Raw genomic sequence first — 72089 nt, forward strand, 5'->3', positions numbered from 1 at the left:
AGCACACCAAATAGTTGTACCTATATGTGGCATCTCATATCCGATCCCAAGGAGCTATGCTACCGTAGGGCATATTGGTGCAACTACCAAGAGACTACCAACCTATACTCACACACGCATACACACATGCACACATTCACACTACACGCACACAAACCACTTACACTTTCACACTACCCACTTATTTTCTCTTTAATTTTAATTTTTTTTTCTTTTTTATTACTTTAATACCGTAGTATTGCCACTGTTTAATTAGTATATAAGTATAAGTACATAGATTGGGAAGGCACTGTCTCCCAAGACACAGGTTTGCCTAGTTTGGGAGACAGGGTTTCAATGCATAAAAATGTAAAAACTTATTTCAATAAACGTTATTATTATTATTATAGTTCTTTCAATTAATTAAAACTCAAGCGACTTTTTGAAAAATCACATTCACATTAAGTACATGTGGTTACATACACTCATTACATTGTGATTGTCTGGTTTTACATGTGATTTTTCGAAACGTCGCTTACGTGTTTTTATAATGAAAATACATCAAAAATGAGCCATGGGTTTTAGCCGCGGGTACTAAAAATAATTTCGCACAAGGCCAAAAATATTAAAAAACATAATAGTTCATTGACTTTCGAGTAAACAAAAACAATTAAATTATAAAAGAAAGAAAGAAAATATTTATTTCCATATTGGACGCCACATTTACAAACTTAAATTACAGAAATTAAAAAAGAAAATAAAGACAAATAATTACAGACATTAAATACACAATGGAGGCGCCCAAAATAAAATAAAAAATCTCCCTCAGCATATTATATTATGATTGAAGAAAATGTTATTACAGATAAGCTGTCTTGAGATTGATCAATCAAATTTAAAAATCACCATCAATAAATTGATGTGAAGGAAATTTGTGGGAATATTTGTTATTTTCTGTTGAAAGAAAGTCAAAATTATTAAGATAAAATCTATATTGACACTAAATTGTAATGGAAATAGGTAATAATTGCAAAAACTTTAGCTCTTCTTATTTGAAGTTATTGCTGTTAAGGCATTGTTTAGTTCACTCTAAAGTCTTAGTATTATAGTTTTTTTTTATTTATCATAGTTGTCCATGTAATGACTGACAGAATTCCATTATCATATAACCCATAACCTTGTCGTTTACGCAAATATCCCCACTTATTGATCTCATTGACTCACATATCAGTGCAATTTATTATTCTGACCTTGAACATTTGCCCTTATTGAATCACCAATAAAAAGGGGGTTGAAAAGGCCACATGGAAGCAATTCATCTAAAAAGCAATATTGCAATTTGACATTTGCGCATATAAAAGTAAGTGCACAATGTCACATAGCAATATTGCTTTTTGAGATGTTTGCTTTAGTTTTTTGTTTTCTTTTTAATGTCAACGTCAATGTGATTGCATTTAAGTGGATTAATATGTAAATAAAAATAAAATACCAAGAAGAAGTGAACGATATAGAAGAAGTGAACTTACTTAATAGGCTAGTTTCCAACTAGTCAGTTCAGTTACTTTTTATTAAACGTCAAAATACGAAATTACTATGGAATTTGTATGAAAAAGCACACTGTGACGTCATAGAAAAACGTGATAAAATGACGAACTTACGACGAACTTGTTTTTCTTGATTAAAATTCATAATCATAATCATCATAATCATATCATTTATTGCGTTCCACATGGTAGGAGGTTGGTAATATAAGGTATGGTAACACATATGGACCCGGATTGGGCACAGCAATTTAAAAGAGAGTTAAAGCATATTTTTTAGGCTTAAACAAAATAAATAATAACAAGTACTTATACATAATTTAGACGTAAAACTAAAGTACTTAAACAACTAATCATTAAAAAAACTCATTAAAAAAAAAACTAATCATTAAAAAACTCCTGCAGAGTATAAAAACTTTTGTGTATTAGATACTGTTTTAAACTTTTTTTGAATTTATTTATTTCGGTGATGTCTTGCAAGGCTTTTGGAATCCTATTATATATTTTAACAGACATAGCGAATGGACCTGAGAGAATAATTTGCAATTTACTAAAAGGTTGGGCTAGTCTGGTGTGAGGCCGTAGGTTTTGGGGGCGAGAGTAAAGCGGGAATAAATGTGGATTATTTTTGACAAATATACTGACTTGATAAATATATAAAGATGTTAGAGTTAAGAGTTTAAGTTTTGTAAAATAGGGTCTGCAGCTTGTCGTTGAATCAATGTTTACTATTATTCTAAGGCATTTTTTTTGTAAAATAAATAAGTTATCTATATTTGTGCTGTTTCCCCAGAGTACGATGCCATACTGGAGCCAGGCATTTGCGTAGGCATGGTATGCTATGAGAGCTGTTTTAGCATCGGTGCATTTTTTCAGTTCGTATAGTGCATAGGTAAATCTTGATAATTTTGCAGAAATCTTGTTAATGTGGTCTTTCCAATCTATGTTAGAGTCTATATTGATACCTAGCAGTGGATATGATTTTACACATTCTAATTTTTGATTTTGAAATGAATAGCAAATGTCTAAAGCGCGTTTTTGGTAAGGTTTAAATTGTAATAATTTAGTTTTAGTAAAGTTTAGTTGTAAGTTATGTTCTTCCAACCAGTTTGCTAGTTTGTTTAATATTTTGTCAAGGCAAGAATTTAAATTAGATGAGTTTTGGAAGGGTATTACTATTGAAATATCGTCAGCGAATATGGTGCAAGAGTTTTCTATGATTTTTGGCAGATCATTTATATATAGTAAAAATAGAATGCAACCTAACACACTGCCCTGGGGGATAGATTTATTAATTTGAGCTTTTTGTGATCTAACGTTCGTTATGTCACCTGAGATATGATTGTGATATTCTATCTCTACATACTGGCAGCGGTCTCTGAGATAAGACTGAAACCATTGGTAAGCAATACCTCTGACACCCACCCCATACAGTTTTTTTTGTAAAATATCGTAAAGTACGCGATCGTATGCTTTGCTCATATCGAGGAGAATACCCACAGCATATTTTTTGATGTTTATTATGTTTAAAATTTCAGAAATATATTTGAAGACAGCTAATGAGGTAGTATGATTTTTTCTAAATCCATGTTGGGATTCATTAAAGATTTTATATTTTTCACAATAAGAGTAAAGGCGGTTTGCCATTGCAGTTTCAAGAATTTTTGCACATGTAGGTAAAAGAGCTATTGGTCGGTAGTTGGAGCAGTCAGTTTTGTCACCTTTTTTATAAATGGGCTTTATGGTAGATACTTTTAATAAATCAGGAACAGTGCCTTCAGCAAATGACTGATTAATCAAAAATGTCAAAACGGGTGTTAACTCTTCGGCACAGTTTTTTATCAATATAGGAGGTAGCTCGTCATGACCACAACTCCTTTTGTTTTTTAAGGATTTTATAATTTTATACACTTCCTGCGGAGTGACAGGTCTCAAGTACATTGAGTTTTCGGCAGGTTCAATGACAGGCGCGATTGTTAAGAAAAATTTATTAAATGTGTTAGCTATAGTTAAGGGATGTTCGTTAAGTTTATTGTTTATCGTTAATTTTATGTTAATTCCATCTTTTTGTTTTAACTTGTTAGTTTGTTCTTTAACAACATTCCATGTAGTTTTTATAATGTTATTAGATTTTATTATTCTCAAATGAGTTAAATATAAAAAAGATAATGTTTTTCCTTAGTTTTAGATCTGTCTTTATTTAATAATCAGAATTTCATAATTTATCTTGAACCTATTACACGACCCAATTAAAAGTAAGTATGAATTCATAACAAAATTTATTTCAGCTGTTCTGAAAAGGAAAATTACATAAAAGATGATCACAACACAGATAAAATTCAAAAATATCTTTATTCAGTAGATAACTTAGTTACACTTTGAATCGTCATTTTCACATGACGAACGTCTCATCCGTCTAAAACTACTGCAGCTTCTCACAACCTGTATAGCTGGAGAAAAGAAGCTACAAGAAAACCTCGGCAGGGCCTTAGACGTACTTTAAAAAAAATCTGTTATACAACTTAGTAATTTGGCTGCCTAATATCACATACCAAACAGCTAATCTCATGCGTACGTATCTTTTAGATAATCACTAAGGATAGGTGCTACACATCGTGCAAATTTCTGGCATTTGATCTTAGGAATGACCATTAAATGTGAACCTAATCTAAGCAACATAGAGTCTACGAATGTACGAGAGTACGTTAAGTATGCCAAGTTTTCAGCTCCCTTTGAGTACTATCTCCAGTGACAATACAAAGGCGCCGCATTAAGCATCTTCTGAGAGACAGACTAATGCGAAAAATGTTCCATTGTTTTACGGGACTCATAGTTTTACCCGACTGCGCCGCAATAAAACCGGGTTATGTTTTCCACGCGTACCTACTTATCATTTAGTATGACACGTGGCATTCCGTGTTACTTACACGTTAATAAACCTGAAAGAAAGTGCATTTATTCGAGGCAATGACGTCATAAATCAGACACAGAAAGAAACAGACGTATAAGGCCAATGATGATGATGATGATGAGTAAACATTATAATACAATACAAAAAAATCTTTGGCCAAAACTCTCCAGTTCTCTAAAAAAGAAACATACTTAATGGCGGACATTTTTAAGAATAAAACAAGAAAAGAGGACAATTGACGATCGGGAGCAAAAAAGATTGATCATGGTTGAACTACAAATATTTAATTATATTAGTCGTATTGAAAAAATACTGGTAATTGTGTAAGTGTATAATGAATGTTGGATGTCAATATAAATGTGTATGAACTAATATGGGTTTTCGTTAATACTCTTTCATTTACTTCACGTAATCAGAAAAATGTTCTAAGTGGATTAACACATTCGAGTCAGGTTTCGAAAGTTAATCCAATGTCCCTGAAATTGACTTTTTAATCAACGCCTCTTTGAATGCTGTGGAAATTAAAAGTCTCGATTGCCGAGGCAATCGAATGATATTCTCTTTTAAAGGGAACCTTTAATTACAGTATGCGCCTCGGTGAGATTGTAATCCGTTTTTAAACCTTGACTAGCGCGCAGTAGAGCAGCATGGTGGAATATGCTCCTTACCCCTCCGGTTGCATAAAGGAAGACATTTGCCCAGTAAATATTTGTTAATGTTTTTAGTTGGTAAAATAAGTAATAAATATCTAGATCTACTACCAACTGAGGAGCTCGGTGGCGCAGCGGTTAACGCGCTCGGTCTGCGATTGTTGAAGTAAAGCAACTTTCGCAAAGGCCGGTCATAGGATGGGTGACCACAAAAAAAAAGTGCTTCGGAAGGCACGCTAAGCCGTTGGTCCTGGCTGTATTAGCAGTCGTTAATAACTATCAATCCGCACTGGACCCGCGTGATGGTTTAAGGCCCGATCTCCCTATCCATCCATAGGGAAGGCCCGTGCCCCGGCAGTGGGGACGTTAATGGGCTGATGATGATGATGATGACTACCAACTAACGGTCTCCGTGGTCCAGTGGTTGAGCCTTCTGCTTACGATCCGGAGCTCCCGGGTACGAATCCCGGTAGGCACAAATCACTTTGTGATCCCTAGTTTGGTCAGGACATTGCAGGCTGATCACCTGATTGTCCAGAAATAAGATGATCTGTACTTCGGAAGGCACGTTAAGCCGTTGGTCCTGGTTACTATTTACTGATGTAAGTACGTAGCCGTTACATGAGCCATTTCAGGGGCCTTTGGCGGCTCAATCATAGCCCTGACACCAGAGTTGACGAGGCTGGTATTCCACCTCACAACCCACACGATAAGAAGAAGAGTTTCTCGATTTAATATTACGTAACATAATCTTACGTTATGTTAGTTAGTATTACATTAAAATAAAGAATAATACTACGTTCAGAGCGGTAACTCTTCGCCCCGCACCAATTCGTATCGGCAGCAGAGCTAGATTTACCTCACCCCCTCTGGGTCTTACTCAAGTTTAAATGATGACGCGACTATCTCGCTCCCACTTACGAGTTAATGCGGCACTATGAGATTTTTGTATGGAATTTCTTGGATATGGTAATGAGTACCTTTAGTCATCATCATCAGCCCATTAACGTCCCCAGTGCTGGGGCACGGGCCTTCCCTATGTATGGATAGGGAGAACGGGCCTTAAACCATCACGCGGGCCCAGTGCGGATTGATGGTTATTAACGACTGCTAATGCAGCCGGGACCAACGGCTTAACGTGCCTTTCGAAGCACGGAGGAGCTCGAGATAAAAACTTTTTTTTTGTGGTCACCCATCCTATGACCGGCCTTTGCGAAAGTTGCGTAACTTCAACAATCGCAGACCGAGCGCGTTTACCTCTGCGCCACCGAGCTCCTCGAAAAATGTATAATGAGGGTGTATAAACTGTATCATCATCTTGCTAGCATTGTCCCGTTTCTACAGGGTCCGCTTACCTAACCTGAAGATTTGACAGGTATGACCTTCCAAACCGCGAAGGGAAAACCGGCCCAATACAGGATAGGTCACATAAATTCCTCCGAAAATGCATTTCTCGGGAATGTGGGTTTCCTTCACCGCTGAGCACGCGATAATCATTCATAATCCAAACATGAATCTAGACACGCGGTAGCGTGTCAAGCCAAGTTCAAGAATCTCACTTCTTTTGTCGTTGAAGTCAACAACCAAGCCATTTGTCATTGTATTGAACTTGGCTGTCATTTCACATTTATGTTTTTGATTGGTAAACTGTACTAAATTAATTATGTCACATAGACATAAAACTAACTTCCGTTATATCTATCAGAGCGGGCAAAGCATGTGGGAGAACAATTTATTTTTTAGTATTTACTAAGACATATTTATGTCTTATATTATATTGATCGAGTATTTATTAATGCTGCTGGAGCCTCCGGGTCTCAGCCGTACGGACGGCAAGCGCCCAGACGGCCTAACTCTGGTGCCTTGGCGTGAGGGCAGATGCATGGTGTGGGACGCCACGTGTGTCGATACTTTTGCCACCAGTCATCTTCGGCAAACCAGTCAGCGCGCAGGGGCGGCAGCCGAAGCGGCAGCTGTCCTAAAGCATGCAAAGTACTCCTTGCTACATTTTTGTGCCATTTGCGGTGGAGACGTGTGGTTGCTGGGGGGAGGAGGCGAAGCAATTCGTTAAGGACGTGGGCCGTCGCCTTAGAGAGCAGGGCTTTGACCCCCGCTCCGGGTCTTACTTGGCTCAGAGGTTGTCCGTGGCAATCCAGCGCGGTAATGCTGCTAGTGTCATGGGCACTTTTGGGCCGGGTTTGACACGGAGTGGGTTCTAGGTTAAGTAATTTTAAGTTGGATTATTTGACTTTTTATAATTTGAAACTGTATTTTAAAATTATTTTATGTGATGTATTTATTAATATAATGTACGTTTAGAGTAAGTATTTATTATATTAAGTAACTTTAGTTTACCTTTAGGTATTTATTTCATTTTGCACCATCCCGTATCCAAGTTTGGTGAATCTTTGCTTCTTGGTAGTGGTTGCCTTGAAGAAATTGCTATAGAGCAATAAGGCTGCCCAAATTGCACTGTATTCATGTGTTATGTCTGATTGTTCAAATTTAGTTCCGTGCAATAAAGTATATTTGATTTGAACAATTAGCTTCACTTGGTAATGAAGTGCTAGTTAGATGAATGTGTTATGGTTTTTATCATGTTATGGTTTTTTCCAGAAGATGTAACCGGGGTTTCCTATATGTGATAGCCGAAGCACTTATTTATCTTTCATATCTATTCATAATTATACGTTATAGATTACACCCTATCTTTCTTCCATAAATAGAAAACAATGATTATCTACTTGTCTACATTTGTAGGTTTATGTACAACTATCTTTCTACCCGTATGACATTACGGGTTATGACCGCGTGGAATTCTACTATTGTCACCCTCATTTGTTTCCTTTTCATCCCCTTTAGGGATAATTTCCGGGATGAAAAGTATCCTATGTTTCTATGTTCTTTGCTGGGCCTCAAACTTCATAATATATAAATCATTTCAGCGGTTTAAGCATGAAAAAGTTGACAGATAAAGTTGTTTTCGCATATATATAATACTTGTTTTATAGAAGATTGTATTTGAAAATCGTAGCAGATTATACTGACAGTCAAAAATAATTTTAATTTCGATTGCATCAGCTAAAATCATAGACAAACATACAACGGTTCTCCAATAAATATTATTATTACTAGCCCTCTTCCTTTCCGTTCCTATTCCTGTCTATTCCTCTTTTTTTTTCGCTGAAATATATAACCAAGATAAATATAACTAAAATTGTGTTTTGAACTGTACAAACAAATGACAGACGCCACGTAGAGCCACTCACTATAAAGAGACTCGCCGTAGCGGGAATCGTCGTTCCGGGACTCGCTGTCAAATCTTCAAAAACGTGAGCTAAGTATTTGCATCCTAGTATAATATTGTAATATCACTGGTATGGATGTATAATTTTCCACTAAACTTCCTCCATTCGATGACATTTCCTGTCGATAACGATACATGACGAATCGTTGATGACGTGTCGTATACGCGAATGTGAACACGCAATCATTACAGGCGAGCACGCGACGCGACATGCTCTGCGGTCGTCGCGACAGGCAGTGCATGCTCTAAGCATGCGCTATTTGCATGATAGGATTTTCTGGTTCGCAACTAGCCGGGTTATAAGCGAGTTGAGCGTTGAACGCTGTCTGCATATGCCAATGAGAGCGCGCTATTGCCAAGCAGCTGTTTTTAACAGCGGAAAATATGAAACGTGTTGTTGTCTATATTTAGAAAACGTAACATGCATACATACATGGGATCCCTATTAGAGTGACCACAGCCACAAGTATACAAATGGCAACTTTTGATGACGGCCTCTCTTCTCTTCTATCGTGTGGGTTGTGAGGTGAATTACCAACCTCACCAACCCTGGCCTCAGTGGTCCAGTGGTTCAGCATTAAGATAAGATATTTATTGCATTCCTGATGTTTTCACAGAGGTCTTAAAAGTAAAGGAAAGTACAAACAGGAATCCTGTAAGGGCACTACAACAACTTAAAATTTACACAATGAAAACAGGAGACCAAGAATAAAAAAAATAAAAATATGTTAAAAAATAAAAATAAAAGATACGTGCATTTACAATAATCAGTATCTCAAAGATTCGTTAAAAAACTCATGAAACTCATAGAATGTTTTTTCAGTTAAGTATTTTTTAACGACATTTTGACGAGATTTATTTTGTGCATTCCGCTCCGGAGGTTCCGAACTGGAATCCGTTCGGGACATTATCACAAAAATCACTGTGTGATCCCTAGCTTGGTTAGGACATTGCAGGCTAATCACCCGATCCGTGCTCCCGAAGTTCCGAGGGCACGATAAGCAGCTGGTTGCGGCTATTTATGTCAGGGGCCTACGGCGGCGCCTCAATATTGGCCGTAACACCAGGATTAATGAGGTCGGATATTGATCTCACAACTCACACAACAGAAGAAGAAGATAATAAACATCTACGTATAGAGCATTAGATAAGGGCCATAATTCACGAAACCCGAAAAATCCAAAGCCGTGTCGCCAAATAATTCATATTTGGCGGCGCTTTGGCAACGAAATTATTTCGATGTAAATTGTTTGGTGACGTTGCCCAGGAAGTAAGCACAGTTCATTTATTTAATATCGCATCATCAGCCCAGGATCTATCACACATGGTCCGCTTACCTATCCTGAAGAATTGACAGGTCCGGTATTTTTATATTTTAAGGGACTAACTGTCAGACCTTCCAACCTGCGAAAGCCCAGCCCAGTGCAGTATTAGGACACATACCTCCGAAAGGAATTTCTGGGGAATGTGGGTTTGTTACCTCACGATGTTTCTTCACCGCTGAGCACGTGACAATCATATAAGATCAAAACATGAACTCGGAAACAAATTCTAAAATCATTAGTTCAGGCTTGTGTTGGGTTTTCGAACCTGTGACCTCAAGGTCAGAATCAAGCGGCCTTACAACTGAGCTACCACAACAATGCACCAAAATCTAAACAAGGTTAGTTCGAATTAATTACGTGTATAATCAATTATACATAAATTCCATCAACATATTCCAGCAATCTATTTGTTTGTATACATTTTGATTCAGCTCATGTAATTGTCTACTATTTCAAAGGATAATTTGTAATTAATTAATTGTTTTGATGAATTCCACTTATGTTGGCTTCTTGCAAATAGTACACATGAATATACTGAATTAGGTATTGTAATTATGGAATTACAGTTAATGGCGTGTCACTCTAAGGTCACGGGTCTATTCCTCCAATGAACTCGCATTCATGAACTCGCATCACTTGCAGTGACCAGAGATGATAATGTCCACTGGTTACTCCTTAAGATATAAAGACAGACTGATGCTACCCACTTCCCGTCTAGCACTGCACACCAATAGCCCACTAGTTATGTCAATCAAAACATATAACCACCTTCCCGATACTATTAAAAATGAAACCAACGGAAATTCTTTTATAAATCAACTAAAGCTACTACTTATCACTAAAAGCTATTACACTGGCTGATCACCAGATTGCCCGAAAGTAAGATGATCCGTGCTTCGGAAGGCACGTTAAGCCGTTGGTCCCGGTTACTACTTACTGATGTAAGTAAGTAGTCAGGGGCCTTTGACGGCTCAATAGTAACCCTGACACCAGCGCACGATAGAAGAGTGACATATTAACTCAAAAAAAAATAAGTTTAACAACTAAAACCTGACTATGGAAAAATCACGCTCCAAAAAGCATGAAATAAGAAAGGTCGTATGCTGTGGTAAGCTAGATCTTGTGACAAATTGGCATAGGACCACGGCTAGCTGTAGCACATATATTTTTAGCTTGGTAGAGCAATATACCTTGACTATTGACTATGATTGTGTAAAGCATACTTGAGTGGTAAAATATAATAGGTAAATAAATATATATATAATATATAAAGACTTGACATATATAAAAAAATGAACTTGGGTGGTAAAATATATATTTATAATAATACGCAAAAATTTGCGAAATGTGATGGTTTTAATATTATCAAATAATTAAAACACATAATAACGGGTTCTTACCGCGTTTAAAATAGGGATATGAGACTCCCGATATTTCGACACTGTTGCAAGTGCCATGATCACGGGATGACTGATGAGATTGGAGTGGAGTAGGTAGATCCATAATTTATCAAGTAAATAAATAAGTAGCTCCTACCTTACACAATCTTACGATATGGTAATGTTTGCAAAGCGATACAAACTACCTATTACAAGTTTCACGTTGGCTTGCTTACCTGAATTGCAACTTGCGCAACTTTCTCTGTGCATCAAGATGGCAAGTTCCGTATGAATATTATAGCAGTCTATAGGAATGTTAGATTATTCACAAAGAGAAGACGCCAGATATTATTCATTACCTTATTTTTGGTAAATTCCTCAGAACTGAAAAATTCTGAAGCCAATATGATGTTCCGGAATATATAAAAAAACGCATCAAAAGATACTGTTTCTTTTTTAAATTTTTCTCTGAGTGGGTTGTGTGGTGGATGATCAGCCCATCAACTCTGGTGTCAGGGTTATTTATTATTGGGCCGTCAAAGGCCCCTGACGTGACTCAAGTTACGGCTACGTACTTACATCAGTAAATACTAACCGGGACGTGCCTTCCGAAGCACGGATCATCTTACTTATGGACAATCAGGTGATCAGCCTGCAATGTCCTAACCAAACTAGGGATTACAAAGTGATTAGTCCCCACTGGGATTCATACCCGGGACCTCCGGATCGTGAACAGAAGGCTCAACCACTGGACCACGGAGGCCGTTAGTTGGTAGCGGATCTGGCTATTTATTACTTATTATACCAACTAAATTATGCAGGACGGAAGGGGCAAGTCACAGGGACTGGAACCTGGAACCTGAAACCTGACAGAGGGCAGCATTAACTGTCAGTACTGTTCAGTGGCGGACGACAGGAGTCCTAGTATGACTTTGTAATAAACTACTCTGGGCGCCACCCCACTCGCGTCAGACAGAGAACTGCGGGGCGGAACGCAAGAGGGAAACCACTGCCCTATTCTTCCCTAAAAAAGTAGCATGGAAAATGCTGCACTGACAAGAGCATGGCTCTTGTGAAATTTATGATGATGATGATACCAACTACATTATAAAAGTACACGTTTAAGCCTTGGCGCTATGGTGGCTAGTCCCGAAGCTTTGTCCGCCCAAGTAGTTAATGCCATCTGCGGCAAATCTACAATGGCCCCGATTCCTGCAGACATCTCTTAATTTTACTTTAAGTTATACCTGTCATTTTCTTATCCGCCGAAAAGGAAAGGGACGGATGATTGACAGCTCTTAATTTTAGGAAGAATGAGTAAATAAATGAATAACCCGGGCGAATTTTTAGACGGTTGTTTTAGATTTGTGCTTAAAATTGACGTGTGTTCCATAAATTTTATGCTTGTCGATTACCCGTCCCTTTCCTTTTCGGCGGATAAGAAAATGACAGATATAACCTAAAATAAAATTAGATGGTATTTACAGGAATTAGCACCAATAAGTCACAAAAAAATAGTCCCGAAGACATTCTATTTATTTATACTGTATTTGTGTTCGAATATGTATTGAACAGAGTGTGCTGAGTTGACTAACATTTAAACTCTGTAAGGTGAGGCTTATCAAACAGCATACGTCAATATGTCGAACGTCAGCGACAAATTGATTCCAACTGTAGTTCTGCAGCAAATTGCGAACTTGCAACTCTGTGCTTCGGGACTTGTACCCTTAGGAAAATACGTATTAGGTACAATCATCTTTGTGATAGTTGACTTTGAGGAGTCTCATTTGTAAGTCTTCTTCTTTCGAGCAGGTTGTCAGCAAATGCAATGTTGTGCGGTGATTTTGGACGATGTCACTTACACCCCGTTAGACCCCGTACAAGTACGTATGGGTGTTATCATCATCGTCAGCCCATTAACGTCCCCACTGCTGGGGCACGGGCATTCCCTATGGATGGATAGAGAGATCGGGCCTTAAACCATCACGCGGGCCTAGTGCGGATTGATGGTTATTAACGACTGCTAATGCAGCTGGGACCAACGGCTTAACGTGCCTTCTGAAGCACGGAGGAGCTCGAGATGAAAACTTTTGTTTTTTGTGGTCACCCATCCTATGACCGGCCTTTGCGAACGTTGCTTAACTTCAACAATTGCAGACCGAGCGCGTTTACCGCTGCGCCATCGAGCTCAAATGAGTGTGTTGGGTGTATAGGTGTTAGTGACAACGAATATTGAGGGGGATGATTCAGACCATGATTCTAAGAATTTCCTGTCGGAAAGTTCATGAAAGTTTTAGTGCTTTTTAAGATTATTTTCAGTTCATCGCACATACTTTTGCGACGGTTAATTCCACTTGATATCAAATATCAACTCAGAATTATAGTCTGAATCATCTCTCAAAATTCTCTGTATGTTTATGGTTTCTGATAACTTTTCCCATACTTTGTCATGCAGTAGTATAGTACCTACCTACATCAGACCCACTATTACCTCTCTGATTAGGCTTTAATCCGCAAGCGGTATCGCTCTTCATCTACCATTATGGGACAATTGCCGAATAGGCGTGAGTATTGCAAATGACCCGTGCACGGGGAGATAAATGCAAATTGGTACCCTTCCGCATTGGTACCAGTTCACATTAGATGCCGTAGCACATAGGGTGCCTGGCACATTGGAGACAGCGGCACATTGAGTAAGTAGCCTTCCACATAGCGCGATTCGATATCGCACTGGGGTGAAGTCGCCAGTATTAGATCACATGTAACAAATCAAAACATAAAAATATTACACACACACACATACACGAAGCGTTTTAAAACATACTTACACCAGAAATATTACAGCAAAACTAGCGGCCTTATTGCTCGACAGAAATTCCTTCCAGGCGACCAGAGACAGTAAATGTTGATATTATATTTAAGTGTGAGATGGTGCAACAACCGGGATTATAAATAAAACACATTGAAAAAAATAAAATCGAACACGATGTCTGATCATATTTTGATGACATTGAATTGTTTCTAGCTTGAATTTTTGGAGTAGGAGCATACTTCGGATACTTCATACAAAACAGACACTACACATTGACGTCATCACACACGCGTCTGTGTGTGTGACGTTTGACGCCCGTACGATGGAAGACTAAAGTAAGACCGGGGGTGAGGTAAACCTAGCTCAGCCGCTGGTGGGGAGGGGAGAGTTGCCGTCCTACAATATGTATTATTCCTCATTCTATGCTGTGAGTGAATAAAGAGCACAGGTCACGTTCAAGAGCCTGTCATCCGCATCCCTGCAGTAGTTTTAGTTTTAGGTTTTAGTAGTTTTAGTAGTATCAAAAGTGGCTGCAAATAGTTTCTTGATTATTTGTAGTTTTGCATACGGAATACGGGCATGAGTTTATGTATGTAAAAAGTTAACGTTTCAAAATGTAACTGTGTTACTTAATAAATAAAGATATTTTTGGGTTTGAGTTTGAGCATACGACATCTTCGTAAATCGCGTGGCGCGCTGTTGAAGGTTGTTAGGTTAGTAGACATACCGCATTTGCAGTGGAATAGCGTCAGAGAACGTTTTGTCTCTGTGGCGAATAGTTCATTAGAATGGTAATTACGGCGTGCTTGTGAATTTAATTCGCCAAATTTGTGGTGCTTAGTTATGAAGTCAACCGTTGTCATAATTCATTATGGGCTGCTGCAATAGAAGGCGGAATGACGTCGTGCTGTTTCGACACGTGAAACGATTGTTCATTGTGGGTTTATGTGTTGTGTGTTCCTGTAAATTTAAATCATGTAAGAGGTTTATGTTTGAAGCGGAAAAATAAAGATACATTACATACGTATAGACTTTTTTGATGCGAGAAAATATATATTTATATTTTTTGTGAGTTTTGTCTCTCTTGTTGTTGACATATTGTGTTTTTGTGTTAACTTGTGTCCAATGTCCCCATCCCGCTCCTCCAGATCGCGCCTAACGAGCCTAACGCTCTAACCATTAGACCACAGACGCTGTTAATAAAAATACTATACGTAGTCATCATCATCCGCCTAGCATTATCATAACCTAACCTGAAGATTTGACAGGTCCGGTTTTTTACAGAAGCGACTAACCTTCCAGCCCGCGAAGGGAAAACTAGCCCAATACAGGTTAGGTCACATACCTCCGAAAATGCATTTCCCGGGAATGTAGGATTCGTCACGATACTTTCCTTCATCGCTGAGCACGTGATAATCATTTTTGATCCAAATATGAATTCAAAAACAAAATCGACAAACGAAAATACAATACCTACTAAGTATTCCTAGTAAATACCAAAGGGATTTTGAGCTTCAAGTTAGTCTGAATGCCTGTCGAAATAGTTGGTGTCCCGGTAATACCTTCATCAGGTGGCGTGTCACAAACAGACCCCACAAAGCACCTCTAACTCCCAGCTCCTGGACCTAGATTACTCGTAATTCTTGTAAATACAACAAGTTATATATTATATTGAATACACTTTTCATAATTTTCGTTCTAAATATAAACTTAATAACGTCAAAAACATTTAAAAAATAAGTTTATAATTTTACGATTAAAGGCGGGCTTTTTAATTAAGGTTTAGTCTATGTGTTAATTATACATAATTTATTTTTTATTTGAGTTTTATTTATTTGTTTAAGTTTTATTTAATTATATTTTTGTTTTGTAAGTAAAACTGTTTTGTTTTTTATGGTGTAAATAAAATTACTCTAAGTGTATTTAACAGTAGGTAAACAAACGGTTACATGTTACCACATCGAAACTCAAAATACTTATGCATAAATTGTCGATGCTCAAAACGTCGAAACTAAAAATATCAAATAGATTAAAATACCGACAATCAATACATCGAAGTAATTATGTAACCAAACAAACCATTAAACAATGAAAAGATAATGTAGTGGTTGTGTGTAAGTAAATAAATTGTCATTCATCAAAATTCGAAATTCAAATTCATATGAATGATTTTTACCGACTTCAAAAAAGGAGGAGGTTCTCAATTCGACCGTATATTTTAGTAAATAATATGATACAGAATGGTGGAGATCTATATCCCACAATGGCATGACGCAGTCTGATTAAATGTTGGACGGCATTTACTTTTTGGTCGAAGAAACAGGAAACATAGAAGATCACCTGGAAATCCTGGAAACGATCTCCGTGGTTCAGCGGTTGAGCGTTGTGCTCGCGATCCGGAGGTCCTGGGTTCGATTCCCGGTGGGAGCAAATCACGAAAATTGTGTTTGGTTAGGACATTACAGGCTGATCACCTGATTGTCCGAAAGTAAGATGATCCGTGCTTCGGAAGGCACGTTAAGCCGTTGGTCTCGGTTACTAATTACTTGTAAGTAAGGCTCAATAGCGCAACCCTAAGGTAGATGAGGTTAGTACCTCACAACCCACACGATAGAAGAGAAGACATGGAAATCAATACGGTATACCATACCTATCTTCAAATCTGACTGATTCACGTTTAGATCGTAGATAATTAATATCACCGTGGTTTCCAGCATTTGTGCCCAGTTAATGGCAATAGGCTTGTCCCATATTACGTGGGACTTAAACATAGCTGGCGAGGACTGGGTGTACTATACACTTCTGTCTACCCCTTTGGGATACAAGAGTGTAGGTATATTATGTTAAATATCTATTCGAAAGCGAAGAAACCTCTAAAGCTAAACACAACACACACAAATTAGCATGTACACACCGTATGTATTAGAACCTCCAGGGATATGTAAGCCTTCGTAAAAGTTATATCATTCAACCACAGACTTCGTATAACATATAGACAACCAATCTCTTTAAAAAAGTGTCCGCGAAGCATCTTGTCACGACAGTGTACAATCGATGTTGTACTTTATTTGAATAGCCATATAATTTATATTGTGAGAAGCTGCAGTAGTTTTAGACGGATGAGACGTTCGTTATGTAAAAAATGACGATTCAAAATGTACTGAATAAACATATTTGTATCTTTATTTGAGGGAACAAACGTATAATAGACAATTTAACTTTTTTTTAAATACGTCTAGGGCCATGTGCCGAGGTTTTTCTTGCAGCTTCTTTTCCCTGGCTACACAGGTTGTGAGAAGCTGCAGTAGTTTTGGGCGGATGCGACGTTCGTTATGTAAAAAGTGACGATTCCAAGTTTAACTATGTTACCCATTGAATAAAAATAATTTTGAATTTGAATGTATTTACAACACAGTTCGGACGCTTTTTTATAATAAACTCCTTATCGAATGTAAGTCTATTTGTTTATAAGATATCAATGCATGCAACAACAAAATTGGGTCACAATCCGGGAAAATTCAATTATACAATACATCTGAGCCTTTTTGTTTAATCTGATGAATAGGGGTCTAACTCTATTTGGCCCCGACTACGAAATAAATGACGAGTTTATAGAATTTACATAAAACATATTATGAAACAGTATATCAAATAAAGTTTATAGCCCTCTTTTAATCCTGTAACAAAAGTACTTAAATTTAAAATACCTTTTAGACTCATGTACTGCCTAATTCATGCTACTTATTGTTGATTTTGTTAATTAGTTAAATAATAATAATATAACGTTTATTTCAGACCAACACAAATATGTATAACAGTCCATAGATTATTAGTAGGTTAATAACAATTGTGCTTAATAAACTATGTTTGTATTGTTAATTTAAAATCTGATTATTTACTTATTTTATCTTATTTACTATACCCATAGCTACTTCGACCCAGTGCCGTTGGATTAAGCAGTCCGGTCTAGCAGCAATCATTTTCAGGATGCCGTTGGTGCTGTTTCGTAGGCGCTGCAGCAGAGACCAGGCATTCCTACGAATAATATAATGTGATATACTTACAAATTACTAAATATTAGATATAAGTACAATGTTATTACTTTGTCCTGCAGACAAACTGTTTAACACTTCAAGGACAGAACGTCTAATGACGTTCCGATTCCAAGGTGTCATACTGTCTATTATGAACCATCAATGCCCCATGGTCTCTGCCCGTGAAAGGGTTAAACAGTTTTGCAGGGCATTGATATATTTTATTTAGTACTAAGATTTAATACTTTTTTAAATACATAAATAATATTACATGGGAATGAAATACACAACTGAACAACAAATAACAACTGAACGTTATTGGAGTGTTGTATATATATTGTTGTATATATGTTGAAATACCGCGATACTGTGTATGAACCACATATGATTAAATAAATTTTAAACTCATACGTGCATGTCCCATAGGTGGGGCACATTTTTTCTTTCGATAGTGTGTCTATGTACATAAATTCCAACACATTGGAATATCGAAAAATAACACTGCACGTGAGAGGTATCCAATTTTCAGTTACACAGTGAACGTGTTAAAAAAAATATAATTACTAAATTGAAACGCTAGCACCTTACATTATAAGGTCAAGTCAAACAACTTCTTAATATTTCAAAAACAATTTTCTATTTTATAAGTTACAAAGTAAAAGTTGTAGTCTCGAACTTAGTATAAAGAGAAAATATTTTTATATTACCAAATCTATTTTCACTGGATGTCGTATCATAAATCTTGATTTTGTGCTAATATAATTTATTACCTTTCTGACACATCTAGGTAGAGCTTGGTCGCAAAAAGATCGAAGACGAGTCTCCAGATTCCAGATTGTCAAAGTTTATTTCGTAGACACGAGCATGATCCTCATGTATCTATATGTAATACGTTATTGAGCGTTATACAAATAAACTGTTATGTATATCCAGGCAAGTCGTTAAAACTGACAGAAAGATTGTATTAAATTAGAATATTTATGATGATCAGGATCAAAACGACCACATTCAAGCAATTTATCTAAAAAAGCAATAAAAGCCCTTCCGTCCTGCATTGCCGTACCGATGGCGCCCATCTCCGCCTCTGCAACCGTTGAACTCTATCCCTGGACAAAGGTTCTACGTTGTACCACGTAGGTTTGAGTCACTATACGAACTCAACCACCATCTCACTCCGGCCTACTGAAGTAAGAGGCGCCCATCCCCGCAGCAAGGACGCGCCGAATAGGAATTGCCCCACTGTAAGGCAGAGACGATGACTCAATAACCAACAAGCAGAGAAAAAGCAGAAGTTAATAAGCAGAGTTGCTGAGCTTGGTCAATCACCTCACAACCCATACAATAGAAGATAATAATAAAAAAAATACACAACTAGCATTAACAGCTTGGCTTCACTAGGACGGTTCCAGACGACCAAGAATGCGGCCAAGCTATACCCAGTACCAACCGTTGTCCATTAAAAACTTCAGTCGGCAACTTTTTTCATCACCTGCTAGTACATCGAAGCTCATTTCACGGACACATCAGCACAAATTCAAAAAGTTCCCAGACCTGCTAACTACGTGAAAACAATGTCCAAATACAACATAACACATGCAACCTACAGTTAATAAATAATATACCTAATTACCCGATCGTGGCGAAGCAAAAGGAGGGTTATATGTTTGACCGCTATATATATTATGTATATAACAGCCTCCGTGGTCTAGTGGTTAGAGCGTTAGGCTCACGATCTGGAGGTCCGGGTTCGATTCCCGATGGGGACATGGTCGAAATCTCTTTCCGAGACTTTCCTTTGTTTGGTAAGGACTTTTCAAGCTTGAATCACCTGATTGTCCGAAAAAGGAAGATGATTCCGTGTTTCGTAGGGCACGTTATGCCGTTGGTCCCGGCTATTAGCCGGAAAACACCTCCACCAACCCGCATTGGAGCAGCGTGGTGGAGTATGCTCCATACCCCCTCCGGTTGATTGAGGGGAGGCCTGTGCCCAGCAATGGGACATATAAAGGCAGTTTATGATATGATATATATATCTGATCGAAATATCGAGTAACAATAATTTTTATATATGCCTCTGCCATTACATTATATTTTTGAATAATGAAAACGGTTGATTGAGGGGAGGCCTGTTCCCAGCAGTGGGACGTATATAGGCTGTTTATGTTTATGTTTATGCATGTATGTATGTGTGTCTGCACATCTGTTCCAACCTAAGTTCTAAACCACTTGTCAGAATTTAACAAATGAGGTATCACTAGAAGCGTCTTGATTGGCTGGTGGTCATAAGCTATGTGAAGTCATGCTAAATTCAACGTGCGCCTAGAGGACATAAACTGAGGATGAAAACTTTTTTCTTACGAAAGGTATTTATGGTGTTGGGTTATAATTCTATACGTTCCAACTATACAAACATTAAGATCTGAAACTCAACACGTTAGACAAAATAATATGGGGCTCGGCAAAAAGTTTCGAGAAACGGTAGGTAGTACCCTACCCTTGCGATTTGCTTTGCTCGTCTTGGCGAAGACACTATCGTGCGCCCAGATTTATTTACTTTATTTAACATTTCATCGTATCGACCCGTTAAAATAGATTACAATCTATAAAGTGTGAATCTTAATACTAACACACAAAAGCTAAAAAATACCTGTTTTCCCTTTTCAGTGTTTTGAAGGTCCGCGAGTAAATAAAACACTTGATGAAAATTAAATGAGCAGGTGCCTTTCCATCCATCATTCGCCTTTGTAAATGTAGACGAAGCTTGATGAAGCGTGCAATAACGACTTAACGTAATATCGGCTTCAAAAATCGTTTGCAACGTAAAGTTAAAGCTTTTCATTTAATTTTAATGGACAACATTGTCATGATTTAAATAAAATTAACTTAAGTGATTGTACCCTTATGCTTTTAGACTATTCAATGAGCAATACTGCCAAAATAAGATTTCTAAGAACCTTACGACCGTCGAATGACGTCACATGATTTTAAGGCCTTTGTTTTAGTGAGATGCGATAAATGCTTTTAAAACCCAGTCATAGAAAAAATACGTCATAGAAACAACCTCCGTGGTCTAGTGGTTAGAGCGTTAGGCTCACGATCTGGAGGTCCGGGTTGGCTTCCCGATGGGGACATTGTCGAAATCACTTTGTGTTGATAAGGACTTTACAGGCTTGAATCGCCTGATTGTCTGAAAATGTAAGATGATTCCGTACTTCGGATGGCACGTTAAGCAGGATGGTCTCGTCTATTAGCTGTAAAAACACTTCCACCAACCTGTAGTGGAGCAGTAGTAGTGCAGTAAGTTCCATACCCCTTTCAGTTGATTGAGGGGAGGCCTGTGCCCACCAGTGGTGCGTATATAGGTTGGTTATGTTATGTTTATGTTATATATATCCGTTTGTTAATAAGTTCGCAACGTCTTTCGATTCGCCTTAGATGCGCCTTTGCCTTAATCTAATTATCGAACAAATACGTCACTGTGGTATTTGCCTATTGAAGCGAATGATATGTAAATTCAGGTTTTGGTACGACGAAAACATCATTAACGTTCGAATGAAGTTCAGTAGCCTTGAGTGTGCCGTCCACTTATACTATACTAGGTTTTGTCCACGACGTAATTTATTTATTTATTTATCAGTCAATGCTTACACTTACAGTAAGTACATACCAATCATGCAAACAATTTCAACTATATATTTAAGATGCTAAAAAATACTAATTTTATATTATGGTAACAGTTTTTGAATAAAGTTATAATGGTGCTAATTTCTGTAAACACCATAATATATAAATTTTTTCAAGTTACATCTAAAACAACCGTCTAAAAATTTTACATTGGCTAATAGCCCGACAGAATGATAATTTTTTGAGCAGTTAAAGGCGGATATGAACATTGCGAGGCATATGTTCCGCACGCTTGTCATGCTAAGTGAAATACGTGCGTAGCATATGCTACATCACGAATATGAGGCGTACAGCGCATGATGAGCTGGGCACTTGCCTCGAAATGTTTGTACCCACCTTAAGGCGTAATTTGTAACCAGAAATTAGAAATTATGAGTCATATATTGAATTATTAGAGTAAGTAATTTCTAAATAATTTGCACGCGTATGTACGTCTATCTATATAATATTATACGTTGAGTATCTCTCTCGTCACGTAGGTCAGCTGGAAGAAATCTCTTTGTGTAGAGATAAACTTACCTGTACTATCTGTTTTCTTTGTATGTTCCTTGTGTCTGTTTTACATCAAGTAGAGTAAAAGGTATGAAGTGCATAATTAAAACCGTACGTAAGTTACCACCTACGTACGGTTTGTGACCTCAAAGCATTCTTGCTTCAGCTCATTTTTGCATCAAAACAAGGCATTTGTAATTTAATCCGCAGACGATGGAAAGTTTTACAATAAAGATGAGTTCAACAACATTTTTACATTTTATGGGCAAAGTTCATCTGCCGTGTCGTATTATTTATTATGTTACATTTTGTGTTTGTAGGTATTAACTATTTGTGTATGTTTGATTCTGTGCTGTTCTGGGAGCGAATAAAATTCATAGAACACGTTCAGCTGCTTATCTTCCCGGGCATGTCGTAAAATCCGACAGAGGGATTGTATTCTCTAACATGATGGACTACTGATTACGGGCAATAGGCTGATCCCTTGTCACCATAAGGTTCATCATATCCATCTTAGGACGTCGTATCAACAGTGGCTGCAAGTTGTCTTTGATTACTTGTGGCTCTGTCCACCCCATTAGGGATTACGGGCGTGTATGTATATATGTATGTATACTCACCATTACTCTGTACGTCTTTTGTTTTCTGGCTAAGTTGCGCTATCACTTCTAGATCCCGATTTTTTGAAGTTTAGTACGTTATACTCGTAGAAACTGTCGAGCACAACTTTTTTTATAAACGCGACTGTCATACTATATCTATTAGGTTAGAGTCCCAGGGATACGAAGTTGGAAGCGTTTCGAATTTATTAATTAAGGTACTTACTTATTTAAATCATACCCTTTATTTGTGTTGATTCCGTTTTCGGATTGGAAGATCAGACTTGTCAAATCTTCAGATTACGTAAACGAACCACGTAAAAAACAGGATAACGCTACGCATATGATGAGAAATTATTTATTCCCTTTTCTCTTGAAAAACAACAATCTAAGCAAACTTAACGTCTATATCACCCTATGCTTAGTAAAGCAACTTCACAAACTGAGATCAGAAGTGTTCCCTAATGATGTTTGTGTACTTGAGAGAAAACATTAAGTTTTCGAGTCACGTTCGCATTGATGGTAAAACGTGTGAAGTCGGAGCTGAAGATACGCAGCGATGTTTGCGGAGCTGTGTCTGTGGAGCGAAGCAGAACGGAGCGGAGCGAAGCCGAGCGAAGTTGCAAGAAATTTGCGTACTCGTGCATAATTTATAATAAAAGTTGCTCTTATGTTTCAGTTACACGTATATACTCGAGAACAGTGCGATAAGCAAGATATTCTAGATTAGTTATTATTGTTCACTTTATCTACTGCTCTTTAATTAACTCGTTTCATTAAACGAAAATGTTTTATTAGTCTGATAAATAAGTACAATTAAAAATAAATAGAGATTCATCGGTTTTGACTTCCTTACATAGGCACAAAAAAATAAGAAATATATATAATTTTTTATATATAGATAAGTGTTTTTGTAATATTTTTCAGTACTTTATGTAAGTAGTTATTATTGTATGTCACAACATGACATAAATATGCTGAGCGCTATAAGCTTTATTTCCATCGATACCACACCACATTTATTACAATAAATTTTCATTTCATTTCATTTTCATTTAATTTTATTTCTTTTCATTTAAAAAGAAGAGGTTCATAGTAGGCTAGTAGTAGGTTAATTGTTCAAGAAGTCTAGATAAGACAATATATTATTATATTACGGCGAAATTCTGTCGTATTTTAGACTTTACGAAATGGTGTATAGTAACAAAAGATCGGTAAAACCAGGCTTAAAGTGGACTTGTGGTTCCATTAGCAGCTTAAGTTCCAATTTCATTTATATGCGAGGTCACATGCGGCACCGGCATATTTGTTCGGGTAAAGTCCCGTAAAGTGCCACATACCCTACAAATTGAGTTGTGTAATTTTTTTTGCGACGAATTCTAATCCTTTAAAATGGTTACATTTACCAATAGGTACGGTTTTAATCGTGTTTGTTTCCAAGGAGATGTACAGTACTTAATAAGAAATAAAAAAGCCTGTATGTATAAATACCTAATAATTTGAAGTAACGTGTTTATTGTCTTGTTTTTGTGTGTGGCGTCCTTTTATAATAAAATATTTCTATTCTATTCTTCTTATGCCGTCACGTATGCATAGATTACATAAATCGCGCCCGTCCCACGCCTATAATCCCTGTTGAGATGGACAGAACCACAATCTTTAGAAAGGCCCCAACACCTACCAACCAAAAAGGAATTACTGGCTAGCGTATACTTATGTAATCTTAAACTTACTGTTTATTACTGTACCGACCCCGCCGACGTGGTCGACGATTTCCCTCATTCAGCGCTTATCGCTATCGACCCACTAGGGTAGATTAATTCTTTCAAATATTTTTCCTCTCAGACGACGCCCTGAGCCGAGGTTCGCGCCCAACTGGGCACCCTCAGGCCTGTTGTCTTCAGCGCTCCCCATTTGTCCGGCCAAGTAGTTAATGCCATCTGCGGCAAATCTATAATACGTAAACATAGTGCTGATTTCAATATACATATATATTCAAAGCAATATACTTATATATTCAAAGCAATGTACTTATATCTTCAAAACAATTTACTTATATATTCAAAGCAATATATTTATATATTCAAGGCATATACTTAAATATTCAAAGCGATATCTTTATATATTGCTTTGTTTTTATGTTTAGCATAATGTTATACAGTTCTTGATGCTGTTTGTATATGCAATGGAAAGCAGAAAGTTCCTTCTGCAGATATCTTTGCTTTTAGCGCTGGATTTAAATATCCCCGGTCTTGTTTACAGTCTTTAAATTGCGAGATGTAGATGACGTTCTCGAATGTTCTTAAGGGTTTTTAAGACATGATTCTCGCCTATTGTGCTTATTTTTATTCGTATGTTTATGTCTTGTGTATATGTCGTTGTGCAATAAAGTATTATTGATTGCTGATTTTTTGATTCCTGAATCAAGCCTAGGAGACTACCATATTTCATACTGCAACGAATGTTTACAAGAATGGCAATAGGCTCGCCTCCATGGAACATTACATGGGACTTAAACATACCTGGCGTGGAGTGGGTGTATTATACAGGCTGTTAGCGACAATGTAACGAAAACTTTGAGGCATGATTCAGACCATGAATTTGAATTGATATCAAGTGGAATTTTCCGTCGCATAAGTATGGAACTGAAAATAATTAAAAAAAACTAACATTTTCATTAACTTTCCGAAAGAAAATTCCACTTGATATCAACTCAGAATCATGGTCTGAATTATCCCCCTCAGTATTTGTTACGATGTCACTAACACCTTATATATCTAGTATGCAAAACTAGACCGCGTGGCATATACAAAGGTCATTACCATTGTGTGGTGCTTTTGTTTGTAGGGCTTTCACTGTTTGCCAACGTCAGTTACTGTGCTGCGGTTCTACAGTTCTAACTATGCCACGGAATGTTATATGGAACTGTTCGTAAATGGAACTATATCGCATCAAGTTGCTAGTAGTTAGAAGTTTGGACAATGCATCTTGTTTCAACTATCGCGAAGCCTTTTGTATTAATATGACAGAAACATACTGTAACAGCTTTGTTTGGTGAATGCGTAAGTTACATCGTAATGTAACGGGTTCGAACTCCGGTTTGGGCTCTAAACCACTAAATTCGACTTTATGAATTTGAATTCATGTTTGGATCACAGTTTAATTCCTGCCAAATGAAATATTTAATAAGTAGGTAGTAAGACTTTCAACCGAACACCCCGCTTCACACTAATAGTAATTTCTTTTGACATAAATACCTCCTTAGAAACAACCAATTCCCTAATAATCAAGTCTCGATTTCCTCGAACCTCTCATAACCAATCAGTAAGATTTCCGTATGCCTGCGTTTGTAAACAGAGTTGAGGGTACAAAACACACAATGCCCAAAACACAAGGAGTCTAAATCAACCATCAACAATTACTCGGAAACAAAAGCGGAAACCGTTCTCACTTCATAAGCGTGGAGCCATGAAGTTGCCATTATTTAAAAAATTGCAAATTGCGCGCACTACTAGTTTTGCGCCGCGCGGCAGAAAGCAGCGGCATAATGTCGCACTGTAATTCTGTACCAAACAGTTTTAAATTGTATTGCGCGCACTTGACGGCAGAGCCGCCGCAGTGGCGCAGTATTACAGTGCCACATTATGCCGCTGCTCTTTTCAGCCGCGCGGCGAAAAACTCGTAGTGCGCGCCTGGCCTACCACCCGTATCCTAAGATGTTTTTTTTAACACAAACCTTCTTCAACTCATCCTCTCTTTGAGGTAACCTTAAGGAAGACGTCGAACTCAGCTCAAAATTCTTAGACGCTCTCAACCTTATCTCGAGTTTACTCCAGTGAGGTTGAATGACGTCATTATTTTCATAATATTTTGTTGACTTGTGCTGAGTGAGGCCCTTTTATCTCAGGACCACCACCACCATATAATTACTTACTTTCTTTAAATCGTCTTCCGTCTTGGCCCTTATTTGGTTGTCACCATGTAGGCAAGACCGCAAAGCGATGTAAGTTGATCTTCTCTGTTCTTCGTTGAGCCTCAGCAACCGTTGAAGTCTTCACCCGTATCCCTGGGCAAGGGTTTGTTGTTTGGGTCCCTATCCGAACTCTGCATTATCTTACTCGGCCATCCATCCATCCACCATCATCGGCCTTTGTGGTCCAGTGCTCAAGCACTCAAGCGTTGGGCTTGCGATCCGGAGGTCCCGGGTTCGAATCCATGAGCCATGTCAGGGCCCTTTGGCGGCTCAATAGTAACCCTGACACCAAGGTTGATGAGGTTAGTACTCCACCTCACAACCCACACGATAGAAGAAGACCATCTTACTCCAGCCTACTGTAGCAAGAGACGCCTACCCCAAAGACGCAAAACCAAAGGCTCAGGGGTATTTTGTCTGCTCATTCAAAATGTGACATTCGCAATTTGGTCGGACTAGGTGTTTAACCTGCCGTTTTCCTGACCGTACAACTAAAGCGGGTTCCGTCATCGATCCCTAAACAGCAATCAATCTTACGTTAGTCAAAATTTAAAACGTGGCGCCGGTTCTCCACCAATTTTGCAAAACCAATTTTCGTTAGTGATGTCATGAGTAGAATTATTAGAGTGGAAATCATTTTGTAACTCGAGTCTCATAATATCGAATTGTACGAGCGAAATTTAATTGGCTGAAATATAACTGACTGAATTAATTATTTATAATAGAGTACTCAATCGAATAGATATCTTAAAAATATTGTGGAGCAGGGTAGTGAGAAAAGAGTGTTTGCGTGATTATTTAATTACAGGTTTTTTCGCATAACTATTCACCACAACCCCACTATGGGGTACTTATGTATGTGCATGGCTTTAGATGGAATAAAGCCTTGTTCAGGATCACCAGATGTCTACTTTTAGAACGGAAATGTAGAGAGAAGTCAGTGGCTGGCAAGGCAACGTGGTAAGAAGGCAGAAGGGCGTGGTAGACATAAAATGAAAAAAAAAAAGTTTTTTTTTTCATTACGTAATAATACCATTTATAAACTCATGGGAGGCCTTTGCCCAGCAGTGGGATCGTATAGGCTAAATAAGATAAGATAAGAAGATAAACTCATGACTATATTCGCGACTATGGTAGTTAGAGGCATATCCATCGCAAGATGAATTAAGTATCCACTATTCGCCGAAAAAGCAAAACTTGTATATCTAATTTCCTATTTGTGATTTTTCTCTTGTTATTTTTCTTCTGTTTTTGTGCAACAAAGAGTTATTACTGTACCTATTGTAAGGAAAGAGAGAAACATTTGTTAATATGGAAGTGCCCTAATAATGCCTGTATATGTATACATTTTGTATTAGACCCCAGTCTATGCTACAACTCCAATTCCAAATCAGTCTAGTATCTTTTTAGACAGCAAATTCGAGTTCTTAAGTAAGTGGCCAATTATTGGTCAGCAAAAATTTAGTTTCGATCGCCATCGACTCGCAAAGAAGAAGAAGTAAGTTTTCGACTTTACTCGAATATCGTATCTATCTTTATCTCGAATTATGTATAAAACGTAATTGTCTTCGACAACACTCCTTGCTGTTACGAGACATTAGGGAGTTTTGAAAAGCGCTAACTTGACACTTTTCTCGATTAAATGTAGGTACTGTATAATTGAATGAGACTCTTAACGATTGACATCTTCAGACAATGCGTAGATTAGTCGATATTTTGTCTATGCTGCAATAAGGCATGGTAAAATGAAGTCTTCTCTTTAATTAAGTCACCTTGTACTGTTTTCTTTCCATGCAGCAGGGCTAACATGCGCAAAGAAAAAAAAATATCGATCGATTTAATAAATTTTGTCGAAATCGATTTAAGTTTTTTTCTCCCCTAAAATGCGTGCCACGTAATTTAAAATATTTAATTTTGTAATTATTTTAATTTTGATCGTATTTTGACAGAACGACATGTCTAATTTGGGTTCACATATAATCACCAATCGATAAAACGACATAATTAAGTATATCATAAGAATCGAGAAAATGACCGTGATAAAATTAGCCCTAAAGTGTGTTTATCTAAAGAAAAAAATGATATATGAGCTCAGTTCTTTACCGCATGCTGTAAAACTCGAATACTTAATTAAACTCAAGAAAAAGAACATAGCTAAGAAAAATATCCCGATTAATTGAGAACCTTCTCCTTTTTTGAAGTCGGTTATAAAGATAACTCATCATCATGTCTTCCAAACCGTGTCCTGCGACGGCGGTTCCTAAATATCTATCCCGAGTCGTTGTTATGGTGGGCTCTAATGTGGCTGACGAAATCGAACTTCACTTGAAGGTCCGCTCACATGGCACACAGTAAAGCTGGCCTGACGAATTGAGTGTATAGTTATAGGAGGGTTTCGGTCGAGAGTTTTCCATATTTGGCGCTTTGCGTCGCGACGCCATTCCGGTCTAAGTCGAGTACGTTCCTTCCAACTAACTGTTGATGTCTCACATGGTACAGGATTGCATTTAAAAACGTTTAAAAGAAAACTAAAGATAAAGTAGCTAAGTATAAAGAGATGAGACGTTCGTTATTACGTATAAAAAAATAAAAATGACGATTCAAGGTCTAACTATGTTATTTACCGAATACTTACCGATATTTCTGAATTTAAATTTGAATTGGATATCTCTGACTAGTTCAGTCGAATTATGTTGTGAGCATTCAAAATAATTTTACAGCTATATTATTTCTCATTTATCAGTTTACATCGTAAATTGAAATGGATGAGTAACTTTGTAGTTGACACGCGAATTTGAAATAAATAGGTTATTATTGGTTTATTTGATTCAAAATTCTCAAAAGCTTCGAGTGTATTTATTGGAGTATGTCTATCAGTGTCATGCATCAGGGCGCTCTCGGTTTCAATCATTCAATACACTGTTTAGTTCGGTGTGAAAATATATAAAATGGGTTGTTATTTTAGAGAAAATCGTCAAGAGCTTTCTTTGTTTTAAGATAACTCCGTTAAACACATAAATTTATGTGCTGATTCCTGCAGAAATGTACAATTATTTTTTTAAGTTATACCTGTCATTTTCTTATCTTTAATTCAGGTTTTTACGTGCGATTTCTGATAATGAACAGTTTCTGGAGTTCTGTTTTTTGGTGTGTACTCTTGAATGACTAAAGGCATTGGACATTCTGTATATGAGGAAAAAATAAAAAGACTGGCTACGTCTGGGGGCAGCCAAGACGAGCGAAGCGCAAGAGCAAGGCACTACCTAACTTTTCTCGAATCGTTTCGTCGATTTCTTTAACCCTAATAGCTCTGCTTTGGATTATACCAGATAAACCAAATTCATGATTATATTGTCAGCAGTGACCTTATTAAATTATAGCTATTATAGTTTAAATTTTATTGATATTATGTGAAAACCCCCAATTTTGACACTCACTCACTGACTCACTAAATCATCACAATTATAAGGTCTTAAAAGGCTGAAATTTGCGATGTAAGCTGGTATTACTACACAAACAAAAATAAAATTCTAAAACTTCGAACTTCCAGCCCCTAAACAAAGACAAATTTATTAATGCGGTCGAGTTTCATATCAATTGTATTGAACGAAGTGAAAAGATAAGTTGGTTGACAGCGCTTCGCTCCTATATTATCACTAGTTATAGACAAAATCCAACCTAATTTGGTAAATTGCTTATTTCCATGTCCAGGACGTCAAGAGGGCGCAGTTGGGCAAACGCCATAGGCGATTAGAGGGTGCGCAGTCGGACCGCTCACACTTTGGTTCCTAGTATTTAATCATTAAAGAAGAAGAAGAAGGTAAGTATTTAATCATTTTCTTACTGAGTGAAAATGGATTGTGAAATAGTTTCACTTGAAGTAGAGACGTTTATCTGTGTATCTAGTCTATTGTATTCTCGTCTATTGATCAAAATCCTTCATGTGCATCACGCTGCAATGCGCGGCGCAGCTACTGTGCTTAAGCAACTAACAAAAAGAACTGAAATCTCAACAAAAACATTTTCATGTAAAATGTCGCCAAGACGAGAAAGTTTTTTCACCTCACCCTCACGTGATGGTAGTGAAACGGCACATGTTTTGCCTGGCGTGTAGAGTTAGTAAACTTAGGGTTTGTAAATTTAGGGCGTCTAAAGTTAGAAACTTGGCTCTCCATGAGATCTGATAACTTTTTGACATTGCGATCGATATGATCTCGTCTCGGCGACATTTTACATGAAAATGTTTTGGTTGGGATTTTATAACAAAAGACAGTTTGACAAAGAATGATCGACATCAGGAGAATAGGGAAGCCAACAAAGAAATAAAGAAAGGAAAATGTTTGCTTATACATTTTGCCGGACGAAAATAAAAGATGAAAAATTGTTGTCTTATATAATATATTTACTCGTGCAAAGAAAGAAAAAAATGTTCGAACATTTTTATGATATAAGGAAATTGGTATATTATGTATCTGTTATGTTATTCCTTTTAAATAATATTTACATTCAATTATCGTAAAATGTTTTTGTACTGAAGCCAACAAGACAAAACAATACACCCATTCATGAAAAAGGAAACAAAATTGTTGAACAACAGTGTTCGCAACCGCATCAACCCTATCATCACCATTGATAAGGTTGGTAATCCACCTCACAACCCAAACGATTTTTTTAAAGTAAGTACCTACAATAACCCTTGCCCAGGGATACGATTGAAGATCTCCACTGTTGCAGAGGCGGAGATAGGAGCCATCAGACGGCAATGCAGGACGGAAGAGGCGACTCACAGGGACTGTAAACTGGAACTTGACAGAGGGCAGCACTAACTGTCAGTACTACTCAAAAGCGAAGGACAGGAGTTCTAGTACGGCTTTAAAATGAACTACTGTGGGCGCCATCCCACTCGCGTCAGACAGAGTACTGCGGGGTGGAAGGCAAGAGGGAAACCACTGCCCTATTTGAAATATCCCTAAAAGTAGCACGGAGAATGCTACACCGACAAGAGCGTGGCTGGAAATTAGTGATGCCCTACAATAAAGTACTTAGTTCCAATTTCAAATTCCGCTACTCGATAAATCTAATAATTTATGAACTTGGAAATTACCATTCGATGATGGCTGAGGGACATTAAGAAAATAGAAGCACTGTACGCGGCTTTTGACGTCACTAGCAATACACGCAAATCCGTACACAAAACATCAACATTTTTTGTTGCCCCTTCGCCCAGGAACTGGGAGAAGCAAACAAAAGACGATTAGGCGGGGCGTGGCCCGTGTTTGTTGCAGGCAATCAACGCATTATGCGACAAGATGCCACAATGGCCCCGTTTCCCCTTCCGTATCGCTGCCAAACGCAATATATAGTCTCTATTTTCTCTATTATAATACGGCCGGACACTTCATACAAAAACCCAGTTTAACACAGACACTACACATTGACGTTTTCGTTCACGCGCAACAGCGTGTGTGACGGACGCCCATACGACTTAAGACTAAAGTAAAACCGAGGGGCGGGAGGTAAACTTAGCTCAGCCGCTGGTGGGGAGCATTTAGAACCGTGGTATTGCAGTTGGAAAACACTTGTCTCTCGCTGTAAGGTCGCAGGTTCGAATCGCGGCAATGGCCTTAACCAATGATTTTTAGTCTTCCTTAAGGTTGCCTCAACTGGGGACGGGTTCGGAGAAGGTGCGAGTTAACATCTTCATTCGGTAAATATCATAGTTACATAACGAGTATTTTTTTTATAAAACAAACGTCTATTCCGCCTAAAACTACTTAGAAAACGGGTGTTAATCTGCGTGGAATCTCTTTCACTCTCTATTAATCTTAATTTAATTTCAAATCTACAATAAATATTTCTTTTCTTATTGTAGATTTGCTTCAAAAGTAAAACTTCAATCCTTGTATTTAAGAACATTTTAGTCGTTCCTGATATTTTTTCTTTTTTACCACTGTTTACCTGGAAGAAATTACTGCTTAGCAATAAGGCCACCAGATTATACTGTATCTTTCGTGTACAACTTGTTTTGTATGTTGTGTGAGGTTGTGTGCGATAAAGTATATTTGTGTTTGAACAAGTTCAGTCCAATTTATTCCCGGTAAGTCTACTACTCAGATGAAACAGTAGGCGTTTGTCTTTGATCCCATAACTTGTCTACTTCATGCTAAGAATATCATGTTACTCTTAGGGAATATTTTGGGAAGTACCAGGTTAATCGATAATTATTTATATCCAACGAGGTAAACACTTGTAGTGGAATCTAGGTAAATTACATTTTGTTTACTACAACCATAATTAGCACTGTGTAAAAATAGCTATACTATATATATAGCACACGGTGTATTTTAAACGCGCAGATGACGCGCACGTTACGCGCGTATACGCGACTCGATCGCAGCCTTGTAACATAAGCACTAAGAGCCTGTCTAGGCGTTTCACACGCGTTGTCATACCACAGAATACTTAACATCGTACGGATACAGACGCATATCTCCAAGCATGCAGTAATGTATAAAGTAATCAAATTACTCTCTGGTATGAAAACGCAAGTAAATCGCGCCTTCTGAACAAGGTCTACGCACACGGAGCGATCGTCGCCTAGGTATACCGCGCGTATACGCGCATATGCAACGATACAAACGCGCTGTAGTCGCTCGTAGCAGGAGTATCTCGTAGACCTACACTCCGATTCTATGTACGCGCGTTTAAAGCGATACAAATGCGCATATACGCGCTCCAAACACGCGAATACGCTTGAATACGCTTTAATCTTGAAGCTTGAAAATCACATCCGAACGTAATGTTTCAAAAAGGCGCTTAGGTCGTTTTTATTATAAGACGGCGATATACGGGTATTACTCGATTCTACGTAAATTTAAAACTTGAAATTCAAATTCAAAACAACAACAGAAAAAGATACGATCACAAAATTAGGAACTACCTTCGAAGTAGCGACGTTTGCGTGTGAACAAACTTTTTACAACGTATTTTCATTACTTACTCGAAAAGTACCAATAACACTTTTGAAAATTACCTTCAAATTGTTATTGGGGGTTGTTAAATAACTTGGGTGTAATATACGATGTTCCACCTTTAGATAGCATCTTTTTGTTTCACGTAATCGATATTGGAATCGATTTCGCTTTATGATGTACCTGGGTGGTTCTTCGAACATTGGAAGTCATTACCGTAAACGCAAAAATATCCTAAAGTCTTTTGTATTTTTGCAAATATCCAGTTAGGACTTATGGATTTCACCAATTTACGTAAGTTATAATTGGATATTTGCAAAAAAACATAAATAATGATTTTAGTATATTTCTGTGTTTGTGGTAATGATATTACCATCATAATCACCCCATCATTATCCTGTTTTTCGCAGGGTCCGCTTACTTAACCTGAAGATTTGACAGGTCCGGTTTTTTACAGAAGCGACTGCCTGTCTGACCTTCCAATCCGCGAAGTGAAAACCAGCCCAATACAGGTTAGGTCACTTATCTTCGAATGCATTTCTCGGGAATGGCGGTTTCCTTACGATGTTTTCCTTCATCACTGAGCACGTGATAATCATTTATGATCTAAACATGAATTCGAAAACAAATTCGACAATCATTGGTTTAGGCCTGTGCTGGGTTCGAACCTGCGACCTTAAAGTCAGAGGCAAGCGTTTTACCAACTGGGCTACCATGGCTCAAAATTTTCATAAATCAATTACAAAATATTACCTTCCTCGAAATGACATAAGTAATCACTTACCATCAGACGAACCGTCTGCCTGTTTGTTCGTCGTGTGCTGTGACAAGCAAACTTTTAGGACAGATTGACGACTTTACGACTTTCTGGAAATATGAAGCACCTCAAGCAAACACAAGAGTATTAATTACCTACATCCTACCGTACATTTATTTGTGGAGAACGTATAACGAATAATTAAAGTAAACTAATTAAAGGAACAACATAAAACAAGTCACCCAGATTTCATTAGGAGTAAAACAGGATTAGACGCGTGATTCCAATTTAGCCTCCTCTTCAGTCGCTAAGGCGCACCTAGCAGTATTATTCTGTCTCTCTGTCGCGGGCCACCACTTCTAAAACAGATGAAAACGACAACAATATACGTACGTACTACGTAAAGAAGAATTATGCGTACGTGCTATACAAGATCTTAGTTACAGAATAGGGAAGAGAGAGTAAAATTATCCATCGCAAAAATATGAAACTGAAAACACTTTTTAAACACCAAAATATTCATAAATTTTCCGTCAGGAACATCCGCTTGATATCAACTCAGAATCATGGTCGGAATCATCCCCCTCAGTATTCGTTACGGTGTCACTAACTCCTGTACGTACTTGTATGGATACTTGTACGTACTTGTACGGGGTGTAAGTGACATCATAACGACTACTGGGGAGGATGATTTAGCTCGTTGTTCTGGGTTAATATCAAGTTAAAATTTACATCTCAAAAGTATAAAATTGAAAATTAACACGAATAAAATCACGAATTTTGTGACGGGAAAAATCCACTTGATATTAAACCAGAATCATAGCCTGAATCATCCTCCTCTATATTAAGATGTCACTAACACCCTGTATAAACGAAGAAAAAACAATATGTCACTGTGGTCCGATTCACCGGCTTGCTTCTGAGACGGGGAGCGCCGGTTCAAACCCCGGTACAGGACTTGCACCAATGAGTTATTAATTTATCTTCAGTGTAGTTGTCACTAACACATTAGGCTCGACCATTATAGATGACGATACGGCACACCATCTATCACGTTGGTCTAACAGAAAGCTCGGTGAGGTGTAGGAACTTAGTTCACCTCTGACTACGCCAATTGGGATGTAGTCGTAAGCTTAAGTTTTACATATCCAGCACAAATTCTTATTCAGCTCAATACCGTCTATATATATATATATTATATATATATATATATATATATATATATATATATATATATATATATATATATATATATATATATATATATATATATATATATATATATATATATATATATATATATATATATATATATATAGTGCTCCTTGTCGTATCCGACAACGGCGACCTCAGTCTCCCGCCAGTCTCCGTCAGTCGCCTGAGTGGCGTCACTGTATTAAAACAGGGGTGGCCAACTTTGAGCAAAATCGTCTGAAAGAGCTCGACAAAAAACGCCAAACACGCAAGGATCGTCCCAATACCGTCTACTATAGTAAGATACCAATTTAATCTACAAAATAAATATGTGTAACCGAAGACCACTTAGGAAGTCTTTACGACACTATCCGCACTACTGGGACCAATTCCGGCCCTAAAGCTTCACTAGAAAATGCTTAGAAATGCTCATGCCAAGTCATAATTTCCACGTAATGGTACGATGGCACTTAGGCTTAGACTTAGAAGTGTTCGTAAATATTTATAAGTCCACCCATTTTGTCCCCGACGAGCGCAATAGGACAAGTCACACAGTTCACATTCCACTACAGATAGACCACGGCAAAGCGTTAGGCTCACGATCTGGAGGTCCGGGTTCGATTCCCGATGGGGACATTGTCGAAATCACTTTGTGAGACTGTCCTTTGTTTGGTAAGGACTTTTCAGGCTTGAATCACCTGATTGTCTGAAAAAGTAAGATAATTCCGTGCTTCGGAGGGCACGTTAAGCCGATGGTCCCGGCTATTAGCCGTAAAAACACCTCCACCAACCCGCATTGGAACAGCGTGGTGGAGTATGCTCCATACCCCCTCCGGTTAATTGAGGGGAACCTGTGCCCAGCAGTGGGACGTATATAGGCTGTTTATGTTATGTTTATTACTCATGACTGTACACACAAAAAATCTTTTTTATATTAGTGCAACGCCGCGTTTAACTTTCCTTCTTCCCTTCTAGCATCATGGTGCTGCTTTTTTCATTTCTAAAAAGTCAAGCATGTGTTTTTTATTTATATTTAACACCAGGGACGCACAATTAATTCTACAAAGTGACTTTCAACATGAGGCTAAAATTTTGCGACAGCTCAGTTAATTATACACAGATATGACATTAATGAACACTTTATCTTATCTATATTGAACTCTATGATGCATGCCACTAATTAACATAATTCAAATACCTATAGAGATGTCAAATTGAGTGAATACAAAACTACACATTACACCCACGCTACACCCACAGGTCATACCATAATGCCTATAGACATTATTAGTATCTAGAATATAGCTTTGCCCTATAATTCAATGTGGACAGAACACTAAACGCCTAATTAGGTTGTAGATTAATCTGTCAACAGGACACTTAATTATAGACAAGGGGATTCTATTTATCTTGTATTGATTGGCATATATGTATAAATACACTTACTTAGTCCAGAGAAGAAAAAGCGGCCGTTCCGTAACAGCAAGTAACATAATATAAAAGTTTTTTTTTTTCGTTCCTATACTTGAGTTGATTGAATGAAAAGTAAATTACGGTTTACGATTTATGATGTATTAAAAAAAACTACTTACTAGATCTGGTTCAAACTAATTTTCGTTGGTAGTTTGCATGCTAATCTATATCATATATTTTTTTTTAGTTTTATCCTCCTCTTATTTTAGAAGTTACAGGGGGGGGACACAAATTTTACCAACAGTATAACTATTATAGTTTCGGAGAAAAGTGGCTGTGACATACGGACGGACGGACGGACGGACGGACAGACATGACAAATCTATAAGGGTTCCGTTTTTTGCCATTAGGCTACGGAACTCTAAAAAGAGTAGTAAAATCTTCTTCTTCTATCGTGTGGGCTGTGAGGTAGATTACCAACCCCGTCAACCCTGGTGTCAGGGTTACTATTGAGCCGCCAAAGGCCCCTAACATGGGTCATGTAACGACTACTTACTTACATCAGTAAGTAGTAACCGCAACAGCTTAACGCGCCTCCGAAGCACGGATCAAAAGTGATTTTTGTGATATGTCCCCACTGGGATTTGGACCCGGGACCTCCGGAGTAGTTAAATTATAATGCTGATGAATTTATAACTTATAACAGGCTAGTTTCCGTGAGGTACAGATGGTTGATTATGTATATATTTTATTTTATTTTATTTTTGAAGGAAATTAAAAAATCATCGGCACCTTAAATTGAATTGAACGAATATATCCCGAGAAGATATACAGGGTGTTAGTGACATCGTAACGAAAACTTTGAGGGGTGATTGAGGCCATGATTCTGAGATGATATCAAGTGGAATTTTCTGTCGCAACTGTATGGAACTGAAAATAATTAAAAAAAAAACACAAAAATTTTCATGAATATTCAGACTGAAAATTCCACTTGATATCAACTCAGAATCATGATCTGAACCATCCCCCTCAGTATTCGTTACGATGTCATTAACACCCATACCTACTTGTATGGCTACCGTATGTACTTGTGCAGGGTGTAAGTGACATCGTAACGAATACTGAGGGGGATGATTCAGCTGATTATTCTGAGTTAATATCAAGTGGAATTTTCCATCGCAAAAGTATAGAATTGAAAATAATTAAAAAAAAATAAAAAAAAACATGAATTTTGCGACGAAAAATTCCACCTGATATTAACTCAGAATCATGGTCCGAATCATCCCCCTGAGTATTCGTTACGATGTCACTAACACCCTGTATTATCTTTCAACCCAAACACAACCTGAAATCTTACAACAATCCTAATTAAAGAACTTTCTTTTGTTTAGGATAGATGTTTTGTCTACTAACCAACTTCATTCTGTAAATAAAGTTAGAGCTTTCCGAGAAAATTTCAAGTTTCAATTGTTTTCTATAATCAATAATATCGCGTTTCGTCCAATTACAAACTTTTCAATTCAGTTGACGTAATTAGGTTTCTGATAAACGGACGCCAGTAATTAATATAATTACATAGTAATAGGTTCAAAATCTGTGAGGTTGATTTAAATTCTACTATCATCTATCTATCCTTATTATCACATACAAAAAGAAATTAATTATAAGTTACTCAGGTAAAATTTTAAATGCGAATTAAGCGAATGTAATACGATTAAAAATGACTAAAATCAGATTATCGTAATTTTTTTTTTACTGTGAATTCAGTCAGATAAAGCCTAAAATACAGACAGACCTAACAAAATCTAGGGTCTAAAGTTCAAACGACATACCTATTCAAATTCCCAAGGAATCTCCCTAAAATAATTTCTCCTTTCACATTTAGCAAATTGACTCTAATCCTTTGACATTTGGCACACATTTTCTTTAAAACTGCTCTAAATTCTATGAGACCGATACAGTAGCGTAGCTAGGTGGCCGTTGATTTCAATGTAGGTAGCCCTCACGGGGTGACACCGTTGAAAGAAATCTAATACAATACACAATTATTTAAAGCACAAAAGGTAGTTATGTATTCCGGACCTACCGCGGGTACTGTAAGAGTCCCGACGTAAGCTTTCTAAGTATTGTATGAAGCGCATTCCCAGACCTCCGGCGCAGACGAACAACATCCGTCCTGCGCATTCAGCTTTAGATAAGCCCGAACTACCGGGAGGTATTGTTGTTTTCATAGCTTTCTTAGATCATAGAACTAGCTCATAAGTTTAGTCTTAAGTTGACCACTGTAAAGTACGCATTAAAAGTTTAAATTCAAAATTCAATTTTTGCTTTTTAAAAAGAGTCCCTCGCTCCGCGGCAACTTAAGTGGCGCAGCCGGTAGGATATCCGCTATTGGAAGAAGCTGTACCCAGAAGACCTGCAACTCGGTTATCACGGGTTACAGTACGGTGGATATTCTACGAACCAAATAAATAACTTTTGGACAAGCGGCGTGAGAAAAAGGACGAGTACTCTCTCGGTGGCAACGCACAACTCTAGTAGGAGGAAATGGGATCGAGCGGTCTGTGAGTAGACTTTTTCACTATCCTGTCTTATCCCTTTCTATTCCAGCTAATTGTGAGACTCATTTAGGTAGGGTCTGACAATCGGACATAAATTGCCGAATGTTTTAGACAGCTAGCATAGTTTAGATAGGATCTGACATTTGGTCACAATCGCCGAATGTTTTAGATAATTAGCATAACGTAGTTAAGTGATCTGATTTTCTAAAGAAAAAATAATAAAATATAATTGAAAAGAAATAATTGAAAGTGATTTATATTATTGTCTTATTTTGCTTGTGTATTACTTGTGTATTTTTATTGTGTTTCTATTGTATTTTGTGTCTTGTGTTATATTTTAAGTAGATAAAAATGGCGCAACAAATTTCACTTGTCCCAAACGAAATGCTAAGCCTTATTCCAAAATTCAGTGGCGAACCACAGTTGCTGAATTTATTCATTAATAAAGCCGAGTATGTATTATCGGCATATGCCCAGCAACAGGACAATCCACACCAAACGCAATATGTATTTCATGCTATATCAAGCAGATTAATAGACAAAGCAGCACATTTACTAAGCGAAAGACAAGATGTGAACACTTGGTCTTCCTTAAAAGATTTATTAATCCTACATTTCGGTGACCCAAGGTCGGAAGAATGTATAGCTATCGAATTGGAATCAATGAAAATTAAATCTGGCGAATCGTATCACGATTTTTGTTGTCGAATCCAACAAGTGCGAAGCACTCTGTTTGCGAAAGTGAATCTATTACAGGATGAAGGCGTTAAGGCCGCGAAAATGATAATTTACAATAACACTTGCCTTAATGTGTTCATGTATAATCTGCCCGAGAACCTCATTAGGACGGTGCGACTTAAGGGTTCTAACACGCTCGAGAACGCCTTAAGCGTAGTTACGGAGGAAGTAAATTTCCAATTTCAATACGACGCGAAAAATAAGAACAAAACTCAACCCGCACAAGTTTCACAAACACCATTTACGAGAACAGCTCAAAATTTCAGATTCATTCCATCCGGTGCTGGATTTGGACCGTTTCCACAACAGTCCCGTAATCCTTTTATACAACAATTCCAACCTAATAAATTCGGATTCACACCAAAACCCCAGTTTGGATATCGACCCCCGAACCAAAATCAAGGATTTAGATTCGGTATCCCCAACCAAAATAATTTCAAATTTGGATTACCTAATAACCAAAACTTTAAATTCGGTATCCCTAATCAACAAAATTTCAAATTTGGAATCCCAAACCAAAACGCACGATTCAATTTTCCAATGAATCATCCGTGGTATAGGCAAAACTTTAATAACCCGCAACAAACACGACCTTTGTATCAAATTATGCCTAAAGCCGAACCTCAGAAACCGCATGCATGTGCATTACCCGAGCCTGACGTGTCGATGCGGACTGCTACAGCGCAATTCATGATCGACTCCCCTGACGAATATAATAATATCTACTATACCGATGATTGCTTTGTCCCATACGATTACAACTATGAGGAAAACTATTTCACCGCGCAAGACGATTTTTCTGAGAACTGCGAGGGCGTTCCTCCCCCTGAACCTGAACAACAAGCTGAGGAAAATGAATTGACTCCAACGGACTTGCCAGCCGAAAATTTTCAATTAAAGGCCTCAACAAAACCCCGTCTCAAATAATCCGAATAAATTGCGTAAACGCATTAAAATTACCCCATATTAGAATACCTGAAATTAACGCTACATTTATGATCGATACCGGAAGCTCTAGATCTTTCATAAGTCCTAAAAAGGCAAACGAATTTTTCTCAAAATTCAAAATTTTAGAACCATTCGAGGTTATCAGCACACATGCCCGTAGTTGCCATAATGAAGTAATACAAATTCCCCTTTTAAAGACATTTAAAAGCAAGTTACAACAAAAATTTTATGTCTACGATGTTGATAGTCGCTATGACGGTTTAATCGGCTCAGACTTATTGAAAAAACTGGACGCATCCATAGATATGAAACACCAAGTACTGCGGACCCGTGACACCGAAATACCCATACTATACGAAGCACCACACGAGTTGATTTTAGGACCTCGTACCGAAACTAGGGTTCGCATCCCAACTGATCTACAAAACGGACATGCAATTTTGGACTTTATAGAGTTCACCAAAGGTGTCCGCATGCCAACCGCAATAGTAAACTGTGTAGACTTTATGGCTACGTCAGTTATACAAAACGCTACTGACGACACCATAACAGTGACGTTTAATAAACCTCTGTCTGTGACACCATTCCAAGAGAACGAGATCATAGTGAATTTTACCGATCATAGTTACGACGTTGACGACCTATTGAAACAAAATTTACAGAGACTAAGACTGGACCATATGAACCAAGAAGAGAGAGACAAAATATCAAAATTATGTTACGAGTTTCGAGATATATTCTACAGTGAAGACATCCCGTTAACCTTTACAAATCAAGTAAAACACGAAATTCGCACGACAAATGAAGATCCAATTTATATCAGACCTTATCGTCACCCACCTACACAAAATTTTGAAATTCAAAATCAGGTTGAAAAGTTATTGAAAGATAACGTTATTCGAGAGTCGCACTCTCCATGGAGTGCGCCAGTGCACTTGGTCCCCAAAAAACAAGACGCTTCTGGAAAAACCAAATTCCGTATGGTAATTGATTACCGTCGCCTCAACGACATCACAGTCGACGATAAGTATCCACTTCCAAATATCAACGACTTGTTTGACAAACTAGGCAAATCTACATACTTCAGTACCATCGACCTAGCGAGTGGATACCACCAAATAGAAGTAGCCGAGAAGGATCGACACAAAACTGCGTTCTCTACGCAAGCCGGTCATTTCGAATTTACCCGTATGCCTTTCGGTCTTAAAACCGCACCCGCGACGTTCCAGCGAGCAATGGACAATGTCCTCCGCGGCTTGCAAGGATTACATTGCTTGGTGTATCTCGATGATATAATCGTCTATTCATCCAGCCTACAAGAACACCTAGAAAAGCTAAGAAAGGTATTTGAAAGGTTAAGAGCAACAAATCTTAAAGTCACACTTGATAAATGTGAGTTTCTTCGTAAAGAAGTACTCTATTTAGGCCATGTAATAACTAAGGAAGGTTTGAAACCAAACGATGACAAAATTAAAGCCGTTTTGAAATTCCCTTTGCCAAAAACAACTACGGAAATTAAAAGCTTTCTTGGTTTAGTCGGATATTATCGAAAGTTTATAAAAGATTTTTCCAAATTAACACGCCCACTCACTAACTGTTTAAAGAAAAGAAATCGGATTCAGATCAATCAAGAATACATCAACGCATTTGAAAAGTGTAAGGAGCTTTTGGTAAATGCCCCTTTGCTACAATTTCCAGATTTCACAAAACCCTTTGTACTTACCACTGATGCCTCAGACTATGCGATAGGTGCAGTCCTATCTCAAGGACCAATCGGTTCGGATAAACCAATCGCATACGCTAGTCGTACTTTAAACGATGCAGAAACCCGATATAGCACAACTGAAAAGGAACTTCTTGCCATTGTGTGGGCCACTAAATACTTCCGCCCATACCTATATGGGAATAAGTTCACCATATATACAGATCATCGCCCACTAACATGGTTAAAGTCCATGAAAGAAACCAATAGTAAATTAACTCGTTGGAAACTACGTTTGGCAGAGTTTGATTACGATGTTGTATATAAAGCAGGAAAACAGAATAACAATGCTGATGCATTATCCAGAATAAGGGTAAACGCAGTAGGTAACGATTCGGAATCCATGCGAGTCAATGTTGACGAAAGTGAACATAGACTCAGATCCTACTTGGATGACGTGGTAAACGAAGTAGTCAGACTAGGAAGTCGACCCCAAAATCGACGTAATGAGCAAGTAAACACAGATGATGTAATAGAACTCTCATCGGACGATGGAAGCGAGACCCCAAGGGCGGGACACAACGAATTGGAGTCCCAATTCCCAATCGTCTCACCATCGGAAAGTACCATTACAATCCCTGAAAACACTAATAGTAACACCGATACAATCCATTCCGCACGCGATATTGATACTAATGGAATCCCCATCTTGAACGAAGCAATCGACAGCAAACCCAATCAAATACTGGTTTATACCTGGAACAGAAATGAAACATCAATTAATAATTTGTCCAATTCAAAGCAAAGAATAATTGAAGTAACCTTACCTTTAAATAGACCGGATCTAGTAAAAGAATTCCTGAAAGGTTATGTAAGACCCAAAATAAAACAATTCATTTACTTCGAGAGTGAAATTCATCGCAAACAGTTCGTACAGGCATTTATATCCCTATTCAAGAAGGGCGCTGTACATCTCATGGAATGTACCAAAAGAGTAATAACCGTTGAAAATGAAGAAGAACAGAGACAGATAGTGCTGAAATATCATGAGGGCTCTACATGTCATCGTGGTATAAAGGAAACTTTAATGAAATTAAAACGTGTCTATTATTGGAACAATATGGACATTACAGTAACCGCTATTATCAATTCCTGTGAAACATGCAAAAAACTTAAATACGATCGGAAACCCTTCAAACCGGAATTACAGTTAACACAAACTCAGAATAAACCGTTTCAAGAACTTTTTATGGATGTATTCTCTATAGAAGGACAATACTTCCTCACAATAGTAGATGCTTTCAGCAAACTGGGACAAGCTATCCCTATCCCAAGCAAAAACACCCCTGAAATAGTACGCGCATTAATTTCGTACTTTTCTTATTACGGTACCCCTAGAATCATAAATGTAGACCCCGGCACAGAGTTTAACAATACCCTTTTGAAAGAAACCTTATGTTTCTACAAAATAAACCTTCATATCGGAACTCCGCACAACCCAAATTCCATGGGAATAGTAGAGAGGTTTCACTCTACCATTTTAGAAATCTATCGTATTGCAAAGTATGAGCGAAAACTTACCGACGCAGCTTCCGTCATGACGTATGCTATCATGGCATACAACCATACAATACACTCTACTACTGGATTAACCCCATTCGAAGTAGTATTAGGACACACGGATTCCTCAAACGCGTTTGATGTAGACTTTAATAAACATTACACCCAAAAACTAATCAACGATCATGCGAACCGAACAAAATTCTTATATAAATACCTAACAGAGAAAATGATAGACCACAAGGAAAATATTAGGGAAAAGCGAGGAGGTGAGAAAAACATTAACTTAGACGAAGGAGAGACAGTTTACATCAAAGGAGTGAACACTAGACGTAGCAAAGACAAACCACGTTTTGAAAGGGCAATAGTATCTGGAAATATAGTTAGGAACACTGTACCCATCCATGTAAGTAACCGCGAAACTAAGGTAACTATTAAGGATATTCGACGGCCCCCACAGGTTCGCGACCGTGCTGCTGGTAATGAGCATCCAGAGCCAGAGCCAGGCCCTTCAACTGCAGAAGATTGAACGGAACCCTGGAATACTTCCTGTGAGAAAGGGACGCGCCATTATTACCTACGACAAATGGTTAATTTTTAAGACATTAGATTTAAATCTTGTATATGAAGATTTAGAGCTCAATGTTAATCGACTTGCGGATCTAAATGAACATGTGCTACATTACTTTAAACAAAACATTACCTCCGAATGCACTGATATTAAAGTGCAAACTGAACATATAAAGAACATAACCATACAAAAGTTTAGACAACTTATTCCTTCTGTTAGACAAAAACGAGGACTGTTAAACCCAATAGGTTCACTAATTAAAGTTTTAACGGGGAACTTAGACAACGAAGACGCAATAAGGTACGATAGTCAGATCAGTAAATTACAACAACAACAACATAGTGTCTCTATGAAAATCGCCTTGATAACCGAAATTATGGGATCTGTTGCAAATGTAACAAATGCTACGAAGAACAATTTTATCCAGCTCGATAAAGAAATATACGATTTGAAAATATTACTAAATGAATCAATCCAGACAAGCCAAAGTATAAATAAAGTTATCCATGTCTATAGTCTTTTCTTACATAACTTCCAAATGCTCTACATAAAGCTGGACGAAATTGAAACTGCCGTTGCATTTAGTAAGGTAGGAACTTTACATCAATCGATTATTGATACCGATGAATTTATGACTGTACTTAGGAAAATAGAATTAACTGATAAATTGGTTTATCCCGTAGAGTTAAATAATTTGATAAGAATTGAACAATGTGTAGAGTTAAAAGCGTTTTCTAAAGAAAATCAGATTACCTTTATTATTGAAGTTCCGTTAGTCAGATCCGAGAGTTATCATTATTATCGAGTCTTGTCATTACCTGTAACAGATAACCTAAATCTAACTACCCTAATAATTCCTAAATACCCTTACCTTATTGTGAATCAGTCGAAAGCTCTGTCGCTCTCCCACTCTTGCCTGGAAATAGAAAGAAGCATCTTCATGTGTCATGAAGACTCCATTGTTCCGCCGACTATGGAAGATGTCTGCATCACCGATCTACTGAAGTTCGTCATTAATACCACCATGTGTTCCCCTATTCACGTGGATATAACAAAATTCAAGTTACAGCCAATAGAGTCAAATCGTTGGATATTCTACTGCAAAACCGCTACTCTAATGACGTCACAATGTGGAGAGGATGTCACTAGAACATATGTTGAAGGAACCTATATACTTACCATTGAAGACGCCTGCGAAATAACAATCCAAAATGTAACTCTGAAACAACACCGATCGAAGGCGGGCAACGTTTTATATGAGAAACTTCCAATAATTGATCTTCCATCACTGTCGACGTCAAAGCCAGTCGTCTCGAAGAAACCACTTAACCTGGATGAAATAGATTTACAGACCCTGCAAAGCCTGTCCCATGTCCTGAAAAATAGTGAAAGTGAATTAGTTAGTGAAGTGAGCACATATGGAAGTGTAGTGAACGCAAGAAACATTAGTATAGGGACTCTACTTCTCTATGTAATCATAATTTTAAGTATTTTCATATATTCATTTAAACGTTTTAAGAATTTCATATTATCAGATCGGAATCATCAAAGGGCTGAAAACCACCCCTCCGATAATTCCAATCTTATGGAGGGAGGAGTTATGTATTCCGGACCTACCGCGGGTACTGTAAGAGTCCCGACGTAAGCTTTCTAAGTATTGTATGAAGCGCATTCCCAGACCTCCGGCGCAGACGAACAACATCCGTCCTGCGCATTCAGCTTTAGATAAGCCCGAACTACCGGGAGGTATTGTTGTTTTCATAGCTTTCTTAGATCATAGAACTAGCTCATAAGTTTAGTCTTAAGTTGACCACTGTAAAGTACGCATTAAAAGTTTAAATTCAAAATTCAATTTTTGCTTTTTAAAAAGAGTCCCTCGCTCCGCGGCAACTTAAGTAGGTACATTACATATTATTATTATACAAATTAAAAACGTACAATGTACAAAGGCCGGGCATATTGCTAAGGTAGCAATTTCCATCAGGCAACTTTTGTGTAATACGATATAATTAGTTTTAACTAATTATAATTAGTTTTAGCAATAGCGGGGCAGACAGTGCAAAATAATTAAACAAAAGTCATGTCCTTTAACTACTTTATACTAAATACAATTATAAGAACATAAAAAATACATCATCATCATCAGCCCATTAACGTCCCCACTGCTGGGGCACGGGCCTTCCCTATGGATGGATAGGGAGATCGGGCCTTAAACCATCACGCGGGCCCAGTGCGGATTGATGGTTATTAACGACTCCTAATGCAGCCGGGACCAACGGCTTAACGTGCCTTCCGAAGCACGGAGTAGCTCGAGATGAAAACTTTTTTTTTTATTTGTGGTCACACATCCTATGACCGGCCTTTGCGAAAGTTGCTTAACTTCAACAATCGCAGACCGAGCGCGTTTACCGCTGCGCCAACGAGCTCCTCATACGATTAAACAATACATACTTACAAATTAATAAATGAAATGCAATATGTTTATTCGTTTTAGAGTGGTAAATACTTACAGACCTAATGAAATAATATATTGTAACGCACAATAAAAGTCCTTCACTGAACCACGTAGTGTACAAATATTAAATAACTAATAAAATCTAACTTAAAATCAACAATTTAAATCCTATAAATAGACAATAACCGTCAAGTATAAACATTTAATATAAGTATCGTGAGCTCAACTTTAAATATTCATCCACAGAGTAAAAGGAATAGTAAGTATATGTATAATAATATTGTAATATTCATAATGTTATCAACGGTTATTTGATTTAAATTTATTTTAACAGTGTTTTTTCTTAGGTGACACCCCTATATCTGGGCAGGGTGACACCCTAGCTACGCCACTGGGCTCGCGATAAAGCAACAATTTACTTTCGACGAAACGTGCGGAAGGAAGCGGCATTGTGCTCCGACTCAGAAGTGCCCCAGTCGAGTTGAAATAAAATTGGATCACTAATGGGTGTTTAGCGAACAAAGGAGATCTGCTGCTAATGTAGACATAATGGTGTGAAGTAATTTCTGCTTAATATAGTATTAGGAGCTATCTTCTATCGTGTATTCTATCTTAACACCTCTGTGGTCCAGTGGTTGAGCATTGGGCTACGATCCGGAGGCCCCGGGTTCGAATCCCGGTGAGGGCATGTCACAAAAATCACTTTGTGACCCCTAGTTTGGTTAGGACGTTTCAGGTTGATCACCTGATTGTCCAAAAGTAAGATGATCCGTGTTTCGGAAGGCACGTTAAGCCGTTGGTCCCGGTTAGTACTTACTGATGTATGTATGTAGTTGTTACACGAGTCATGTCAGGGGCCTTTGGCGGCTCAATAATAACCCTGCCACCAGGGTTGATGATGTTGGTATTCCACCTCACAACCCACACGAGAAGAAGAAGAAGAAGGAGCTATCTTATATATACTATCTATCTATCTTAGCTTCGTAACATTTGGCTATGCTGAGCACACATGTGTTGGGCTGGGATCTAGTTCAAAGCATTCTTTTTTTGTACCTATTCTTCTTCTTTGCGAGTCGATGGCGATCGAAGCTAAATTTTTGCTGACCAATAATTGGCCACGCTTACGGCATTGTCAGTGGCTTCGTACAGGTCTTCAATAGTGCAGGTGTTAGGGCACTTAGGACAGCACAAAAGGTGAGCCATAGTTTGTGGTGATACTCCACACTCGCAATCATCGCAACCATCAACCAGGTATCCCCACCTGCAGAGATTATCCTTGCAGCGGCCAACCTGTGTCCGGAGCCTATTTAAAGACTTCCATGTGGGCCACGCTAGATTACTTCCAGGCGGAAGACCCTCCGATGGCGCGATAAAAGGGGTGGGAGAACACTTCCGCCGCCAAAGATTTAAGCGGGCTTGGCTAGGTTCGGAATCCAATGGAGCCACCTCTTTAAGGAAGCTGTGACGACTTTTAAGCCTTTGAGGCACCGAAATGTCACCATGCATCGGATGGCGGCTGTCCTTTATCATTTTTGTCCGTTCTACAGCGCCAGCAACCTCCCGTCGGATTTCAGGGGGTGCTATTCCGGCAAGAGGGTACAGCATATGAACCGGTGTTGGTTTCAGACAGCCTGTAATAATGCGACACGTGTCGTTCAAAGCTGTACTAACCTCCTTTGCATGAGTAGAACGGCTCCAAACAGGAGCAGCGTACTCACCGGCGCTGTAGCATAGTGCCAAACCGGTCGTGCGAAGAACCTTAGGAGACGCGCCCCAGCTGGTGGAGGTCAGTTTCCGCAGGAGATTGTTCCGAGCATAGACCTTCTTTTTGACGCTCTCGCAGTTAGATTTATAATCCCAACCTGTTTTGTGAGCCAAATAAATAAAATAAAATAATATACATATATATATTTGGATCAAATTATGTATAGAATTGCGTTGCTTCCTATTTTGCTTCTCTTTATTTTGATCAGAATAATAATGGGAGTTGAAGAAAAGAGAACCATATTGAAGACTATAGAGAACCGGAGAGGAAATATGATTGGCCACCTGATACGACACGATTCATTTATAACAAACATTATAGAAGGAAAAATTGAAGGGAAGAGAGGAAGGGGTAGACCTAGGATAACATTTATGAAACAAATAAAAGAGAAGGTGCCGGTCGTGTCGTATCGGGAGGTGAAAGTTTTGGCGGGAAGAAGAGAGGAGTGGCGATTACTTCACCGACAAGAGCGCGGCTCTTAAATAGAGAGAGAGAATAATGGGGGAAGATGTAATTGTACCTGGGTGTAATAAAAAGGGTTATCATTTATACCCTATAACAAAGATAAAAGATACATGTCTGTTATTCATGAAATAAGAAGGTTTAAACGAAGAAAATTATGTACAGCGCCATCTATATTGTTGTTGAGGAAAGCCTGGAAAGTCCTTCAATGCTAAAATATTTTTTTGAAGTTAAAAATAGCATTTTTTATAGATTTACGTTTATTTTGTACGTAGTACTGTCATGAGCAATATCATGTACCCACTTTAGAACCCTATCGCACTATCATGTTTGACATTTAATGAGACTTACGGTTTAATTTAGACGAAAGTCTTTGACCAGTGCGTGTTGCCAGTGATGACCTACAGCAGTGAGACGTGGCCGCTTACTATGGGTCTCGTGAGGAGGCTCGGTGTCGCTCAGCGGGCAATGGAGAGAGCTATGCTCGGTATTTCCCTGCTGGATCGAATCAGAAATGAGGAGATCCGCAGGAGAACTAAAGTCACCGACATAGCTCGGAGAATTGCAAAGCTGAAGTGGCAGTGGGCAGGACACATAGCGAGGAGAACCGATGGCCGCTGGGGCGGAAGGGTTCTGGAATGGCGACCACGTGTCGGACGACGTTCAGTGGGTAGGCCCGCTACAAGGTGGACCGACGATCTGGTGAAGGTCGCGGGAAGCCGCTGGATGCGGGCAGCGCAGGACCGATCGTCGTGGAGATCCTTGGGGAAGGCCTATGCCCAGCAGTGGGCGTCATACGGCTGATGATGATGACGGTTTAATTTGTCAATAAAGATAATGTGACAAAGTGTACATGTTAGTACTCGTGACTGTACTATGTCCAATCTCGTCTCTTTTTTTGACATGACTTATTGTAGATTTGCCGCAGATGGCATTAACTACTTGGCCGGACAAATGGGGAGCGCTCAGGGCGTCGTCTGAGAGGAAGAATATTTAAAAGAATCGTCGACTATGCCGGCGGAGTCGGTATCGGGGTTCTGAAGTGTTTGGTGTCGCAAGCTTATTGGCCGCCTCTATGGCTAGAGTAATCGGGTCGTCGGGATCATAAATCTAATTTCTGCTTTCTTTTAATTATGAGTAAAAACTCCTCCAAATTTTGCCTGATCGTTTCGCAAATTTTGAAGGTCAAGTGAAAATGTCTAAGTTCGTGACGGTAGTCAAGACACGCGTTGACACTGTTTTACACCAATTTAGTAATTAAATAAACTTAAGTTAGTTACATTTGAAACTGCGCAAGACTTAGTTCACATTTAGTTCAACAAGTCTGGAACTACTTAGAACGACTTAGATGTAATCGGTTGAACTAAGTCCGTTTCACGCCTGTACTTTAGTCTCTGCTCGGTTTTGCTGTTGAGATTTTTACAGGCGTTATTCAGGAGTTAAGATAACGTCAGATTTATAATACCTATGTTGCGAAAAACATAAAAATACTCCGGTCTTCTCTTCTTATCGTGTGGATTGTGAGGTAGAATACCAGCCTCATCAACCCTGGTGCCAGAGTTATTATGACATGACATGACATGACAGTGTACATACTTACATCAGTAAGTAGTAACCGAGACCAAACGCTTAACGTGCCTTCCAAAGCACGGATCATCTTACTTTCGGACAATCAGGTGATCAGCCTGTAATGTCCTAACCAAACTAGGGACCACAAAGTGATTTTGTGACATGCCCCTACCGGGATTCGAACCCGGGGCCTCTAGATCGTGAGCCCAACGCTCAACCACTGGACCACTGGACCACGGAGGCCGTAAAATACTCCGGTGTTGGTTTTACACCTTTCTGAATTCATCAAAAATAATTGAGCGCTGAGTAGAAGGCATACCTACTCAAGTTACTATCACGGCTACTTACACATTTTTTGAAGATCGTTTTCAAAAGATAGTCATCATCACCAGCCCATTAACGTCCCCACTGCTGGGGCACGGGCCTTCCCTATGGATGGATATTGAGATCGAGCTTTAAACCACCACGCGGGCCCATTGCAGATTGGTGGTTGTTAACGACGAAGCACGGAGGAGCTCGAGATGAAGACTTTTTTCCTGTGGTCACCCATCCTATGACCGGCCTTTGCAGAAGCCAAAGACAGTACTTAACTTTATAGACTCAGATTTGTAACACTTTCAAGAATAGAACGTCTACAAGCGAAGTCCCAATCCCAAGTGTCATTATAATATACTGTCATGAATGAAAGGTCACTGACCGGTAGCAGTATATGTAAGCAAAAAAACTACGAATGCTGCTACTAGAAAGTAGTACTTATCATGCCAATCAATAATTTCCTTAATGTGGTTGTAACTTTGCTAAAATCTTGGGTTTGTCGATTCAGAGTCTGTACTTACTTACATAACATAATAAATACTTTTTGCACACAAAGGAATCACACATACACGCATAGTAATTTATTACACACTGGTGTTGATTCCAATACACAACATCTAATTTTATTTTAAGTTACAGCTATCATTTTCTTAACCGCTGAAAAAGAAAGGGACGGGTAATTGATGGGCATAAATTTATGGAACACACGTCAATTTTAAAAAACCCTTCCAAAATTTTATATTGGCCAATCAAACGGATTGGATATGAGCGAGATGCCTATATTATTCATTCATTTAAAAATTAAGGGTTGTCAATCATCCGTCCCTTTCCTTTTCGGCGGATAAGAAAATTACAGGTATAACTTAAAATCGCAGGAATCGGGGCGATACTCTAACATAAATTGTAGGAATAAGAACTCTGTAGTTCGTTTCATTATATCAGCGTTTCTTTGTTAATAGAAATAAACTTTTAAATGGGAAAGTTCGCGTCATTGTTTGTGGTCAAACGTCTTTGAAAATGTTGTTGGTCTGAATGCGGTTCCACCTTTGTAGGTATTCCCTTTTCATTTAAGTTATACTCTGTGATTGCAGAATTGTTTCTTCACCAGCATTTAAAACTTAAATTGAATACAGTTTCTGGATCTCTGATTTATCGCCCTTTAGAGACTCGTTTGATCCGGGTGACCGAACTCACAACTTGGCGTGTCCTTTACCATGTGATATCGATTATCTAAGATCCAAACATGAATTCAAACTTATAAATCTACAATAAGTTTATATAATATGTATGTATGTACTACTAAACTTAAACAGACTGTGTCCCATTGCTAGGCACAGGCCTCCTCTCTACTACTACTTTATCAAATAAATAAAAGGTAAACGTGAACGACTGCAGGTTGATATAAAAATGTTTCAGATTCTCATATACCTATTCAAAAGCCAGCTCTCAACGCTATTGTATGCAAAGGTCTCGCCATGATTGTTTTCTTTGTATGCAGTTTCGCATTTCATTTCGTTCCCTCTATTGTTTCTGAAGAAAGATGCCTTTTTCGAAAATTTTACTCAGTTGCATATTTTTCGGATGCAGATGTAGTTTTATTCGTTTCTTTTCGGATAAAATGAGTTTCAGTCAATGGTTTCATTTCACCTATCTCGAGACACGGAAATATTGGAATAAATCATTGCAGTAGGCTGCAAAAGGAGAGTTTAACTTGAGCTACACTTTCAGCCGTACAATAACATAATTGCCGTAGTTTTAGGCAGATGAGCCATTTGTTACGTAAGGAAATTTCCAGTAGTTCAACCGGTAAGACTACTCGGTAAGACTACTGGAAATAGGGGAAAAAATTACGATTGAAAAGGTAAGAAAGGAGAGTTTAACTTGAGCTACACCTTCAGCCGTACATAACATAAATGCAGTAAGTTTAGGCAGAAGAGCCATTCGTTACGTAAGGAAATTTCCAGTAGTTTAACTGGTAAGATTACTCGGTAAGACTACTGGGAATAGGGGAAAAATGACGATTTAAATTAAAATTCAAATTCAAAATTATTTATTTAAAAATCAAATTGTACTGTATTCATGTGTTATGTCTGATTGTTGAAATTTTAGTTCTGTGCAATAAAGTATATTTGATTTAATTATTTATTATTTGAAGTGTAACTGTGTTACTTGCTGAATAAATATATTTTTGAATTTAAAGTCACGCTAAGCTAAGAAAGTCAACTTGCAGCCACTTTTGATACAAATTCTTGAGATGGATATAACATGCTAGAAAATACACAATTCCTCTGTCGATGATTTCGATATTCCGGATATATAAGCGGCTGGAGACGAGCTGGTGTTCTTTAATTATATATTGGAGAACTTTTTTGTTTCTGACAATATGCGATGCGTGAACCTCGCATAATAAAAATAATATTAAAGATATAAACAGTGATTTACTCTACACTAAACTGTGATTAAGTGCTTACTGGTCGTGTGATTTACGTGTGATATCGTTTGTGACGCTCTTTAAGGACTATTGTGGAGGATACCAAGAAAAACGGTTGTTTGTTTTTGTGAATTGTTTTAGAGGAAAACTCTTAAATATTGTCATTTTGCTGGTCACCGTGTGTTAAAGTGAAATAAATGCAAGCAAATAGGTAATAATTGAGGACTCGAGGAGACGACAAAATGTATCTTATGATCATTATCACTCATAGGGTACAATGTTTACCTTGTTATCTATTGAACATCTACCGTCAGAGTACAGAGTTGTGTAGTGCCTGACAATTTCAAGATAGCAATCACATCAGTTGTGGTAATGTCAGATATTTATTTATTGTTTGTTATAAGAAATTAGCAAAGGTAATCATGTCAAACATGGAGATAAAGGCAACAAACTCTACTACTAAACCTATCCGTCAGATCGCGATGGTAACCTGCGCGAAGTGCAAGTCCATAGTGAGAGCGAAAGATACTATAATTTGCTCCATATGTAAAAAGGCATACGAATTTGACTGCGCTGGTTACTCCGAAAAACTTTTCCGAATAAGAGATCCTGAAAAGATAAATAGCTTTAAATGCAGACAATGCATTGTGATTAGTTCCCGACAATCAAATGTAACTCTTAGAAAGAAACGTTCACTTGTAGTTCGCAAAGACACATCAAAAGGTAATGATGGACTACACATTGAGAAAGACAGTATTTTACCCATACCTAGCCTTAACCAGGAGTCGACCGCAAGTGACTCACTTTTTCTCACTGATGACGAATCTATAGACGAATCAGATGTACTATCTACAAAATTATCGAGAAGTCTAGAATTTTTACCTGGTTCCAATGGTTCTATAGAGGAATTGCAAGAGCAAATCACAGAGCTGCAAGAAAATCTAGCTAGTACCCAAAATGAGCTGGAAAATACCATTCTGGAGAATAATGACTTGCAAAGGAAGACAAGTAAATTAGAAAAAGAAATACAAATGCTGAAAACTATTTGTTTCTGCCCTATTAGAAAAAATACAAACAAAAGACATTCGCTTCAAATAGCCCATGATCTAAATAATTCGACGTTGGATCGAAAAGACCCAAACGAAACTATATACGGTACACCATCGAGAAATTCTAATAAACATAAAATAGAACTCCTAGAACAAAATATAAATTATCTGCAACAGGAGATAGAGAGTTATAAATTTGAGATTTCGAAACTAAACAAGGATATAGATGTACTAATTATACTTCTTAAAAACACGTCAACAGGACTTCAAACAGATAAAAAGAACTTAGAAAAATCCAGAACATACAACCAATCGAAGACAGATCACACCATTGAAATCGAACGTAAGACGCCCAGACGCAAATTATGCCTCATCAGCAGCAATAAAAACAATAATATAACACGGCTGGGTACCAGTACATTCAGCGATGAGTATCAATTCATTCACTTCTGCTATTCGAATGCATACACAGAAATCTTATTAGAGAACATTGAGGCTCTAACAAGGGACTATACCAAAGAAGACTACTGCGTGCTGTTTATTAGTGAAATTGACTTTCAAACAAGTCGAAACTTGAAAAAACTTGTAACAAACATCAAAGAAAAAATTATGAAAATAAAGCATACAAATACAGTAATATGCGTGCCGACATTTAAATATGGCAGCTATACGAAACTATTTAATAGTAGAGTTGAAATATTTAACTCAATTTTAGACAGAGATAACCTAAAATATCAGTATACCTATCTATTGGACTCTAACCTTAATTTAAAATATAATCATGAAATGTTCTCTAAATATGGACCAATCAATAATAATGGTATGAAAACTGTATTCTGTGACTTAAGGAACATGATATTGGCAATACGAGACCACATTCAAACAAATGTTACACAAGCACAGACATCGCCGGATGAGCATACACAACATAGTGCAAACTCCAGTGATTTTTTTCGCTACTAACTTCCAGATATTTGTACAGAATTTGCAGAGTATTAACAATAAAATGCATTTACTAGAAAGCTTACTTGAAGATATGCAATACGACGTTTTATGCTTTACAGAAACTTGGATTAATGAGGACAGGTCAAAGTATTTCTGTATAGATAACTACACTTACGCCGCATCGTACCATAGACAACAACATAAAGGAGGTGGAGTAGCAATCCTAGCTCGAAAAGAAATAACTTTTAAGGAACTGAAAGATGTTGAGAAACTATCTGTGGAATGTGTTACTGAGTGCTGTGGCGTAGAAATACCGGCGCATAATCTTATAATTATATGCATACATAGATTGGATCGAGGCATCGACATTTTCTTTAATATAATTGAAAAATTGATGGATAAAATAAGAAGATGCAAGGTTGATAGACATATTGTTGTTGCGGGGGATTTCAATATTGATTATGGAAAGAAGCGCAAATGGTATAATAGAATGTGTGATGTTTTTCTGAAATGTAACTTACACCAAATCATTAAAGACCCCACAAGGGTTACCGAAAAAACAACATCTAGTATAGACCTAATATTTACGAACAAGAAGGATCCTATAGTAGAAGTCAGCGATAAGGGAATCTCAGACCATAAAAGCTTGAGTTATGCATTTGCTACAAATGAAAACACATTATTGCCAAAAAATATTAGCATACGCAAAAGATTTTTTACCGATCAAAATTTATTGCTATTTAAAACGGAATTAGGGAAAATAAATTGGAGTAATACATTATCAACTAACTATAATATAAACGAAAATTATGATATATTTACAACTATACTTCGAAGCATACTAGATAAAACAATACCAAGAAAACGCGTACAATTAAAATCAAAAAATAAAACTACATGGCTTACAAAAGGTTTAAGGAATTCATGCCGGAATAAAAGACTTCTAAACATATTAGTAAGCCAAACAAAAAGCAAAATTTTAAAATCATACTATAATAACTACAAATCCATACTGAAGAAATGTGTGAAAACTTCAAAAATAAATAATTATACTAAAATCATGCGAACATCAAATAACAAAACTAAGGTCATGTGGAAGTTAATAAACAACATAACTAAAAGTAAATCTAGCCCATACCAGACCGAAATAAAATTGACAACAGAATCTGGCATAGTAATTGAATGTCCCTTAGACGTAGCAAACGCGTTCAATAACTATTTTGCTTCAGTAGGTAAACCGTTGCTAGCGACAGGTACATCAGAACTAGCTCACTGCCCTACTTTCAAGCCTGCCGCTTCTTTAGCCACTAACTCCTTCTATCTTTTACCAGCAAACGAAAACGAAGTACATAAAATTATTTTGAGGCTCCCAAACAAAAATAGTTCTGGAATTGACGAAATACCGAATGCTTTAGTTAAATTTTGTATTCATGAACTGACATGGCCTATAACATTTCTTATAAATAGATCATTTGATGAAGAGCGCTTTCCGGAAGCTCTAAAAGTTGCAAAAATAAGGCCAATATTTAAAAAAGGCGGTAAAAAAGACAATGTTAGTCATTACAGGCCAATAGCACTCCTTCCGGTATTCTCAAAAATTTTTGAAAAGGCAATGACGGTGCGAGTTTATAATTTTTTAGAAAAATATCATCTTCTTAACGTCAATCAATATGGTTTTCGGAAAAAGCGCTCGACAACACTCGCCGTAATCAAGTTTATCCAGGAAGCACTTAACTGTATACAGGAAAAATCATACGCCGTCAGCATTCTGCTGGATATGACTAAAGCATACGACAAAGTATCGCACAGTATACTATTATCGAAATTATATGACATAGGTATTCGTGGAAAAGCGCATACATGGTTCCAGTCATATCTTAAAAACAGGAAACAATACGTTGAAATCGATGCCTATAATGCAAAAACTAATGAAATTCAAACAGTACTGTCCGACACTGAATGTACTAACTGGTCCATTCCACAGGGAACTGTAATCGGTTGTTTTCTGTTTATCATTTATATAAATGAATTACCTTATTTATTGAATTCCCCTTGCGTACTATACGCGGATGACGTATCACTGCTATTTAAATGTAAGGATGGGGATGAGAGCCAAGATACGGTAATTGAAACATTTGGGTTAGTTAAAAATTGGTTAGCTGAACACAATTTACAGGTTAATTTAAATAAAACAAAAATTATACAATTTAGGCCAAGACAGAAAAAATGTTTAGACTTAAAACCAATACTTAATTCATTGGGCATTGAGGAAACAAATGTATATGATTTATTGGGGATTACAGTGGACACACATTTACAATGGAAAAATCACGTACAGAAGGTAAAAACAAAATTATCACAATTCACGTATGCGCTATCAATACTCAAATCCAACACTCACCGCGAAGCACAACTTGCCGCGTACTACGCTTATACTCACGCGTGGTTGAGATATGGAATTTTGTTATGGGGTAATAGTACAGATGCGCATGGGGTATTTGTCTTACAAAAAAAGTGCATGCGAATATTATTTAGTATACCGCCAAGAGAAAGTTGTAGACCGTTCTTTCAAAAAGAAAAAATCCTTACATTCCCTTGTATTTTTATTCTCGAAGCAGCGATGTTCATTAGGAAAAATATCCAGGATTTTAAGCACTGCACGAGGGCTCGTCGGGTGAATCTACTAGAGTTACCAAAAACAAATGTTGAATTGGTCAGGAATGGACCGCATTATACAGCTATCAAAATTTATAATAAAATTCCAAATATCATTAAAGCGGCCATCAAGGAATCTTCTTTCCGCAATCAATTAAAATCCTTATTGCGAGATAAATGTTATTATAACATAAACGATTTTTTATGTGATCGTGACTTGCATACTTGACCTTCTTATTTATTATTTTAATTAAAATTATTGTTTTTACTTGACATCTTTTATATTAACAATGCTATAAATAATTAATTGTGCATGCTAGTTTAGTGACATTTCTCTCGTTATTTATTATTTTTTTGTTAAGAATACTTATACAATTACGATGTCAATTTGCGATGCCCTATAAGGGTTATGTACTAATACTATAATTAACTTTAAGACCTTTTTATAATGTACATGATGCAAATAAATAAATGAAATGAAATGAAATGAATGAGAAACTATATTTATTAGTATCATCATCATTAACTTAAGGGCCACGTACTTGTCGGTGTAGCATTCTCGTTTCTTGTCTATCCAAAGCCAATTCTTTTAATTCTTGAGAAGACACGATGTTCGCTTTCTCTTTAACCCCCTTCCTCCTTTTCCTTCTATCTTCCCTTCCTTGATGTTTTTACATTGTTTTAAGTTTACGCGGTTATTATCATAATTAAAGCACATAATAACGGGTTCTTACCGCGTTTAAATGGGGATATGAGACTCCCGATATTTCGACACTGTTGCAAGTGCCATGATCACGGGATGACTGATGAGATTGGAGTGGAGTAGGTAGATCCATATTTTTTTTTTCTTGATGTTTTTAATAAATTCATCGTGTCTTATTAAGTGTCCAATCATTTTGGCTCTACCGTGCTCGATAACTTAAAATATTTGTCTCTTGTTTCCTTTACTCCACCAGCCTCAGTGATCCAGTGGTTAGAGCGTTAGGCTCACGATTCCCGATGGGGACATTGTCGAAATCACTTTGTGAGACTGTCCTTTGTTTGGTAAGGACTTTTCAGGCTTGAATCACCTGATTGTCCGAAATAGTAAGATGATTCCGTGCTTCGGAGGGCTCGTTAAGCCGATGGTCCCGGCTATTAGCCGTAAAAGCACCTCCACCAACCCGCAATGGAGCAGAGTGGTGGAGTATGCTCCATACCCTCTCCGGTTGATTGAGGGGAGACCTGTGCCCAGCAGTTGGACGTATATAGGCTGTTTATGTTATGTTATGTCCTTTACTCTATCAACACTTCCATTTAGCATTTATTAGTATAACTGAAAAATAACGAATCCTAGTCGAATTTATTTAGATAAGAGGCTTTGCAGTCTGTCAGCTAATTCAAGTATCAATTAGTTAGATTGCAATTACTATTATCACAAATTATTTAGCATTCAAAACTTTCCAGACAGATCAAAAGGATCCTTATCATTGTGTCTGCCCTTAAAAGCTCAAGCTACCTACGTTAATCCTTCTAAAGATAACCAGTTATTAGCTTACTGACAAGTAAATACGTCTTTGACTGGCAAAGGGCTAGTAATTTAGACTAGATAAAATATTTGCTAGAAGTTGTATTGCAGTCTCTTTCATTTTAATTAATAAATACCAAATGAACTTCAACAAACAGTAGGTATAATTATGACAGATATCACTAGACTGGTTTCCAACTAGTCAAATCAGTTACTTTTTACTAAACGTCAAATCAGGAAAACACTAAGGAATTGTATGAAAAAGTGACACACACACACACACACACACACACACTATGACGTCATAGAAAACGTGATAAAATGTCTGACTTATTATTTATTTCCTTGATTAAAATTTATTAATAAGTTAGATAGAAAAAATAAAATGTTTTTGTTAGTTTTAGGTTTGTCTTTATTTAGTAATCAGAATTTCATAATTTATCTTGAATCTGATGATGATGATCTCTCCGACCGATTTCGGCCATGGCGACCACTACGACTCCTAGTCGGCACGACGCTGATGCGTCCGAAGATGGCTTATGTAGCCTATCTTTACAGTGAACTCCCGCACACGTGAGCACACCGTTTCGGTAATTAAAATTAATAGCGGCAGAAAGACGGACCTTATATATCAGCCCATTAACGTCCCCACTGCTGGGGCACGGGCCTTCTCTATGGATGGATAGGGAGATCGGGCCTTAAACCACCACGCGAGCCCAGTGCGGATTGATGGCTATTAACGAGTGCTAATGCAGCCGGGACCAACGTCTTAACGTGCCTTCCGAAGCACGGAGGAGCTCGAGATGAAAACTTTTTTTTTGTGGTCACCCATCCTATGACCGGCCTTTGCGAAAGTTGCTTAACTTCAACAATCGGAGACCGAGCGCGTTTACCGTTGCGCCACCGAGCTCCTCAAGGACCTTATATAACTGACGCCAATGAGGTTAACAAAACAAATGTTCGTCCCGGCTTGACAAGAGCTGCGGGTTCAAGTCCTGTCCGAGTCAGATTGTTTCGATTTAATTTTCCCTTTTTTGTTTAATGTTGTACATTTTCCCGTAAAAGTGCTCAGACTAGCAAATGTGTTGTGCAAACGACATCCCGTGAAAATGTTTGTGTAAAGCTTCACGTGCCGCCAGCCCGCTCTTGACATGAGTTTGTGATCGACCCATCGTCACCGACAATACAGTAAACATCACTTTTTGCGATATTTTGTCGTGTAAATATAGAGATGTTCCTCACCGATACTCAACAATATTTTGAAAGTATTATCTAAAGATTGTCCTACTTAATACAAGGAGCAACGTTGAAACGGTGAAAATATTCCATGTCTATTTCCCGGGCTTGTCGTAAGTTGTTGTTTAAATTCGCCTTGTATAAGGTAGGCAAAGATCTGAGAATTATACAGCCTTGACTTATTAATTTAATATTCGAAATTCCTGTGACAAATACGCAAACCGCGTTATGTCAAAGATAAGAATGTTTGTTTCCTGGTAGTGGTTGCCTGGAAGAAATTGCTCTAGAGCAATAAGGCCGCCCAAATTGTACTGTATTATGTCTGATTGTTGAAATTTAGTTCTGTGCAATAAAGTATATTTGATTTAATTTGATTTGAAGAAGAAAAATCCGACAGTTATCGGGTTCTTACTAACAGAGAAAAAATTTAAACACTTCCAAGTTTTTGATCAACAAAACACAACTTAGTTTTTAGTATTTGAACATTAACATTAAGCATTGAAAACCTTGGAGGTGTTTGGGCTAGTAGCCCGGAACCAACGGCTTGCCGTGCCTTCCGAAGCCCGGAATCTTATTTTTTCAGACAATCAGGTGATTCAAGCCTGCAATGTCCTAACCAAACAAAGGACAGTCTCACAATGTGATTCCGACAATTTCCCCATCGGGATTTTAAAAATATCAAAAAATATAAAACCTGCACAGCTCTAGTTCATCGACTTTCGCTAGATTTCGGTGAAACATGGCACGCGAAACGCGGGTAGTTTTATGTGACTTTACGTTTGCCTATTGGTACTAAACTAGTGAAGGAAGGTATAATCAGTCTGATAACTCCGTATCGTTCGTATAGATCTCACGCAAAATAGGCAATAGACGCTACCTGCAGGCTCAGCACCGTAAGCACGCGACTCTTTCTCGCCGCGACAGAGATCATCTTCATCTGTCTCTTTCTGTGCAGTACTGTGAGAGAGAGGCGGGTGACGTATGTCGAAGCGAGAAAAAGTCGCGCTTACTGTACTATTGTATACTCTACGCAAGACGTCGAGTTATGGAAATGCTCATATAAGGGACCTTCGGATATCTTATGGATGTGCAAATTCAGGGTAAAAGTAACAGTAATAGACTGACTATTATTGGACGACGTCGTTCATAGCAGTTTCATTGACATGTTTTGACAATTTATAAAAATTAAAACACATAATAACGGGTTCTTACCGCGTTTAAAGCAGGGATATGAGACTCCCGATATTTCGACACTACCCCTACGTATCCCCGGTTTAAACGCGGTAAGAACCCGTTATTATATGTTTTGATTATGATAATAACCGCGTAAACTTAAAACAATGTATAATTTTTAATAAGTACGTGTGAGACAGATAGTCCGCGCACGCTCCCCTTTTTTAATGGTTTAGGGCTATTTAAGGTATAGTTAGTATTATAATGAACTATGAATTAAATTATGACCCAGAGGGGGTGAGGTCGGCGTCCGATACGAATTGGTGCGGGGCGGAGAATTTTCGTTCTATACGTAGTTATACGACCGCGTTCATAAATGTATTTTTCTGATATCTGTCAAATTAATCATGCTATATTTAATAGGGTTTATATACAGTGAAAATCAAGAGGAGCTCGGTGACGCAGCGGTAAACGCGCTCGGTCTGCAATTGTTGAAGTTAAGCACCTTTCGCAAAGGCCGGTCATAGGATGGGTGACCACAAAAAAAAGTTTTCATCTCAAGCTCTTCCGTGCTTCGGAAGGCACGTTAAGCCGTTGGTCCCGGCTGCATTAGCAGTCGTTAATAACCATCAATCCGCACTGGGCCCGCGTGATGGTTTAAGGCTCGATCTCCCTATCCATTCATAAGGAAGCCCCGTGCCCCAGCAGTGGGGACGTTAATGGGCTGATGATGATGAAGTTATACACAGTGAAAATAAAAAAATAATAACTTCACCACCTGAGGTCCGTTACAAATACCCTACTGGAGACCTTTAAAATTCAAAAGGTCACCTTTAATATAAACGTTAAACATATAAAAAAATAAAAGCCCTTTTCCAGACATTTTTATCTAAAGCCCTTTATTGAACTTGAAAATCCGAAACAATAAATTTTATTTCAGAATAAAACCCGTGGACGTAAATAAATCCTACGGTTTTAAACTAATCTTTCGGTTTGACTAATGGCGATTGAAATTGGACCAAAAACCTTATGCAAAATACTACGTAAATAGCGCTTTTTTCTTAAATAAATTTTGTCCGGCCAAGTAGTTAATGCCATCTGCGGCAAATCTACAATAAGTCACGTCAAAAATAAAAAAAAATCTTAAATAAGTACCCTAAATCTATGTTCGGATTGAAGAAAAAACAAAACTTAGTAAGTACTTATAATTTTGATGATTTTTAATAATTTGTATTTTATTTTTTGGACTATTGCACTATGGCAGTGAACTCAAATGGAGAAGAGTACATAGGGACCTATGCTACTGTATTTTTTTTTACTTTTGATGGGTTTGCTCTTGGCCCCAGACTTGCCTGAAGGCATTGACGAGGCCTAAGATGGAGCTCGCCCAGAAGTTGCCTGTTCACTCTGACGTTGAAAGCACCCGGGTTACATGCATTCGGAAATACAGAAGACGGCAGAGTATTCCAGTCCCTAAGTAAGCAAAGGTATATATGTTTTGACGTACTTAAATACCTACTTACATTCACCCACAACAACCATAGAGCAACATGGGCCTCCGCGGATTGGAAAACAACCGATTTTCTGTTAGAAATTATTTCAACATAGTTTTTTATTTCATGACATCAACAAGTTTAACCATAAAAAATACGTTGAATAAACCCCCACCCACCTATACTACGCAAATGTATGGTGACTCTTTTACCGTGCAGGCCGTCAAACTGTCGAAGGAGCTACCCAGGACCACTCGGGAATGTGACACGGTGGGTAGTTCTAAAAGGAACTTGAAGGATTACTATTTGAGTCTTGCTTGAGTTGCATTAGTCGTATTTGTTTGTATTTACTTATTTAGATATATGTATGTTATGGCTAATACCCGAAGTGCGGCTACAACTAGTTATAGCCGGTTAGAACTAGGTGTAGCCACTTACTCTTGGTTAAACCTAGTACGAGCCGATGGTTTTCGAGTAAAACTAGGTCTAGCCTTCATCATGCCGGCTACAACTAGGTCCAGCCATTCTTTAAATTCATGTAACCATATTGAAACTATGTATGTTTATATATTTATAGAATATATATTATATAATTTATTTAAACTTGGGTTGTAGGTCTAGGTTTATATTTTGTATTACATTAGTATAAGTAATTTCTAAATAATTTGTACGCGTATGTATGTCTATCTTTATAATATTATACGTTGAATATCTCTCTCGTCACGTAGGTGAGCTGGAAGAAATCTCTTTGTTTAGAGATAATCTTACCTGTACTAACTGTTTTCTTTGTATGTTCCTTGTGTCTGTTTTATTGTGTGCAAATGAATAAATATATAAATAAATAAAAATGAGCCTGATTCTGATTCATAAGAACTTTATTATAAAACCTCCCTCTCCCGTTTGCACGCACCATCACGGTCCTACGACAATTTTCAATTCAAATACGTGTTAAGGAAGATGTGACAATCAATGTGTTTGTTCAGCCAATTTGACGGAGCCATGGCTTGGAAGGCCTATTTGGTTGTACCTCTATAAAACATGGTATATCACACAAATAGGGATGGAACCTGTGCGTGTGGAAGTCCGAAGATAAAAGGGGGATGGTGGAATGAGCTCGTGTAGATCGCGGGCTCCCCGAAGTGCAGTCTGTAGAATACCGACATACTGGCGACTTTTCGCCTTCTTCTTCTTCTATCGTGTGGGTTGTGGGGTGGATTACCAACCCCATCGACCCTGGTGTCAGGGTTATTGTTGAGCCGATAAAGGCCCCTGACATGACTCATGTAACTACGTACTCACATCAGTACCGACTTTTCACCGATGTGCTAAGATAATGCATATTTCACGATGGCTATGGCGTAGATAGACACCACAGAATTCCACTTACACTACAGCAAACTTAGCGGAATTTCGTCTAAGCTCCTACAGGTTAAAAAAAATGTAATTTATACGTGAAAATAAATTTTCTCCAAGAAAAGTCCCTGACAAATCGATTCCAAGAAACCCTGACCCGTGATCTTTTACCAACGCGATGACAATACGCCTCAGCGCTCGTTCAATACAGACAGACATAACTCACGTCCGCAATCACTATCGGGATGGCCAGACATACAAGTCACTGAAAATACCTATCTAAAGCCATGGCAATAGCATGGAGAGCTTCTCGGTTGAAACATTTAATGATAGCTACTTGTATTCAGCCTCCGTGGTCTAGTCCGCGGCTCACAATCTGGAGGTCCCGATTTGATTCCTGATTGGACTTTAATCATAATCATTTATTTGCTTAAAACATGGTATTTTAACATGGTAATAAGTGTAAATAAGTACATCATGTTGTAGAAAATAATTTTCTGAGACTTTCATTTATTTGGCCGTCCGAAAAAGTAAAATGATTCCGTGCTTTAGAAAGCACGTTAAGCTTTTGGTCCTACTAGCTCAAATGCCTCCACACCAGCAGAAGCAGCGTGGTGGAGTATGCTCCATACCCCTGCCGATTGATTTCGAGATGGTCCGTACCCTGCAGTGGGTATACAGACTGTTTACCGATGATGTTTACTCGTATTCAACTGTCGTCTTGCCCTTAAGTAAATAGAAGACTAAAAAAAAAACTCGTATATTTATAATATTTGAATATTATTAGTCATTAACTTGCCCCTTATTTATCGGCAGATTTATGATTTTTCGGCAGGTGATAAATTTCTATCTCTTATGCAAAAGGTCTGGGCCGGTGGATGGCTAGAGAATACTGAACAACTTGTGGCTTTTTAATTTCATAGAAAACGATCAGCCTTTACTGTTAGTTTTGCTGTAGTAGCACCGAAATATTTATCGAATTTCAGTTAGTACTTTATTATTTTCAGTTTCATACCTTTGTGACGGAAAACTCCACTTGATAACTACTCAGAATCTTGGTCTGAATCATCCCTCAAAGTTTTCGTTACAATGTCACTTACACCCTGTATATGTAATGAACTGATGAGCTTTTCACTATACGGCGCATCATATCCACCGAATGGAAATTCAACCGAATCCGATTTTTACAATCTCCTCTTTGCCAGTTGAACCGAACTATAAAACCTCTCGTAAATTCTAACTCACTGGCCAGAACACATCTCTGAGATAAAATCTCAGTTGTTCAAAGACTACCTATAAAATCAGTTTAACGATGCAACCTTTTGGCCTCCAGTTTGCCTTTAGTAAGACGACCAGAGGATTCACATTTCGAAGTGAGGAAAATGTGAGTGCACCAGTGCCGCGAACAAGTGTGTTCGGAATTTAAAATAGGAACGACTTCAAATTCTTGTTCTTTGAAGTGAAGTTAGGGTTAGTTGGTTGAAGCGAAGTTAACATTATTGTGCAGCTTTCTTGGAAGTTACGTGTAGGAAGACTTATTGAGGTGCATTTTTCTTGTCTTGAAATTCGAACGTACTTACCAGGAAATCAAAAACCAGTTACTTACGAAGAGAAATTTAAATCGAAAAAGTTTCTGACTCGGACGGGTCTTGAACTCGCAGCTCTTGTCAAGCCGGGACGAGCGTTAACCATTATACCACCAGGTCCTTCTCCTGTCCACGCGAAATTCTTTCGATCTATGTATTGTCATTAAGCCGACGCCTAAGCAGGGATGGGTGCTATAATAACATAAATTTTAAGACCCTAATTCCATAATTAAATTATCTGCTGGATTAAGTAAATGTAAGTAGGTAAATTCTTTACTTCCGCCACAAATTTAAAGATTTAGTATAAAATGGTGCTGATTCCTGTAAATACCATCTAATTTTATTTTAAGTTATATCTGTCATTTTCTTATCCGCCGAAAAAGAAAGGGACGGGTAATTGACAAGCATAAAATTTATGGAACACACGTCAATTTTAAGCACAAATCTAAACCAACCGTCTAAAAATTTTACATCAGTCAATAACCCGACACATTCATTTACTCATTCTTCCTAAAATTAAGAGCTGTGAATCATCCGTCCCTTTCCTTTTCGACGGATATGAAAATGACGGATATAACTTAAAATAAAATTAGGCGGTGTTTGCAGGAATCGGGGCCAATGTGTGATTAAATTAAGAACAATCACTTTGTAGAAAGCCTAAAATAGGATAGTCACAATGTAACCAAATGCAATAGGTTAGATGACTGGGTCAAAGATCAATTATAAAATGCTAACCTAGAAATAGAAGCCGACTGGCCAGTCAGTCATGTCGTAAAAAGTATCTCAAAAGAAAAAAGTGAATATATGCTCAGAGGTTTATTATCCTAGACAAGTCGCAAAAGTCTAATAAGTGATTCATTATTCATCTTATGACGTCATACTTACCAAATGTGGCTGCAAGTTGTCTTCTGAAGGTATAATTATTTAAAACAACATTTTTTTAAACTTAATTTTCATAAGGTTTTAGTACATACATAGCATACATTGCATAAATACATATAAATAGACTATAGTACTATACGCCACACTGCTAGGCACAGGCCTACCCTCAATGAACCAGATGAGGAGTATACTGTTCCAGTGCGGGTTCCCGTAACCTAAATAGCAAGTACAAATATTTTATTTCAATTTTCTAAAGCCATAATGAAAAATAATAAAATACCTAGAATTGACAGCAATATTTCTCGGAATAAAATATCGCAAGTCAAGAAACATCCAAAAAACAGGAAAGCATCAACATTCCAAATTTGAATTTATATTGACGCCGCCCCGTGTGGTGAATCGAGAATGAACGATCGCTTCCAAATTGAAATACAGACAGTATTTTCCGTGGATAAAAATACAATTTTTGTTGAATAAAATAACATAACAACATGAGCTCATGACATCTCTTAAACTCTTATCAATTGGGATATTCAGTAAGTACATCCATCGCAAGATGAACTAAACCACACCTCACCGAGCTTTCTGTTAGACCAACGTGATAGGAACCGTATCGCCGTCATAATGACCTATGGTGATGATGGTTTTTGTCGAACACGATGAGCGTTTTTTGTTAATAAACATTAATAATTGGGTCGTGTACTAGGTTCAAGATAAATTATTAAATTCTGATTACTAAATAAAGACACATCTAAAAGTAACGAAAAACGTTTTCTTTTTTCAATTTTACTCATTATTGAATTTTAAACAAGAAAAACGTAATAATAAGTCCGACAATTTATCACGTTTTTCTATGACGTCACAAAGTGCTTTTTCAAACAAATTCTATAGTAATTTCGTGTTTTGACGTTTAGTAAAAAGTAACTGATTTGACTAGTTGGAAACTAGCCTATTAAATATACAGGATATGAAATTGGATTTTTTATAAAAACCAACGCCTAAAAAAGGAATATCGATGCAGAAGATCTCATACCGAAAAAAACTGTCGGCATACTTTGGAATAAGTAAGAAAAAGTCTTCAAAATTGCATGCCATGCATGCATTCCATGGCTAGATGTATTAATTATCTATTAGATGAAAAACAAAACTTAGAATATACCAAGGTAAAGGGGATATTAAAAACCGTCTTAAATATAACATTGACCATAACTTACGCGATTTCTCTATGTAAAAAAATATATAGACCATTCCAGAACTTCTCAACTCGTGCTATTAAATTTAAACTTTTTCTTTGCCTAGTATTTCTCAAATCATTCACGATTCTAATTGGATCGAATACTAGGTTCAAGATAAATTATGAAATTCTGATTACTAAATATGGAAAAACATTTTTATTTTTGCTATTGAACTTATTTTTTAATTTTAATCAAGAAAAACGCAATAATAAGTCCGACAATATATCACGTTTTTCTATGACGGTGTGCTTTTTCATACAAATTCCACAGTAATTTTGTGTTTTGACGTTTAGGAAAAAGTAACTGATTTGACTAGTTGGAAACTAGCCTATTGTTTCTATGTGGCCCTTTCAACCCACTGATGTCTCATACTTTGCATTTTAAATATACTTTCGTTACATTTTATATCTTTCCGTGATAAGTATCCAAAAGTTGTTTAGGAAGATTTAGGCACAGGATTTATCGTGAATAATATTTTTGGGGCCTAATGGAGAAAGCTAAGGGACTTAAGTGCGTTTGAATTTAGAACTTACTTATGTAAAATATAAGAAAACAATCGAACAAATTGCCTGGTTGTGTAATGGTTAACACACTCGTCCCGGTTTGACAAGAGGTATGGGTTCAAATCACGTCTGGGTCAAACTTTTTCGATTTAGTTTTCTTTTTACGAGTTTCCTAAACAAGGGTCAGTTCTATGAATATAAAAGGAAACAACAAACGTAACTCTCTGTATGTCCTTGGCAACTCCGGCCAAGTAGTTAATGCCATATGCGGCAAATCTACAATAAGTCACGTCAATAAAAACTCCTGGGCAATTGTAATTCCTATCTGATAGTGCGGTCTACCTTCTCCGTTTTCCTCATCTATTTTGCTCTATTGGACGTGATGTAAACACATGTTCTTCTTGACCCGATCCCCACATATGGCATTAACTACTTGGCCGGACAAATGGAGAGCGCTGAAGGCTCTCACCCGGTACAACGTTTAAGACAACAGGCCTGAGGGTGCCCAGTTGGGCGCGAACCTCGGCTCGAGGCGTCGTCTGAGAGTAAAAATATTTGAAAGAATTAATCGACCCTAGTGGGTCGATAGCGATTAGCGCTGATTGAGGGAAATCGTCGACCACGCCGGCGGGGTCGGTATCGGGGTCCTGAAGTGTTCGGTGTCGCGAGCTGATTGGCCGCCTCTTTGGCTAGAGTAATCGGGTCGTCGGGATCGTATACTAATTTAAGAGCCACGCTCTTGTCGTCGTAGGCAAGGGGGAAACCACTGCCCTATTTTTCCCAAAAAAGTAGCATGGAGAATGCAACAACGACAAGTGTGTGGTTAAGTTAACAGTGTTAGTGAAAATTGCATGTAAGATGAATGGAATAACTCATTAGTGCAACTCCTGTACGGTCACGAGCATTAATATGTATACACTTTGGTACCATGTCACATTAACTTTTTTGACAAATTGAACTGTAAGTCTTACTAAATATCAAATATGTTAGTGCGACAGAGTCCTAAAGTGGGTACATTATATTGCTCATGACTGTACAGGGGCTCAAACTGGCATTTCGCGTTTAAGAAGCACGCCAGTATACGTACACAGATCCATAGTGACTGTCTCTCTCTCTCTCTATTTAAGAGCTGCGCTCTTGTCGGTGGAGTAACCGCCATTCCTCTCTTCTTCCCGCCAAAACCTTCACCTCCCGATACGACACGACCTGCACCTTCTCTTTTATTTGTTTCATAAATGTTATCCTAGGTCTACCCCTTCCTCTCTTCCCTTCCATTTTTCCTTCTATAATGTTTGTTTGTTTATAGTGACTGTGTCCACCCCGAAAGGGGTAAGGATTGTATATTCTGTTAAAAATGTTCCTGTAATTTTGAATGTAAATATCTATCAGGTTTCTTTGAAGCTTACATACTTAATGAAGTATTCTCTCATACTAACTTTATGAATATAATGAAAACATGTGTCGGAACTTTTCGCATGTTCAAAACTGTGAAATTCAACGTTTATGGAGCGTGGAGAAACTTACAAAACTTGTAGTCAGAACTTCAGTCTAGTTACTGTTAAACTGCATACAAATATTTTTAAACTCATCTTAAATACCTACATAGAAGGCTTATTTGTTTTTGTACGTAAAATGAGACGGAACTAATTCGATCTATTAGAAATAACGACGCCACTAATTTTGCTGAGCAATGCTAATGTTACATCACTAACTTTATAATATATATATATTACATAACATAAACAGCCTATATACATCCCACTGCTGGGTACAGGCCCATATTAAATTAATATATAAATTGTATATCTCTCTCTCTATTTAAGAGCTGCGCTCTTGTCGGTGCAGTAACCGCCATTCCTCTCTTCCTCTTCTTTCTATTCTTTTTTTTCTTCCTCTTTTCTTTTTATTTTTTTTATATATATAAATTGGTGATTTAACATTAGCATTAACAAAACAATATTATATATTTAAGGTGGATACTGGGCCGACCGGCGAACTAGCTTCATACCAAATTTATGTAGAATGAGCTGCTTACTAATCCGAAATTTTCCACTAACTCGCAGTCTTCTACTCTCGTAGGAGTTAAAAGAACAATGACTGCTATCTCCATCAGTGGAGCAACGCGTAACGTGGTGAAGTATACTCTAACTAAACTAATATAATAATTATCTAGATTTGAACGTAATTATAGAGGTATAAATGCCGTCCCCAAACATTATCAACTTTTTAATTATAAAGTAGTAAAATATTAATGAAAGCTGTTATAATATTTATGAAATGAAATTGCGTTATGCAGATTAATTTCCACTCAATTTTAACACCTTTCCCGTTCGTTAATCCCGAAATAGGCTGTCCAACGCATTTTGTATGCATA

This window comes from Pectinophora gossypiella, chromosome 12, assembly GCF_024362695.1.
Source record: "Pectinophora gossypiella chromosome 12, ilPecGoss1.1, whole genome shotgun sequence".
NCBI lineage: Eukaryota > Metazoa > Arthropoda > Insecta > Lepidoptera > Gelechiidae > Pectinophora > Pectinophora gossypiella.